The sequence below is a fragment of the Lithobates pipiens genome, unplaced genomic scaffold (genome assembly GCF_037356315.1).
Source record: "Lithobates pipiens isolate NorthernLeopardFrog02 unplaced genomic scaffold, aLitPip1_a1.2 Scaffold_41, whole genome shotgun sequence".
NCBI lineage: Eukaryota > Metazoa > Chordata > Amphibia > Anura > Ranidae > Lithobates > Lithobates pipiens.
The window spans coordinates 7,239,412-7,311,500 of NW_027507861.1; the positions used below are offsets into that span (position 1 = coordinate 7,239,412).

At 50.4% G+C, this 72,089-nt stretch overlaps 3 protein-coding genes across 3 annotated transcripts; all 3 read right to left on the minus strand.

The window, feature by feature from the left end:
* Positions 1–970: 970 nt before the first annotated feature.
* On the minus strand, positions 971–6,715 carry LOC143956727 (olfactory receptor 51G2-like). The gene is made up of 2 exons (XM_077466918.1): positions 6,619–6,715; positions 971–2,007 (listed from the first exon to the last, which is right to left on the minus strand). The coding sequence occupies exon 2, from the start codon at positions 1,996–1,998 to the stop codon at positions 1,054–1,056; it is 945 nt and encodes a 314-aa protein (XP_077323044.1). The 5' UTR covers positions 1,999–2,007; positions 6,619–6,715; the 3' UTR covers positions 971–1,053.
* A 19,043-nt stretch (positions 6,716–25,758) lies between these two features.
* On the minus strand, positions 25,759–40,702 carry LOC143956729 (olfactory receptor 52Z1P-like). Its single transcript, XM_077466919.1, has 2 exons — positions 40,580–40,702; positions 25,759–28,255 (listed from the first exon to the last, which is right to left on the minus strand). Exon 2 carries the CDS (start codon positions 28,221–28,223, stop codon positions 27,210–27,212), a length of 1,014 nt encoding a protein of 337 aa, XP_077323045.1. The 5' UTR covers positions 28,224–28,255; positions 40,580–40,702; the 3' UTR covers positions 25,759–27,209.
* Positions 40,703–48,214: 7,512 nt separating this feature from the next.
* Positions 48,215–49,165, minus strand: LOC143956771 (olfactory receptor 52N2-like). The gene has a single exon (XM_077466951.1). The coding sequence runs from the start codon at positions 49,163–49,165 to the stop codon at positions 48,215–48,217; it is 951 nt and encodes a 316-aa protein (XP_077323077.1).
* Positions 49,166–72,089: the final 22,924 nt, after the last annotated feature.

The window sequence follows — 72,089 nt, forward strand, 5'->3', positions numbered from 1 at the left end:
TTCAAAAAGGGTTTTTAAAAAAACAAAACCAGATATGCTTGAATAAAACAGTTGTTTTTAAATAAATAATAAAAAATGCTTTAATAAAACAGTTTTTTTAAATAAATAATTACAAATAAAAAAATGCTTGAATAAAACAGTTTAAAAAAATGCTTTAATAAAACTGGGTTTAAAAAAATGTTTGAATAAGGCTGGGTTTGTTTAAAGAAAAAAAATTCTTGAAAAAAAAATGTTTTTCCAAATAAAAAACAAAGAATTCTTAAATAAAACTGGGGTTAACAAAAAAATGTTTGATTCAAAAAGGGTTTAAAAAAAAAAACAAGGTGTTTTTAAATAAATAATAAAAAATGCTTGAATAAAACAGTTTTTTAAAATAAATAATTACAAATAAAAAAATGCTTGAATAAAACAGTTTAAAAAAATGCTTAAATAAAACTGGGTTAAAAAAATGTTTGAATAAGGCTGAAAAAAGGAAGGAAAAAAGGAAAAAAAAATTCTTGAAAAAAAATGTTTTTTCCAAATAAAAAACAAAAAATGCTTGAATAAAACTGGGTTAAAAAATGTTTGAATAAGGCTGAAAAAAGGAAGGAAAAAAAATTCTTGAAAAAAAATGTTTTTCCAAATAAAAAACAAAAAATGCTTGAATAAAACTGGGTTAAAAAATGTTTGAATAAGGCTGAAAAAAGGAAGGAAAAAAAGGAAAAAAAATTCTTGAAAAAAAATGTTTTTCCAAATAAAAAACAAAAAATGCTTGAATAAAACAGAGTTAAAAAATGTTTCAATAATGCTGAAAAAAGGAAGGAAAAAAGGAAAAAAAATTCTTGAAAAAAAAAATGTTTTTCCAAATAAAAAACAAAAAATGCTTAAATAAAACTGGGGTTAACAAAAAAAATGTTTGATTCAAAAAAGGTTTTAAAAAAATAAAACTGATTTAAAAAAAAAAATCAAATAAAAAATGCTTGAATAAAACTGTTATAAAAACAAAAATAAACTAAATAAAAAAAATGTTTGAATAAGAACAGATACTACACTTGATTTTAGCCAGAATTGGTTTTAACAATCCGTGGGTCCTCTGTGGAACATCTGAAGTAAGGCTTCCCGGATTTGTTTGTTCTTGGCGCTGTAGATGACGGGGTTGAGCATGGATGGGAAGAACAGGTACGCATTGGCCAAGAGGGTGAGAAATAATGGTGAGACGTCTTTTCCGAACCTATGTACCAGGGACAGCGCCACCATAGGGGCATAGAACAGAAGCACAGCACAGAGGTGGGACACGCAGGTGTTAAATAACTTATAACGGTCCACTTTGGTGAGGTGAAGGACGGCTCGGACTATCAGAATGTAGGACAAGACAATAAGCACGGCGTCCAGCGTAACCGTGCAGAGGATAACCATGAGACCATACATGATGTTGAAGGCATTGGTTCCATGACAAGCCAACTTCATGACATCCTGGTGCAGGCAGTACGGATGGGACAGGGCATTACCCTCGCAGTAGGGCAGGAATTTCAGGCTGAACACTGGTGGGATGTGGAGAAGGGTTCCCCGGAGGGCAGAGGCGAGACCAACCTTGGCCACAGCCGGGCTGGTAAGAACGGACGCGTATCTTAAAGGATGGCAAATGGCGACGTACCGATCGAAGGCCATGGCCACCAGGAGCGAAGACTCGGTGATGGAGAGCGAGTGGATGAAGAACATTTGCAGGAGGCACAGCTGAGATTTGATGACCTCGTGGTCAAAGAGGAAAACGGCCAGGACCGAGGGGCTGGTGACCAGGGTGAAGAGAAGGTCGGTGACGGCCAGCATGGAGAGAAGGAAGAACACGGGTTGGTGGAGTTTGTAATCTCTGAGGATCACAAGAAGGATCAGAGCGTTCCCGATGATGGAGGTGAAGAACATGAAGCAGAATGGAAGTGAGATCCAGCCGTAGAGTGACTCCAGCCCCGGCACGCCCGTCAGGAGGAACGTGGCCGGGATTTGGCTCTTGTTTGGCAACATGGTGAAAATCTGTCAGGGAAGGAAATGTAATAATACTAATTAAATCTTAAAAAACGGTTAATAACTGCGGAGACAAAAAAAAATCTTCAACCCAATCACCAAAATCACCAAAACCACCAAAAATCACCAAAATCACCAAAACCACCAAAATCACCAAAATCACCAAAATCACCAAAACCACCAAAATCACCAAAATCACCAAAATCACTAAAAACACCAAAATCACCAAAATCACTAAAAACACCAAAATCACCAAAATCACCAAAACCACCAAAACCACCAAAATCACCAAAATCACCAAAACCACCAAAATCACCAAAATCACCAAAATCACTAAAAACACCAAAATCACCAAAATCACTAAAAACACCAAAATCACCAAAACCACCAAAAATCACCAAAATCACCAAAACCACCAAAATCACCAAAATCACCAAAATCACCAAAATCACCAAAATCACTAAAAACACCAAAATCACCAAAATCACTAAAAACACCAAAATCACCAAAATCACCAAAACCACCAAAACCACCAAAATCACCAAAACCACCAAAATCACCAAAATCACCAAAATCACTAAAAACACCAAAATCACCAAAATCACCAAAACCACCAAAACCACCAAAACCACCAAAATCACCAAAATCACCAAAACCACCAAAATCACTAAAACCACCAAAATCACCAAAACCACCAAAACCACCAAAATCACCAAAACCACCAAAACCACCAAAATCACCAAAATCACCAAAATCACCAAAATCTCATAGCAGTCCTCTACAAAGACCTTATCACCGGCCCAAAAACACCAAACTGGATCCTTGGACCATTCTCCACCCCTACATTTACTGCGGTCAGGTGGAAGATCCAGCCTAAAGCCGGCCACACACGGGCCCCGAATGTCGGGTCACATCGGTTGGTTCAATAAACACCCGGCTGACCTTCGGCCTGTGTGTAAGGCAGCCGGTTTCCAACAGAAGGCGGCTGATTGGACGGGTGGAAAACCAGGATGAGAGCCCTGACCGGAGGGTTCCGGTGAGGGGCCTGTCCCCCCTTCCCCCCCCATCAGAACACAAAAGAACAGCGAGGGAGATCACTAGACGAACGTCGGATCGCCCCACCCCCTAGTCCTGGCCCTGCCAATCAAAGCACCCTGTACCATGTGATTAGCTGTAACCAATCACAGCATCACAATAATAAACAAGCTATCAGGAATAGAAGTGATTCATGATAGTTCAAACTATTGCTAATAACAACGATCATCACTGTTGTAACCCAATAACGGTGTTAAAAAAAAAAAAAAAAATCTCTGATCACCCCCATGATGACAGTATGTAAAAAAAATAAAAGAAAAAAAAGGTAAAAAAAAGAAAAAAGTAAAAAAAAAAAGTTTTAAAATTGAATAAAAAAATATATTTATTTATTTTGCATACAGTCATCAGAATTTTAAAAAATCTAATGAAAATCATTTTTTTTTTTTTTTTTTACATGCTGTTACAAGTCAGTATTCCTGATCACCACTATCACTATGGTGACAATGTATGTAAAATAAAAATGTAAAAAAAAGGAACAATTTTTTAAAACAATAATGAAAATCATTTATTATTATATTTTTTTTTTTTACATACCTTCACAATTCAGTTTTTCCGATCACCACCATCACTATAGTGAGGTGACACTGAACTACTCTGATGATAGCATGTGAAAAAAAAATGTAAAAAAAAAGTTTTAAAATTGTAACAAAAATGTATATTATTATTACTATGTTTTTTTAATTTTTTTTTTTTTTTTTTTACATGCTGCCACCAGTCAGTATACCTGATCACCACTACACCAGTTATATGATGGCGCTGTATTGCATTGGTGACATTATGTAAAAAACAAAACAAAAAAACTCTCATTGCCCCCCCCCCCCCCCAAGAGTAGTACAGTGTATGATACAATGTATGTATGTAAAAAAAAAAAGAAAAGAAAGGAACAATTTTTTAAAAAAATTATGAAAATCATTTTGTTTATTTTATTATTATTATTTTTTAACATACTGTCACATGTCAGTATCCCTGATCACCACCATCACTATGGTGACACTGAACTACTCTGATGATAGTATGTGAAAAAAAACGTTTTAAAATTGTAACAAAAATGTATATTATTATTATTATTACTATTTTTTTTTTTTTTTTACATGCTGCCACCAGCCAGTATCCCTGATCACCACTACACCAATTATGTGATGATGCTGTACTGCATTGGTGACATTATGTAAAAAAAAAAAAAAAAAAAAAAAAAAATCCCTGATTGGCCCCCCAGAGTAGTACAGTATCAATATGTATGTAAAATAAAAATGTAAAGAAAGGAACAATTTAAAAAAAAAATGATGAAAATCATTTTTTTTTTAAACATTGTCACATGTCAGTATCCCTGATCACCACCATCACTATGGTGACACTGAACTACTCTGATGATATTATGTGAAAAAATATTTTTAAAAAAGTTTTAAAATTGTAGCAAAATTATTATTATTATTATTATTATTTTTTTTACATACTACCACCAGTCACTATCCCTGATCACCACTACACCAGTCATATGATGATGCTGTACTGCACTGAATAGTAGGATGCTCAATGATAGTATGTAAAAAAAATAAAAAAATAAAAAAAATAAAGAAAAAAGTGAATCAAATTATTATTATTATTATTATTTATTTTTTTGTTTTTACATGCTGCCATCAGTCAGTATCCCTGATCACCACTACACCAATTATGTGATGATGCTATACTGCATTGGTGACATTATGTAAAAAAAAAAAAAAAAACAAATCCCTGATTGGCCCCCCAGAGTAGTACAGTATCAATATGTATGTAAATATAAAATGTAAAGAAAACTAACAATTTTTTTTAAAAAAAATATGAAAATCATTTAGTTTTTTTTTTTTTTTTAAACACGGTCACATGTCAGTATCCCTGATCACCACCATCACTATGGTGACACTGAACTACTCTGGTGATATTATGTGAAAAAAAAATGTAAAAATAGTTTTAAAATTGTAACAAACATTATTATTATTATAATTATTATTATTATTTTTACATACTACCACCAGTCACTATCCCTGATCACCACTACACCAGTCATATGATGCTGTACTGCAGTCAATAGTATGATGCTCAATGATAGTATGTAAAAAAAAAAATAAAAAAAAATAAAAAAACAAAGAAATAAATTAATCAAATTATTATTATTATTATTTATTTTTTTGTTTTTACATGCTGCCATCAGTCAGTATCCCTGATTACCACTGCACCAGTCATATGATGATGCTGTACTGCACTCAATAGTATGATGCTCAATGATAGTATGTAAAAAAAAATAAAAAATAAAAATAAAGAAAAAAGTGAATCAAATTATTATTATTATTATTATTATTATTATTATTATTATTATTTATTTTTTTGTTTTTACATGCTGCCATCAGTCAGTATCCCTGATCACCACTACACCTGTTATATGATGGTGCTGTACTGCACTGAATAGTATGATGCTCAATGATAGTATGTAAAAAAAAAAAAAATAATAATAAATAAAGAAAAAAAAGTGTATAAATTATTATTATTATTTTTTTGTTTTGTTTTTGTTTTTACATGCTGCCACCAGTCACTATCCCTGATCACCACTACACCAGTCATATGATTATGCTGTACTGCACTGAAAAAAAGTGTATAAATTATTATTATTATTTTATTATTTTTTTGTTTTGTTTTTTGTTGTTTTTGTTTTTACATGCTGCCACCAGTCAGTATTCCTGATCACCACTACACCAGTCATATGATGGTGCTATAATGCACTGAATAGTATGATGCTCAATGATAGTATGTAAAAAAAAATAAAAAAAATACAAAAATAAAGAAAAAAGTGAATCAAATTATTATTATTATTATTATTATTATTATTATTTTTTTTTTTTTGTTTTTACATGCTGCCACCAGTCAGTATCCCTGATCACCACTACACCTGTTATATGATGGTGCTGTACTGCACTGAATAGTATGATGCTCAATGATAGTATGTAAAAAAAAAAAAAGAAATAAAGAAAAAAAAGTGTATAAATTATTATTATTATTATTATTTATTTTTTTTGTTTTTGTTTTTACATGCTGCCACCAGTCACTACCAGAAAAAAAAGTGTATAAATTATTATTATTATTATTATCATTTTATTTTTATTTTTTTGTTTGTTTTTTGTTTTTTTTTGTTTTTGTTTTTACATGCTGCCACCAGTCAGTATCCCTGATCACCACTACACCAATCATATGATGACGCTGTACTGCACTGGTGACATTATGTAAAAAAAATAAAAAAATCTCTGCTCACCCCCCCACAGAGTAGTACAGTGTTACTGTAATGACACTGAACTACTCCGATAACAGTATTTGAAATAAATAAATAAATAAAAAATAAAAAGTTTTAAAAATGTAAAAAAAAAAGTAAAAAAAAGTAAAAAAAGTACCACGGACAGTACTCCGTACTCAGGATGTTTAGGAGGAGCTGCCATATTGATATTCTTGTTATGGACGAGGCCACCTTGATTCTTTGAAATCTTTTTCTTTTGTCCTCACCTGATGTGTACGGAGCAGGTAGGAAGGGGTCAGGATGGACAGACGGAAGGGTCCGGTGATGTGCAGGTTCTGAGGAGACTTCCATCTATGACTTCCATCCAGGATCTTCTCTTCTGATCGATGTGTCGGCTCCATTTATATATCTCCCCTCGTGGTCCTCGGGGGCGATCCATCGTCTGAGGTTTGGTCTCTGAAGATCTGAGACGGCTTCTTGTCTAATTATAAAACACGGAGAGAGAGAGAGAGAGAGAGAGAGAGCGAGAGAGGGAGCGCTATACTCCGGGGCTCAGATCTCAGGGAACTCGCTGCCAACTTCTACCGTCCCCAAAAGTACCAGCCAATCGGGAGAGAGAACTTCAATAACAACGTCTACTTGAGGACAAGACCTGCAGATTGATGGACGCCTCCCGGATCAGGTTGTTGGTAAATGAGAAGAACGGGAGGTGGACGGTCTAGAGGCCGCCATGATCATAAAGGCAATGACCGGTGTTAGCGTCGTAATGGGACAATCCGCCATTACAGGGGTCTCCAAACTTTCGAAACAAGGGGCTAATTTCAGGGGCGAGCCCGTCCGTTAAGGGTGCCCCCCCTATGAATGATGGATAGGTTGATGCACTGCATGGATCTAACTATGGCTGCCGCCGCCACCCCCTATTCAGACGTCCAGAGACTCTAATAGGCTTCCCAATAGGTGGACTCGGAGGGCGAATGAATATTTGCTTTTCTAACACTGAACCTCCTCTCCGCCAGTCGGGTAGCGCAGGTCTAATACCTGTTACCTGATTGGCTGAAGGCACAGGCGCTCTGATTGGATGCCTAGCAAAATGAAAAGACAGAGGAGGGGGAAGCATGAAGGACACAGGAGCCGTCCCACAGCTCACCACCGTCACCCGCTGCCGTACCCGCCACTAAGATGAGGTAAGGGCGGGCAGACAGCGGGCGGTCGGGGGTCACAGCGGCTGAATATGATGGGCTCAAGTGACTGCATTTGATGGGTACAAGTGGCTGCATTTGATGGGCACAATGGCTGCATTTGATGGGCACAAGTGGAAGTATTGGATGGGCACAAATGGCTGCATTTGATGGGCACAAGTGGCTGCAGTTGATGGGCACAAGTGGCTGCATTTGATGGGCACAAGTGGAAGTATTGGATGGGCACAAGTGGCTGCATTTTATGGGCACAAGTGAAAGTATTGGATGGGCACAAGTGGCTGCATTTGATGGGCACAAGTGGCTGCATTTGATGGGCACAAGTGGCTGCATTTGATGGGCACAAGTGGCTGCATTTGATGGGCACAAGTGGCTGCATTTGATGGGCACAATGGCTGCAGTTGATGGGCACAAGTTGAAAGTATTGGATGGGCACAAGTGGCTGCATTTGATGGGCACAACAGCTGCAACTGATGGGGGTCTTTTTCAGTATTTTTCAGTTTGTTTATGCCCCCCCAAAAATGTTGAGCACCAGCCGCCACTGGCTAATTTTTTGTCCTTCAGGCTTTAGAGGGGCTATACTGTGGCCAGTGGGAGTGGAAATTTCCCTGGCATCAGTGGAAGTAAACATCACCACCTTTCGTATTAGTTGGAGGAATAGTACCTTATCGTTGGCAGCATTGGGAGGAATTGAGCCCCATTGTTGGTGTCAATGGCAGAAATGGTGCCCCATTGCTATAGCTAATGGGAGAAATGGTGCCAGTTGTTGGTGTCAATGGGACAAATGGTGCCCCAGTGTTATAGTCAATGGGAGAAATGGTGCCCCCTTGTTGGTGTCAATGGGAGGAATAGCGCCCTATTGTTGCTGTCAATCAATGGGAGGAATAATGCCCCGTTGTTGGTGTCAATGGGAGGAATAGCGCCCTATTGTTGCTGTCAATTAATGGGAGGAATAATGCCCCATTGTTGGTGTCAAAGGGAGGAATAGTGCCACATTGTTGGTGTCAATGGGAGGAATAGTGCCCCATTGTTGGTGTCAATGGGAGAAATGGTGCCCCATTGTTGGTGTCAGTGGGAGGAATGGTGCCCCATTGTTGGTGTCAATGGGAGGAATGGTGCCCCATTGTTGGTGTCAATGGGAGGAATAATGCCCCGTTGTTGGTGTCAATGGGAGGAATAGCGCCCTATTGTTGCTGTCAATCAATGGGAGGAATAATGCCCCATTGTTGGTGTCAATGGGAGAAATAGTGCCCCATTGTTGGTGTCAATGGGAGGGATAGTGCCCCATTGTTGGTGTCAATGGGAGGAATAGTGCCCCATTGTTGGTGTCAATGGGAGAAATGGTGCCCCATTGTTGGTGTCAATGGGAGGAATGGTGCCCCATTGTTGGTGGCAATGGGAGGATTGGTGCCCCATTTTTGGTGTCAATGGGAGAAATGGTGCCCCATTGCTATAGCTAATGGGAGAAATGGTGCCAGTTGTTGGTGTCAATGGGACAAATGGTGCCCCAGTGTTATAGTTAATGGGAGAAATGGTGCCCCCTTGTTGGTGTCAATGGGAGGAATAGCGCCCTATTGTTGCTGTCAATCAATGGGAGGAATAATGCCCCATTGTTGGTGTCAATGGGAGGAATAGTGCCCCATTGTTGGTGTCAATGGGAGGAATAGTGCCCCATTGTTGGTGTCAATGGGAGAAATGGTGCCCCATTGTTGGTGTCAGTGGGAGGAATGGTGCCCCATTGTTGGTGTCAATGGGAGGAATGGTGCCCCATTGTTGGTGGCAATGGGAGGATTGGTGCCCCATTTTTGGTGTCAATGGGAGAAATGGTGCCCCATTGCTATAGCTAATGGGAGAAATGGTGCCAGTTGTTGGTGTCAATGGGACAAATGGTGCCCCAGTGTTATAGTTAATGGGAGAAATGGTGCCCCCTTGTTGGTGTCAATGGGAGGAATAACGCCCTATTGTTGCTGTCAATCAATGGGAGGAATAATGCCCCATTGTTGGTGTCAATGGGAGGAATAGTGCCCCATTGTTGGTGTCAATGGGAGGAATAGTGCCCCATTGTTGGTGTCAATGGGAGAAATGGTGCCCCATTGTTGGTGTCAGTGGGAGGAATGGTGCCCCATTGTTGGTGTCAATGGGAGGAATGGTGCCCCATTGTTGATGACAGTTGGCAGAATAGTTGAACAGTGGTAGAAATAGTGCCCCAAGGGCTAGATAAAGGCAGGCAAAAGGCAACATCTGGATCCCGGGCCGTACTTTGGAGACCACTGCACTATTATACATACATAAACATACACTATATTCCCAAAAGTATTGGGACACCTGCCTTTACACGCACATCCCAGTCTTAGTCTGTAGGTGTCAGGGACATGGCCATCGCAGGGCTGGCAATGTTGCCCAAATCCAACATGGGCGCCCACAGAGAGTTCAGATGCGTGCAGGAGCACGCGCCGCACATCGGTGTGCATCGATGCACATCGGCGCATGCGCAATACGACGCGTGCGTGGCGGCGCGCGAGTGGCGTGACAGACACTGGCACCAACTGCCCTATTTAAACCAGCCACTAGAGACAGAAGATTGCTGGATTATCTCAGCTTCCCTGTGGGCCTTGTGATTCCGTTTCCTGACCTGTGGACTACCCGTTATTGATCCGGCTCGCCTTGACCTCACTTCCTGATATCCCGGTTTGACCTTTTGGCTCGCATCTGGACTTTGCTCCTGTTCCTGTCTCCTGTGTATGACCTCGGCTTACCCCTGTTTATGTTCCGGAACGGATTTATCCTGTATGACCTCTGGCCTGGCTCCTGGCTTCTCCTCTTACCAAGCACCGCAAGTCCAGCTATTGCTATCTCCCTGCTACAGCCCCCCCCCCCCCCCAGTGACCAGATCATCTGACTACAAGCACATGGCAAGCCATGCTTCTTCCAGCACCGTGCTCCCCGTCTCCAACTCCAGGGGCGCGCTGCTCTTAGCCACAAGGGGAGCCCTCTTAGCATCTTGATCTCCATACCTGACAGTAGGGTCCGATATTGAGTTGGCCCACCCTTTGCAGCTTCAACTCTTCTGGGAAGGCCGTCCACAAGGTTTAGGAGGGTGTCTATGGGAATGTTTGACCATTCTTCCAGAAGCGCCTTTGTGAGGTCAGGCACTGATGTTGGAGGAGAAGGCCTGGCTCGCAGTCCCCGCTCTAATTCATCCTGAAGGTGTTCTATCGGCTTGAGGTCGGTCAAGTTCCTCCACCCCAATCTCGCTCATCCATGTCTTTATGGACCTTGCTTTGTGCACTGGTCCAAATCATTTGGTGGAGGGGGGGTTATGGTGTAGGGGGAGGGGGATTATGGTGTGGGGGGTTGTTTTTCAGAGGTTGGTCTTGTCCCCTTAGTTCAAGTGAAGGGAACTCTTAAGGCGTCAGCATACAAAGACATTTTGGACAATTTCATACTCCCAACTTTGTGGGAACAGTTTGGGGACGGCCCCTTCCTGTTCCAACACATGACTGCCCCCCAGTGCACAAAGCAGGAACTAGCTTGAGGGTTAAATCCAACCTCTGCCCTCCCCTTCAGTTTTGCACAGTCATACCCGCTCCTCTCCTGGACTAAAACGGCTTCCTCTGATTTCACCGCACACTGTGAGCTTCTCCCACTGTGCAGTATAAGCTGCTGTAAAATACAAGGAAGTTAGAAGGGTCCTGCTCATGACAGCTTGTAGGTAGGTGCAGTCTGTACTCCCCACTGTAGGTGGCGCTCGACTAAAGCAGCAATGCAGAAGGGGAAGGAAGTCATGAGGAGCTTGGTTCCTCTATGATTTCCTGCAGTCAGTATGGGGACAGTTGTCTGATTGGACGCTGGTGCCCAACGTGACCTTGGCAGCTGTCATGGGTCATTACGGTGTCAAACATCAGAGTATTTGAGACGGCAGCTCCTGGGGTTTTGTGCACTTTATGCCAGTAGCTGGTGTAGGGACAGGATCCCCGTCTGCAGGGACAGCGCATAGTTACAGGGAGGATGTGGGAAAGTGCAGGGACAGTGCTATCTCCACTTAGGAAGATTGGATTCAAGAGTTCCAGAGGATGGGAAAGGCTCTGGAGAAGTCCTGGAGGAGAGCATGGGACGGGGTGACAAGGGAGATAGAGAGAAGGAGGTTTTGGGTGTATTGGAAAGGACGGTTTTGTTATATTGTTAGAAGTTGTGGATGGTTTTGTAGCTTGTTGTTAGTATTATGATTATGAATATTCAGATTTTTATTCATTGGGCAATCAGAAGCCAGTGGAGGTACTGGCAGAGAGAAGTGGTGGGCTCTGAATGGAGGTCAGTGGAGGGATTGGCAGAGAGAAGTGGTGGGCTCTGAATGGAGGTCAGTGGAGGGATTGGCAGAGAGAAGTGGTGGGCTCTGAATGGAGACCAGTGGAGGGATTGGTAGAGAGGGGTGGAGGACACTGAATGGAGGTCAGTGGAGGGATTGGTAGAGAGGGGTGGAGGACACTGAATGGAGACCAGTGGAGGGATTGGTAGAGAGGGGTGGAGGACACTGAATGGAGACCAGTGGAGGGATTGGTAGAGAGGGGTGGAGGACACTGAATGGAGGTCAGTGGAGGGATTGGTAGAGAGTGGTGGAGGACACTGAATGGAGGTCAGTGGAGGGATTGGTAGAGAGGGGTGGAGGACACTGAATGGAGGTCAGTGGAGGGATTGGTAGAGAGGGGTGGAGGACACTGAATGGAGGTCAGTGGAGGGATTGGTAGAGAGGGGTGGAGGAAACTGAATGGAGGTCAGTGGAGGGATTGGTAGAGAGGGGTGGAGGACACTGAATGGAGACCAGTGGAGGGATTGGTAGAGAGGGGTGGAGGACACTGAATGGAGACCAGTGGAGGGATTGGCAGAGAGGAGTAGAGAACACTGAATGGAGACCAGTGAAGGGATTGGCAGAGAGGGGTGGAGGACACTGAATGGAGGTCAGTGGAGGGATTGGTAGAGAGGGGTGGAGGACACTGAATGGAGGTCAGTGGAGGGATTGGTAGAGAGGGGTGGAGGACACTGAATGGAGACCAGTGGAGGGATTGGCAGAGAGGAGTAGAGAACACTGAATGGAGACCAGTGAAGGGATTGGCAGAGAGGGGTGGTGGACACTGAATGAAGGCCAGTGGAGGTATGGTAGAGAGGGGTGGAGGACACTGAATGGAGGCCAGTGGAGGGATTGGCAGAGAGAAGTGGTGGGCTCTGAATGGAGGCCAGTGGAGGTATTGGTAGAGAGGGGTAGAGGACACTGAATGGAGACCAGTGGAGGGATTGGCAGAGAGAAGTGGTGGGCTCTGAATGGAGACCAGTGGAGGGATTGGTAGAGAGGGGTGGAGGACACTGAATGAAGGCCAGTGGAGGTATGGTAGAGAGGGGTGGAGGACACTGAATGGAGGCCAGTGGAGGGATTGACAGAGAGGGGTGGAGGACACTCAATGAAGACTGTTGGAGGGATAGTCAGAAAGAGATGGAGGACACTCAATGAAGGCCAGTGGAGGGATTGCCGGACAGGTGTGAAGGACACTGAATGGAGACCAGTGAAGGGATTGGCAGAGAGGGGTGGAGGTCAGTGGGGGGATTGGTAGAGAGGGGTGGAGGACACTGAATGGAGGTCAGTGGAGGGATTGGTAGAGAGGGGTGGAGGACACTGAATGAAGGCCAGTGGAGGGATTGGTAGAGAGGGGTGGAGGACACTGAATGGAGGTCAGTGGAGGGATTGATAGAGAGAGGTGGAGGACAATCAATGAAGGCCAGTGGAGGGATTGCCGGACAGGTGTGAAGGACACTGAATTGAGGCCAGTAGAGGGATTGCCAAACAGGTGTGGAGGACACTGAATTGAGGCCAGTGGAGGGATTGGTAGAAAGGGGAGGAGGACACTGAATTGAGGCCAGTGGAGGGATTGGTAGAGAGGGGTGGAGGACACTGAATGGAGGTCAGTGGAGGGATTGGTAGAGAGGGGTGGAGGACACTGAATGGAGGTCAGTGGAGGGATTGATAGAGAGAGGTGGAGGACAATCAATGAAGGCCAGTGGAGGGATTGCCGGACAGGTGTGAAGGACACTGAATTGAGGCCAGTAGAGGGATTGCCAAACAGGTGTGGAGGACACTGAATTGAGGCCAGTGGAGGGATTGGTAGAAAGGGGAGGAGGACACTGAATTGAGGCCAGTGGAGGGATTGGTAGAGAGGGGTGGAGGACACTGAATGGAGGTCAGTGGAGGGATTGGTAGAGAGGGGTGGAGGACACTGAATGGAGGTCAGTGGAGGAATTAGTAGAGAGGGGTGGAGGACACTGAATGGAGGTCAGTGGAGGGATTGGTAGAGAGGGGTGGAGGAAACTGCATGGAGACCAGTGGAGGGATTGGTAGAGAGGGGTGGAGGACACTGAATGGAGGCCAGTGGAGGGATTGGTAGAGAGGGGTGGAGGACACTGAATGGAGACCAGTGGAGGGATTGGTAGAGAGGGGTGGAGGACACTGAATGGAGACCAGTGGAGGGATTGGCAGAGAGGAGTAGAGAACACTGAATGGAGACCAGTGAAGGGATTGGCAGAGAGGGGTGGAGGACACTGAATGGAGGTCAGTGGAGGGATTGGTAGAGAGGGGTGGAGGACTGTGAATGGAGACCAGTGGAGGGATTGGTAGAGAGGGGTGGAGGACACTGAATGGAGACCAGTGGAGGGATTGGTAGAGAGGGGTGGAGGACACTGAATGGAGACCAGTGGAGGGATTGGCAGAGAGGAGTAGAGAACACTGAATGGAGACCAGTGAAGGGATTGGCAGAGAGGGGTGGAGGACACTGAATGGAGGTCAGTGGAGGGATTGGTAGAGAGGGGTGGAGGACACTGAATGGAGGTCAGTGGAGGGATTGGTAGAGAGGGGTGGAGGACACTGAATGGAGACCAGTGGAGGGATTGGCAGAGAGGAGTAGAGAACACTGAATGGAGACCAGTGAAGGGATTGGCAGAGAGGGGTGGTGGACACTGAATGAAGGCCAGTGGAGGTATGGTAGAGAGGGGTGGAGGACACTGAATGGAGGCCAGTGGAGGGATTGGCAGAGAGAAGTGGTGGGCTCTGAATGGAGGCCAGTGGAGGTATTGGTAGAGAGGGGTAGAGGACACTGAATGGAGACCAGTGGAGGGATTGGCAGAGAGAAGTGGTGGGCTCTGAATGGAGACCAGTGGAGGGATTGGTAGAGAGGGGTGGAGGACACTGAATGAAGGCCAGTGGAGGTATGGTAGAGAGGGGTGGAGGACACTGAATGGAGGCCAGTGGAGGGATTGACAGAGAGGGGTGGAGGACACTCAATGAAGACTGTTGGAGGGATAGTCAGAAAGAGATGGAGGACACTCAATGAAGGCCAGTGGAGGGATTGCCGGACAGGTGTGAAGGACACTGAATGGAGACCAGTGAAGGGATTGGCAGAGAGGGGTGGAGGTCAGTGGGGGGATTGGTAGAGAGGGGTGGAGGACACTGAATGGAGGTCAGTGGAGGGATTGGTAGAGAGGGGTGGAGGACACTGAATGAAGGCCAGTGGAGGGATTGGTAGAGAGGGGTGGAGGACACTGAATGGAGGTCAGTGGAGGGATTGATAGAGAGAGGTGGAGGACAATCAATGAAGGCCAGTGGAGGGATTGCCGGACAGGTGTGAAGGACACTGAATTGAGGCCAGTAGAGGGATTGCCAAACAGGTGTGGAGGACACTGAATTGAGGCCAGTGGAGGGATTGGTAGAAAGGGGAGGAGGACACTGAATTGAGGCCAGTGGAGGGATTGGTAGAGAGGGGTGGAGGACACTGAATGGAGGTCAGTGGAGGGATTGGTAGAGAGGGGTGGAGGACACTGAATGGAGGTCAGTGGAGGAATTAGTAGAGAGGGGTGGAGGACACTGAATGGAGGTCAGTGGAGGGATTGGTAGAGAGGGGTGGAGGAAACTGCATGGAGACCAGTGGAGGGATTGGTAGAGAGGGGTGGAGGACTGTGAATGGAGACCAGTGGAGGGATTGGTAGAGAGGGGTGGAGGACACTGAATGGAGACCAGTGGAGGGATTGGTAGAGAGGGGTGGAGGACACTGAATGGAGGCCAGTGGAGGGATTGGTAGAGAGGGATGGAGGACACTGAATGGAGACCAGTTGAGGGATTGGTAGAGAGGGGTGGAGGACACTGAATGGAGACCAGTTGAGGGATTGGTAGAGAGGGGTGGAGGACACTGAATGGAGGTCAGTGGAGGGATTGGTAGAGAGGGGTGGAGAACACTGAATGGAGGCCAGTGGAGGGATTGGTAGAGAGGAGTGGAGGACACTGAATGGAGACCAGTGGAGTGATTGGTAGAGGGGGGTGGAGGACACTGCATGGAGAACAGTGGAGGGATTGGTAGAGAGGGGTGGAGGACACTGAATGGAGGTCAGTGGAGGGATTGGTAGAGAGGGGTGGAGGACACTGAATGGAGGCCAGTGGAGGGATTGGTAGAGAGGGGTGGAGGAAACTGAATGGAGGTCAGTGGAGGGATTGGTAGAGAGGGGTGGAGGACACTGAATGGAGGTCAGTGGAGGGATTGGTAGAGAGGGGTGGAGGACACTGAATGGAGGTCAGTGGAGGGATTGGCAGAGAGGGGTGGAGGACACTGAATGGAGGCCAGTGGAGGGATTGGTAGAGAGGGGTGGAGGACACTGAATGGAGACCAGTGGAGGGATTGGTAGAGAGGGGTGGAGGACACTGAATGGAGACCAGTGGAGGGATTGGTAGAGAGGGGTGGAAGACACTGCATGGAGACCAGTGGAGGGATTGGTAGAGAGGGGTGGAGGACTATGAATGGAGACCAGTGGAGGGATTGGTAGAGAGGGGTGGAGGACACTGAATGGAGGTCAGTGGAGGGATTGGTAGAGAGGGGTGGAGGACACTGAATGGAGATCAGTGGAGGGATTGGTAGAGAGGGGTGGAGGACTATGAATGGAGGTCAGTGGAGGGATTGGTAGAGAGGGGTGGAGGACACTGAATGGAGATCAGTGGAGGGATTGGTAGAGAGGGGTGGAGGACACTGAATGGAGGTCAGTGAAGGGATTGGTAGAGAGGGGTGGAGGACACTGAATGGAGGTCAGTGGAGGGATTGGTAGAGAGGGGTGGAGGACACTGAATGGAGACCAGTGGAGGGATTGGCAGAGAGGGGTGGAGGACACTGAATGGAGGTCAGTGGAGGGATTGGTAGAGAGGGGTGGAGGACAATGAATGGAGGTCAGTGGAGGGATTGGTAGAGAGGGGTGGAAGACACTGAATGGAGGTCAGTGGAGGGATTGGAGGAGAGGGGTAGAGGACACTGAATGGAGGTCAGTGGAGGGATTGGTACAGAGGGGTGGAGGACACTGAATGGAGGTCAGTGGAGGGATTGGTAGAGAGGGGTGGAGGACAATGAATGGAGACCAGTGGAGGGATTGGTAGAGAGGGGTGGAGGACACTGCATGGAGACCAGTGGAGGGATTGGTAGAGAGGGGTGGAGGACACTGAATGGAGGTCAGTGGAGGGATTGGTAGAGAGGGGTGGAGGACACTGAATGGAGGCCAGTGGAGTGATTGGTAGAGGGGGGTGGAGGACACTGAATGGAGACCAGTGGAGGGATTGGTAGAGGGGGGTGGAGGACACTGAATGGAGGTCAGTGGAGGGATTGGTAGAGAGGGGTGGAGGACACTGAATGGAGGTCAGTGGAGGGATTGGTAGAGAGGGGTGGAGGACACTGAATGGAGGTCAGTGGAGGGATTGGTAGAGAGGGGTAGAGGACACTGAATGGAGGTCAGTGGAGGGATTGATAGAGAGGGGTGGAGGACACTGAATGGAGGTCAGTGGAGGGATTGGTAGAGAGGGGTGGAGGACACTGAATGGAGACCAGTGGAGGGATTGGTAGAGAGGGGTGGAGGACACTGAATGGAGGTCAGTGGAGGGATTTATAGAGAGGGGTGGAGGACACTGAATGGAGACCAGTGGAGGGATTGGTAGAGAGGGGTGGAGGACACTGAATGGAGACCAGTGGAGGGATTGGTAGAGAGGGGTGGAGGACACTGAATGGAGGTCAGTGGAGGGATTGGTAGAGGGGGGTGGAGGACACTGAATGGAGGTCAGTGGAGGGATTGGTGGAGAGGGGTGGAGGACACTGAATGGAGACCAGTGGAGGGATTGGTAGAGAGGGGTGGAGGACACTGAATGGAGACCAGTGGGTAGAGGACACTGAATGGAGGTCAGTGGAGGGATTGGTGGAGAGGGGTGGAGGACACTGAATGGAGACCAGTGGAGGGATTGATAGAGAGGGGTGGAGGACACTGAATGGAGGTCAGTGGAGGGATTGGTAGAGAGGGGTGGAGGACACTGAATGGAGGTCAGTGGAGGGATTGGTAGAGGGGGGTGGAGGACACTGAATGGAGGTCAGTGGAGGGATTGGTAGAGGGGGGTGGAGGACACTGAATGGAGGTCAGTGGAGGGATTGGTGGAGAGGGGTGGAGGACACTGAATGGAGACCAGTGGAGGGATTGGTAGAGAGGGGTGGAGGACACTGAATGGAGACCAGTGGGTAGAGGACACTGAATGGAGGTCAGTGGAGGGATTGGTGGAGAGGGGTGGAGGACACTGAATGGAGGTCAGTGGAGGGATTGGTAGAGAGGGGTGGAGGACACTGAATGGAGGTCAGTGGAGTGATTGGTAGAGGGGGGTGGAGGACACTGAATGGAGACCAGTGGAGGGATCGGTAGAGAGGGGTGGAGGACACTGAGCAGTTAGTAAGGTGGATGAATCTGGCAGCAGTATTCATGATAGACTAAAGGGGGAGGCCAAAGGAGTAGTGTCTTCTGGGAAGGAGCAGGTGGTCATGAAAGGTAGCAGAAGGGTCTAGTACTATGAATATGGAGTTAGAGCCATTTGGCAGTTATTGTAGTTCTTGTAGACAGTCCAGTGGCCAGGTCAGGACAGGACAGGACAGGTCAGGACAGGACAGGACAGGACAGGTCAGGACAGGACAGGTCAGGTCAGGACAGGACAGGTCAGGACAGGACAGGACAGGTCAGGACAGGACAGGACAGGTCAGGACAGGTCAGGACAGGACAGGTCAGGACAGGACAGGACAGGTCAGGACAGGACAGGTCAGGACAGGACAGGACAGGACAGGACAGGACAGGACAGGTCAGGACAGGACAGGTCAGGACAGGACAGGACAGGTCAGGACAGGACAGGTCAGGACAGGTCAGGGCAGGACAGGGGGGCGATTTTGTCATATAGGTGGTCAGCAGCAGAATAGAGAAATAAAGGGTGAAGGTGTCTTGTATGCTGCCTTCACATATTCAAACATTCCCATAGACACCCTCCTAAACCTTGTGGACGGCCTTCCCAGAAGAGGTGAAGCTGTTATATCTGCAAAGGGCCAACTCAATACTGAACCCTCCAGACTAAGACTGGGCTGTCATTAAAGTTCATGTGTGTGCAAAGGCAGGCGTCCCAATACTTTTGGGAATATAGTGTGTGTAAAGGCAGACGTCCCAATACTTTTGGGAATATAGTGTGTGTAAAGGCAGGCGTCCCAATACTTTTGGGAATATAGTGTGTGTAAAGGCAGGCGTCCCATTTTCTGTGTAGTAAAAGCACATCAATACATTGCAGATGTCTGGACTTTCTTGCTTTATTGAATAGGATTAGGAGAGAAATCCCCAGAGATTAGAGGAAGAAGGAGGGTGAGGGGAATAAGATGGGCGTGGGATGTATATGGGCGCACGTACCTCACCGTCCTGGTGTTTAGGTCATTTGCAGGTGGTGGTGACTGCAGTAAGGTGGGGAGGGTAGGAGTGTGGGTGATATGAATAAGCTGTGGGGTGGAGAAGAGGTCTAAACCCATGGTTCTCAACCTTGTCCTCAAGTACCCCCAACAGGCCATGTTTGCAGGTTTTCCTTTATCTTATAAATCAGAGTCAATGGCTTGTTATCTTGTACAGCTATCTAAGAGAAATTCCCAAATCATGGCCTGTTGGGGGTACCTGAGGACAGGGTTGACACCCTCTGGTCTAAAGTAATGAGAATTGAGGGATAGAGGATGCTAATATGAGAAGGGAAGGTAGAGGGATATAAACCGGTGCCAGTCGGTCGAGCTGCCTCCTGATAGGCCGTGGTGTCAATGGAACCCGGATGTGACGGCGGCCATGTGCAAGGGAGCTGACCCAACACTGGATCCCAGGTGGTGGTCGGATGTGACGGCGGCCATGTTCAAGGTAGCTGACCCAACACTGGATCCCAGGTGGTGGCCGGATGTGACGGCGGCCATGTGCAAGGGACCTGACCCAACACTGGATCCCAGGTGGTGGCCGGATGTGACGGCGGCCATGTGCAAGGGAGCTGACCCAACACTGGATCCCAGGTAATGGCCGGATGTGACGGCGGCCATGTGCAAGGGAGCTGACCCAACGCTGGATCCCAGGTGGTGGCCGGATGTGACGGCGGCCATGTGCAAGGGAGCTGACCCAACACTGGATCCCAGGTAGTGGCCGGATGTGACGGCGGCCATGTGCAAGGGAGCTGACCCAACACTGGATCCCAGGTGGTGGTCGGATGTGACGGCGGCCATGTGCAAGGGAGCTGACCCAAGACTGGATCCCAGGTGGTGGCCGGATGTGACGGCGGCCATGTGCAAGGGAGCTCACCTAACACTGGATCCCAGGTGGTGGCCGGATGTGACGGCGGCCATGTGCAAGGGAGCTGACCCAACACTGGATCCCAGGTGGTGGCCGGATGTGACGGCGGCCATGTTCAAGGGAGCTGACCCAACACTGGATCCCAGGTGGTGGCCGGATGTGACGGCGGCCATGTGCAAGGGAGCTGACCCAACACTGGATCCCAGGTGGTGGCCGGATGTGAGGGCGGCCATGTTCAAGGGAGCTGACCCAACACTGGATCCCAGGTGGTGATTGGATGTGACGGCGGCCATGTGCAAGGGAGCTGACCCAACACTGGATCCCAGGTGGTGACCGGATGTGACGGCAGCCATGTGCAAGGGAGCTGACCCAACACTGGATCCCAGGTGGTGACCGGATGTGACGGCGGCCATGTGCAAGGGAGCTGACCCAACACTGGATCCCAGGTGGTGGCCGGATGTGACGGCGGCCATGTGCAAGGGAGCTGACCCAACACTGGATCCCAGGTGGTGGCCGGATGTGAGGGCGGCCATGTTCAAGGGAGCTGACCCAACACTGGATCCCAGGTGGTGATTGGATGTGACGGCGGCCATGTGCAAGGGAGCTGACTCAACACTGGATCCCAGGTGGTGACCGGATGTGACGGCGGCCATGTGCAAGGGAGCTGACCCAACACTGGATCCCAGGTGGTGGCCGGATGTGACGGCGGCCATGTGCAAGTGAGCTGACCCAACACTGGATTCCAGGTGGCCGGATGTGACGGCGGCCATGTTCAAGGGAGCTGACCCAACACTGGATCCCAGGGGGTGGCCGGATGTGACGGCAGCCATGTGCAAGGGAGCTGACCCAACACTGGATCCCAGGTGGTGGCCGGATGTGACGGTGGCCATGTGCAAGGGAGCTGATCCAACACTGGATCCCAGGTGGTGGCCGGATGTGACGGCGGCCATGTGCAAGTGAGCTGACCCAACACTGGATTCCAGGTGGCCGGATGTGACGGCGGCCATGTTCAAGGGAGCTGACCCAACACTGGATCCCAGGGGGTGACCGGATGTGACGGCGGCCATGTGTAAGGGAGCTGACCCAAGACTGGATCCCAGGTGGTGGCCGGATGTGACGGCGGCCATGTGCAAGGGAGCTGACCCAACACTGGATCCCAGGTGGTGGCCGGATGTGACGGCGGCCATGTTCAAGGGAGCTGACCCAACACTGGATCCCAGGTGGTGGTCGGATGTGACGGCGGCCATGTTCAAGGTAGCTGACCCAACACTGGATCCCAGGTGGTGGCCGGATGTGACGGCGGCCATGTGCAAGGGACCTGACCCAACACTGGATCCCAGGTGGTGGCCGGATGTGACGGCGGCCATGTGCAAGGGAGCTGACCCAACACTGGATCCCAGGTGGTGGTCGGATGTGACGGCGGCCATGTGCAAGGGAGCTGACCCAACACTGGATCCCAGGTGGTGACCGGATGTGACGGCGGCCATGTGCAAGGGAGCTGACCCAACACTGGATCCCAGGTGGTGGCCGGATGTGACGGCGGCCATGTGCAAGTGAGCTGACCCAACACTGGATTCCAGGTGGCCGGATGTGACGGCGGCCATGTTCAAGGGAGCTGACCCAACACTGGATCCCAGGGGGTGGCCGGATGTGACGGCAGCCATGTGCAAGGGAGCTGACCCAACAATGGATCCCAGGTGGTGGCCGGATGTGACGGTGGCCATGTGCAAGTGAGCTGACCCAACACTGGATTCCAGGTGGCCGGATGTGACGGCGGCCATGTTCAAGGGAGCTGACCCAACACTGGATCCCAGGGGGTGACCGGATGTGACGGCGGCCATGTGTAAGGGAGCTGACCCAAGACTGGATCCCAGGTGGTGGCCGGATGTGACGGCGGCCATGTGCAAGGGAGCTGACCCAACACTGGATCCCAGGTGGTGGCCGGATGTGACGGCGGCCATGTTCAAGGGAGCTGACCCAACACTGGATCCCAGGTGGTGGTCGGATGTGACGGCGGCCATGTTCAAGGTAGCTGACCCAACACTGGATCCCAGGTGGTGGCCGGATGTGACGGCGGCCATGTGCAAGGGACCTGACCCAACACTGGATCCCAGGTGGTGGCCGGATGTGACGGCGGCCATGTGCAAGGGAGCTGACCCAACACTGGATCCCAGGTGGTGGCTGGATGTGACGGCGGCCATGTGCAAGGGAGCTGACCCAACACTGGATCCCAGGTGGTGGTCGGATGTGACGGCGGCCATGTGCAAGGGAGCTGACCTAACACTGGATCCCAGGTGGTGGCCGGATGTGACGGCGGCCATGTGCAAGGGAGCTGACCCAACACTGGATCCCAGGTGGTGGCCGGATGTGACGGCGGCCATGTTCAAGGGAGCTGACCCAACACTGGATCCCAGGTGGTGGCCGGATGTGACGGCGGCCATGTGCAAGGGAGCTGACCCAACACTGGATCCCAGGTGGTGGCCGGATGTGAGGGCGGCCATGTTCAAGGGAGCTGACCCAACACTGGATCCCAGGTGGTGATTGGATGTGACGGCGGCCATGTTCAAGGGAGCTGACCCAACACTGGATCCCAGGTGGTGACCGGATGTGACGGCAGCCATGTGCAAGGGAGCTGACCCAACAATGGATCCCAGGTGGTGACCGGATGTGACGGCAGCCATGTGCAAGGGAGCTGACCCAACACTGGATCCCACTTGGTGGCCGGATGTGACGGCGGCCATGTGCAAGGGAGCTGACCCAACACTGGATCCCAGGTGGTGGCCGGATGTGACGGCGGCCATGTGCAAGTGAGCTGACCCAACACTGGATTCCAGGTGGCCGGATGTGACGGCGGCCATGTTCAAGGGAGCTGACCCAACACTGGATCCCAGGGGGTGGCCGGATGTGACGGCGGCCATGTGTAAGGGAGCTGACCCAACACTGGATCCCAGGTGGTGGCCGGATGTGACGGCGGCCATGTGCAAGTGAGCTGACCCAACACTGGATTCCAGGTGGCCGGATGTGACGGCGGCCATGTTCAAGGGAGCTGACCCAACACTGGATCCCAGGGGGTGGCCGGATGTGACGGCGGCCATGTGTAAGGGAGCTGACCCAACACTGGATCCCAGGTGGTGGCCGGATGTAACGGCCGCCATGTGTAAGGGAGCTGACCCAATACTGGATCCCAGGTAGCCGGATGTGATGGCGGCCATGTGCAAGGGAGCTGACCCAACACTGTATCCCAGGTGGCCGGATGTGACGGCGGCCATGTTCAAGGGAGCTGACCCAACACTGGATCCCAGGTGGTGGCCGGATGTGACGGCGGCCATATGCAAGGGAGCTGACCCAACACTGGATCCCAGGTGGTGGCCGGATGTGACGGAGGCCATATGCAAGGGAGCTGACCCAACACTGGATCCCAGGTGGTGGCCGGATGTGACGGAGGCCATATGCAAGGGAGCTGACCCAACACTGGATCCCAGGTGGTGGTTGGATGTGACGGTGGCCATGTTCAAGGGAGCTGACCTAACACTGGATCCCAGGTGGCTAGATGTGACGGCGGCCATGTGCAAGGGAGCTGACCCAACACTGGATCCCAGGTGGCCGGATGTGACGGCGGCCATGTGCAAGGGAGCTGACCCAACACTGGATCCCAGGTGGTGGTCGGATGTGACGGTGGCCATGTTCAAGGGAGCTGACCCCACACTGGATCCCAGGTGATGGCCTGTGCAAATAAGCAGATATGAGGAACCCCAATCAGCCTCTGTTCAAAATATATCCGGTAGAAGAAGTCATGAGATTAGGCACATGGGGTGTATGCTGCAGTTCTGGCAAAATATGATATTAGTCTCTGAAGCCTGGGGACAAGTTTGATATACGCTGTGGGGCTGCTGTCCTCAGAGTTGGGCCAGCTCTGTAAACAAACACAAGAAGGAAAGTAGGGTAGGGTGACCAGACATCCCCGGTTTCCAGGGACAGTTCCCGGATTGAGGACACTGTCCCCGGGCCAAGTCTGTCCCTGGTTTTGTCCCTGGATTGGACTTGACCAGGGACTGGGGCAATTTCAAAGACAGTCAGTGCAGAATAAAAAATCAGAATTACACACCTCCGCTCCACCACTCCTACTAGCTTAGGGGGTGTATTTTTGCCTTATCTGCGCCCCTTTCTGATGATCATGTGCTGGTCAGAGCGGAGGGACTATTTCTTCAGTTTCGGGCGCATGCCCATTCAGCTCCGCTCACCTGTTCTTCTGCCTTGGCTCAAGTCCCGGCCAGCCGCCTGCCTGCTAATCTCCTTGTCTTCCCTGGCGGAGTGTCTTCCCCACCCAATAGTAGCCGGGGGCCTGAAGAGTAAGACTTGACATGCTATGAGGCCGGCGGCGGCGGTGACGTGCAGAGAGTCGATGATTGGCGACATTACCAGTAAAAAAAAAAGTCCCCGGATTTCATTTTAAATATCTGGTCACCTTAAAGTTGGGGGAAGCGCCACCTAAGTACAATATCACAGGCCTTCTAAAGGCCTTCAGAAGGAGCAGACAGCTCCGAGCCCCTAGCCTGTTTCCATCCTAGCATTCCATCAACTTGGTCCCCCTCCTGGTGACGTCACGTTTACCGGAGCCTTCCAGGTTGGTTGGGGCGTGGACTTCCTACACACCCCAGGAACTTCCTTCCACCTCCACTGCTTCCGAGGGAACCTGAACCCAGTGGACCATGCAGGAGTAAGGACCTAGGACATTCTAGCGGATGTGTCAGTTCCCAATAAGCCATCTTTTACTTTACGTGTTCTACGTTTTTTTAACCGTTGTACTAATAAACCCCCTGTGATATTGCACTTAGGTGGCGCTTCCCCCTTCTTTCCTTCAAAATGATATCTGGTACAACAAAAAAAGTTTTATTCAGATTTTATTTTTTACAAATGTTTTACGGTTTTTAATAGACAAAGTACTGAGGTACACATCTTCCCCAAGGAGAAGTGGGATCATAGGGACCGTACATTGGCGTAAACATCTATACAGTAAATGTCTTTGGCGACAATGGTACACTGACACAACGCCCGCTTCCTGCCCGCCCCCCCCCCCCCCACCCCATCTTCAGATCCAAATTCTATTGTCTTTATTAAACCGAATGGATTTATCAAGGAGTGTCACCATTCCTGTCATCTTCATTCCTAACATCCAGCCTTCTAGCCCAAAACAACGGGAAAAAAAGTACGTCTCGAATGCCTCCAAACCTGTATCAGTTGGATCAGCATGTGGGTAGACTTCAACAAAATGGCGGCCGTCTGCACACAGACACTGACTTTCTGTTGCCTAATTTTGAGTAATGAGTAAAAGATGGATTTTGCTCCCATTCTCCACCAGCAGAGAACTCCTCAGACGCGTTTCGTCCTTTTTGGGGCTTAAGCCTAGCAGCCTCTTTACGACTAAGCCCAGTGACGGGTGAAGCGTGTCTGAAGCACTCTCTACTGGTGGAGAACAGGAGCTGAAGCCATCTTTTACTCATTCTATTCACATTAATGCAACAGGGACTCAGTGTCTGTGTGCAGATGGCCGCCATTTTGTTGAAATCCAACCTTCTAGTCCGAGGGTCTCCAAACTTTCTAAACAAAGGGCCAGTTTGCTGTCCTTCAGACTTTAGCTGGGCCGGACTGTAGCCAATGGGAGTGGAAAATGCCTCAGTATCAGAGGGGGTAGACCATGTCTCAGGCTTGGTGGTCAGTGAGAGTGAACTGATATAGCACCTGGGGTCAGTAGGAGGAGGAATAGTGCCCCATTGTTGGTGTTCACAGAAGCAATAGTGCCCCAATGTTGGTGTCAGTGGGAGGAATGGTGCCTTATTGTTGGTGTTCACAGAAGCAATAGTGCCCCAATGTTGGTGTCAGTGGGAGGAATGGTGCCTCATCGTTGGTGTTCACAGAAGCAATAGTGCCCCAATGTTGGTGTCAGTGGGAGGAATGGTGCCTTATTGTTGGTGTTCACAGAAGCAATAGTGCCCCAATGTTGGTGTCAGTGGGAGGAATGGTGCCTCATTGTTGGTGTTCACAGAAGCAATAGTGCCCCAATGTTGGTGTCAGTGGGATGAATGGTGTCTCATATAATGGGTGGACAATGTCCCAAGGGCCAGATAAAGGCAAGCAAAGGGCCACATCTGGCCCTCAGGCCACAGTTTGGAGACCACTGTTCTAGTCAATATCGAAGAGTGATAACCCTCATTACCCCTCACTGCTAATATGCATTTTTCTGGCAAAAAATGTTTTTTTGCCAATCAGTGACCTTGTCACGCAACATAGAGGGAGTGCCCAATGTCCACTTCTATACAACGGTCCTCCTGGCTGCAAACAAAAGTCTCCTTATGCCTAGAGCAGTATAGGAACCCAAAACTGGAAGTTTACAAAATATTCCAAAACACGTGGAGAGTTACCTCTGAGGGTGTGAAGATACTATTCATCTCAGAGACAATCTTATTCCAGTATCTCAAACTGGTGAGTATCTCCATAATGGTTGCAGAAGATCGCCATGGACTCAACCCCATTCATTACAACAAGGTGTATCCTGAACCCGCATCGTGACAATTTGAGGCTTGTAGTCTGCCCACACAGTTAATGAAGAAAGAATGGCTTTGTTTTCTTGAAAGTTAGATAAATAAGAAGAGATTTGGATGGTTATCCTCCAGAGGGGCAGCCATCCTCCATGTCTTTGCTTCTGGGAGTGTTCGGAGGTCTGCATCCTCGGCTGTGTGCTGTGGCCTCTTTCTCCTACCTTACATCAGTACAGCACTCAGAGGTGACATAGGGGTTTCGAGGGTGGAATCCCAACCCACAGGGGTGAGAAAGGGACATCGGAAGTATTGAATGCCAAATACATTGAAGGAAAATGCAGCGCTGCAATGGAGGGGAGACGAGAGACGTGGACCTCCAAAGTGACAAGTAAAATAGCTCTTCTATTGCAGCGAACGTCTTTATAAAGATAGGAAGACGTCTCTTCCATGACATTAGTGATATTCGATGAAGTTCCCCATAAACATCTTGATGGCCTTTTGTTGAATCTCCTTTGTCCTTACTCCATAAATGATGGGGTTCAGCATTGGGGGGACAATGACATAGAGATTGGCTACCAGGATATGGACATAGGGTGGGATACTGTTGTGAGGGATCCTGTGAGCTATGAAGGAGAAGAAGGCCGGGACATAGAGTAAGGTGATGACACAGAGGTGGGACACACAAGTGCTTGAAGTCTTGCGGCGGGCCTTTGAAGTGGAAAGTCTCATGACGGCCTGAATGATGGAAACATAGGACAACCCAATGAGGAATAAATCTATCACAGAGGTCAGAATAATAATGACCATACCATAGATGACATTGATCAGTATGCTTGCGGTTGCCAGTCTAGCCATGGCCATATGTTCACAGTAGGTGTGTTCTATGATGTTACCACCCTGGTATGGTAACCTCCAGAGGAGGAGGATGACTGGGATCATTATAACCACACTTCTGGTCACTGAAACTGAAACAATAGTCCTAAGAAAGGACAGGGTGAGCTTTGTCACATAGGACAGAGGGAAACAGATGGCGATGTAGCGATCGTACGCCATGGCAAGCAAAATGGCTGACTCCGTCATGCAGATAAAGTGAATGAAGAATATTTGCACCAAGCAACTGTCGAAAGAAATTTCATGAGAACCAAACCAAAAAATACAGAGGGTCTTCGGGACCGTGGTGGAGCTCAGAACAAGGTCTCCCACCGCCAACATCACAAGGAAGAAGTACATGGGCTGGTGAAGGCTTTCGTGAACTGAGATGACCGCTATCAAGGTGGAGTTGGAGGCTACGCCTAAAATATACATGAAACTAAATACGATGGCGAGCAGATGGTGGGAATTCTCCAAACCAGGAATCCCCGTTAAGAGGAAGAAGTCAGGGTGGAAACTGGTGGAATTGGACATGTCTTGGAGAACTTCCCCTGATGAAGACAATGGATGGTCAATCCGCGGGGGCTGAGCCTTCATTACCGGCAAATGTTCAAAGTTATGGAAGCCAACTGAGAATAACAAAAGAAACAACATGATGGGAAAAGGTAAATCGCAACAAAGTTATTTATTTTTGTGGTTTTCTTTTGGCTGAAGCTCTTCTTCAATGATCCCTTAATCTCCCATTTTTTTTATTTAATCGTTGTGTTTGGTGGGTATTATTATTGAATGATATCTAAACAATATTCTATTTTCTAGGTCTACGAGTTTTCCATGAAAATAATTCTGGATTCATCGAGAACATATGATTATCAATAATTGGATAGGAAAATCATCAGACTGACTGCAGAAATAAAGGCCAAGGAGTTGTAGATCTCTCCGCCAAAGGGGCCCCCTAATTTGCCATAGCCCCCAACCATTATTGGTGTCAGTGGGAGCAATAGTGCCCCATCATTGGTGTCAGTGGGAGGAATAGTGCCCCATCATTGGTGTCAGTGGTAGGAATAGTGCCCCATCCTTGATGTCAGTGGGAGGAATAGTGCCCCATCATTGGTGTCAGTGAGAGGAATAGTGTCCCATTATTGATGTCAGTGGGAGGAATAGTGTCCCATCATTGGTGTCAGTGGGGGGAATAGTGCCCCATCATTGGTATCAGTGGGAGGAATAGTGTCCCATCATTGGTGTCAGTGGGGGGAATAGTGCCCCATCATTGGTATCAGTGGGAGGAATAGTGCCCCATCTTTGGTGTTGGTAGGAGGAATAGTGCCCCATCATTGGTGTCAGTGGGAGGAATAGTGCCCCATTATTGGTATTGGTAGGAGGAATAGTGCCCCATCTTTGGTGTTGGTAGGAGGAATAGTGCCCCATCATTGGTGTCAGTGGGAGGAATAGTGCCCCATCATTGGTATCAGTGGGAGGAATAGTGCCCCATCATTGGTGTCAGTGGGAGGAATAGTGCCCCATCATTGGTATCAGTGGGAGGAATAGTGCCCCATCATTGGTGTCAGTGGGAGGAATAGTGCCCCATTATTGGTATTGGTAGGAGGAATAGTGCCCCATCTTTGGTGTTGGTAGGAGGAATAGTGCCCCATCATTGGTGTCAGTGGGAGGAATAGTGCCCCATCATTGGTATCAGTGGGGGGAATAGTGCCCCATCATTGGTATCAGTGGGAGGAATAGTGCCCCATCATTGGTGTCAGTGGAAGGAATAGTGCCCCATCATTGGTATCAGTGGGAGGAATAGTGCCCCATCATTAGTATCAGTGGGAGGAATAGTGCCCCATCATTAGTATCAGTGGGAGGAATAGTGCCCCATCATTAGTATCAGTGGGAGGAATAGTGCCCCTAAAGGCCAGATAAAGGCAAGCAAAGAGCCACATTCCTGGGCCACAGTTTGTAGGACATTGGTCTAGGGGTTGCCTTTTTGATATTTATTGCTGAACAAACGTAGATAGGGTACACAAACAAAAAAGAACACGCTTAGTGGTAATTAGAGGGCGCTCTTCACTCCTCAGCTACTTCTTGGAACCTTCCCTTTAACAACACCCCAGGAACTGGGCAGCACTGGGACACAACATTCAATGTTCCAGGTCAAGCAAGCCTTAGTAGTATTAGTGCACAAGGGCTCTCCAGAGCAGATCCTAGGTGAAATCCCCTTGTTTATCTTCATGGATTCTTAGAAAGAAGCCCCCCCCTCCCCCTCCCAGCTTTAGCATAGTTGGTACTTCGATGAACCTAGGAGACCTTCAGCTGGACTGCCTGGAGGGGGGGGGGGGCAGTAGCCCCCCAGGCTGAGAACTTCTCCTGGACAAGAACAGACTGCACCAGACTTATTTATGTTCTCTGCAGACACTTATGGGGCACTCCTCCCCAGGGAATGGCTGAGACCCCTTTGACCTGCTCCACTCCTATGTTCTGGAGCCAGAAGGCAGGGAACGCATGCACAGTACGGGCCTGGACACTATATGATGGCCGGACACTATATGGCAGAACACCGGCAATGGGACACAGCCTGCATCTGCTGGACACCGGGATTTAGTTAGGTTCCTGGTAAAGTCTCAAGCAATCTAAGACCATTGGGAGGTGTGCAAGACCTATTTAAAGGATATCTAAACCCATGAAGAAAAATGTTATTTATTGAAGTTTTTATTTTTATTTTATTTTCATCTACTGATCCTGCTTGTAATATAGTTCCTGTCCTAGGGTGACAACACTCCCTACAATGCATCTTCCTGTCCTAGGGTGACAACACTCCCTATAATGCATCTTCCTGTCCTAGGGTGACAACACTCCCTACAATGCATCTTCCTGTCCTAGGGTGACAACACTCCCTATAATGCATCTTCCTGTCCTAGGGTGACAACACTCCCTACAATGCATCTTCCTGTCCTAGGGTGACAACACTCCCTACAATGCATCTTCCTGTCCTAGGGTGACAACACTCCCTACAATGCATCTTCCTGTCCTAGGGTGACAACACTCCCTATAATGCATCTTCCTGTCCTAGGGTGACAACACTCCCTATAATGCATCTTCCTGTCCTAGGGTGACAACACTCCCTACAATGCATCTTCCTGTCCTAGGGTGACAACACTCCCTATAATGCATCTTCCTGTCCTAGGGTGACAACACACACTATAATGCATCTTCCTGTCCTAGGGTGACAACACACACTACAATGCATCTTCCTGTCCTAGGGTGACAACACTCCCTATAATGCATCTTCCTGTCCTAGGGTGACAACACTCCCTACAATGCATCTTCCTGTCCTAGGGTGACAACACTCCCTACAATGCATCTTCCTGTCCTAGGGTGACAACACTCCCTATAATGCATCTTCCTGTCCTAGGGTGACAACACTCCCTATAATGCATCTTCCTGTCCTAGGGTGACAACACTCCCTATAATGCATCTTCCTGTCCTAGGGTGACAACACTCCCTATAATGCATCTTCCTGTCCTAGGGTGACAACACTCCCTATAATGCATCTTCCTGTCCTAGGGTGACAACACACACTATAATGCATCTTCCTGTCCTAGGGTGACAACACTCCCTATAATGCATCTTCCTGTCCTAGGGTGACAACACACACTATAATGCATCTTCCTGTCCTAGGGTGACAACACACACTATAATGCATCTTCCTGTCCTAGGGTGACAACACACACTACAATGCATCTTCCTGTCCTAGGGTGACAACACTCCCTATAATGCATCTTCCTGTCCTAGGGTGACAACACTCCCTATAATGCATCTTCCTGTCCCAGGGGGACAACTCTCACTCACTGTAGGGATCTATGAAGAACAGAACACTGCGGCTGGACTACAGAGCACCCCCCTAATCCCCATAACCTAGGTGAGATGTGCTGTGTGGTCTACAGAAGATAGATGAGAAAGTTGATGACATTGTTTGAGATTTCAGTTTAGTGCTCAGGAAGCTACAATAGCACTGGAATTGTTTTTGGATCATCAGGTATGCAGAAGCCACATGTAAGGAATAGAAAGCTGCAATACATTACATTAACGTTCTTAGGCTTGGATATACATCAAACCAAGATCAAATTAGACATGAGGATATCATGATTTACCTGAAATATATGGAGGAGATGGGAAGGGTGCAGGATGGAAAGATGGAAGGGTTCGGAACAGAGAGACAGAATGGTTCTGGAATGGAAAGAGGAAGGATTCAGGATGGACAGATGGACAAGTTCAGGTTGGACAGGTGGGCTGGAAAGGTTCCGATTGAAGAGAAGGAAGGGTCCAGGATGGAAAGATGGAAGGGTTTGGGTTGGACAGATGGAAGGGTTTGGATTGGACAGAGGGAAGGGTTCAGGATGTATAGATGGAAGGGTTCAGGATGGACAGATGGAAGGGTTTGGGTTGGACAGATGGAAGGGTTTGGATTGGACAGAGGGAAGGGTTCAGGATGGACTGATGGAAGGCTTTGGGTTGGACAGAGGGAAGGGTTCAGGATGGACAGATGGAAGGCTTTGGGTTGGACAGAGGGAAGGGTTCAGGATGTATAGATGGAAGGGTTCAGGATGGACAGATGGAAGGGTTTGGGTTGGACAGATGGAAGGGTTTGGATTGGACAGAGGGAAGGGTTCAGGATGGACAGATGGAAGGCTTTGGGTTGGACAGAGGGAAGGGTTCAGGATGGACAGATGGAAGGGTTTGGATTGGACAGAGGGAAGGGTTCAGGATGGACAGATGGAAGGGTTTGGATTGGACAGAGGGAAGGGTCCAGGATGGACAGATGGAAAGGTTTGGAATAGACAGAGGGAAGGGTCCAGGATGGACAGATGGAAGGGTTTGGGTTGGACAGAGGGAAGGGTTCAGGATGGACAGATGGAAGGGTTTGGGTTGGACAGAGGGAAGGGTTCAGGATGGACAGATGGAATTGTTTGGGTTGGACAGAGGGAAGGGTTCAGGATGGACAGATGGAAGGGTTTGGGTTGGACAGAGGGAAGGGTTCAGGATGTATAGATGGAAGGGTTCAGGATGGACAGATGGAAGGGTTTGGGTTGGACAGATGGAAGGGTTTGGATTGGACAGAGGGAAGGGTTCAGGATGGACAGATGGAAGGCTTTGGGTTGGACAGAGGGAAGGGTTCAGGATGGACAGATGGAAGGGTTTGGATTGGACAGAGGGAAGGGTTCAGGATGGACAGATGGAAGGGTTTGGATTGGACAGAGGGAAGGGTCCAGGATGGACAGATGGAAAGGTTTGGAATAGACAGAGGGAAGGGTCCAGGATGGACAGATGGAAGGGTTTGGGTTGGACAGAGGGAAGGGTTCAGGATGGACAGATGGAAGGGTTTGGGTTGGACAGAGGGAAGGGTTCAGGATGGACAGATGGAATTGTTTGGGTTGGACAGAGGGAAGGGTTCAGGATGGACAGATGGAAGGGTTTGGATTGGACAGAGGGAAGGGTTCAGGATTTATAGATGGAAGGGTTCAGGATGGACAGATGGAAGTGTTTGGGTTGGACAGAGGGAAGGGTTCAGGATGGACAGATGGAAGGGTTTGGATTGGACAGAGGGAAGGGTTCAGGATGTATAGATGGAAGGGTTCAGGATGGACAGATGGAAGTGTTTGGGTTGGACAGAGGGAAGGGTTCAGGATGGACAGATGGAAGGGTTTGGGTTGGACAGAGGAAAGGGTTCAGGATGTATAGATGGAAGGGTTCAGGATGGACAGATGGAAGTGTTTGGGTTGGACAGAGGGAAGGGTTCAGGATGGACAGATGGAAGGGTTTGGATTGGACAGAGGGAAGGGTTCAGGATGGACAGATGGAAGGGTTTGGATTGGACAGAGGGAAGGGTCCAGGATGGACAGATGGAAAGGTTTGGAATAGACAGAGGGAAGGGTCCAGGATGGGCAGATGGAAGGGTTTGGGTTGGACAGAGGGAAGGGTTCAGGATGGACAGATGGAAGGGTTTGGGTTGGACAGAGGGAAGGGTTCAGGATGGACAGATGGAAAGGTTTGGGTTGGACAGAGGGAAGGGTTCAGGATGGACAGATGGAAGGCTTTGGGTTGGACAGAGGGAAGGGTTCAGGATGTATAGATGGAAGGGTTCAGGATGGACAGGTGGAATTGTTTGGGTTGGACAGAGGGAAGGGTTCAGGATGGACAGATGGAAGGGTTTGGATTGGACAGAGGGAAGGGTCCAGGATGGACAGATGGAAAGGTTTGGAATAGACAGAGGGAAGGGTCCAGGATGGACAGATGGAAGGGTTTGGGTTGGACAGAGGGAAGGGTTCAGGATGGACAGATGGAAGGGTTTGGGTTGGACAGAGGGAAGGGTTCAGGATGGACAGATGGAATTGTTTGGGTTGGACAGAGGGAAGGGTTCAGGATGGACAGATGGAAGGGTTTGGATTGGACAGAGGGAAGGGTTCAGGATGTATAGATGGAAGGGTTCAGGATGGACAGATGGAAGTGTTTGGGTTGGACAGAGGGAAGGGTTCAGGATGGACAGATGGAAGGGTTTGGATTGGACAGAGGGAAGGGTTCAGGATGGACAGATGGAAGGGTTTGGATTGGACAGAGGGAAGGGTCCAGGATGGACAGATGGAAAGGTTTGGAATAGACAGAGGGAAGGGTCCAGGATGGACAGATGGAAGGGTTTGGGTTGGACAGAGGGAAGGGTTCAGGATGGACAGATGGAAGGGTTTGGGTTGGACAGAGGGAAGGGTTCAGGATGGACAGATGGAAGGGTTTGGGTTGGACAGAGGGAAGGGTTCAGGATGGACAGATGGAAGGCTTTGGGTTGGACAGAGGGAAGGGTTCAGGATGTATAGATGGAAGGGTTCAGGATGGACAGATGGAATTGTTTGGGTTGGACAGAGGGAAGGGTTCAGGATGGACAGATGGAAGGGTTTGGATTGGACAGAGGGAAGGGTTCAGGATGGACAGATGGAAGGGTTTGGATTGGACAGAGGGAAGGGTCCAGGATGGACAGATGGAAAGGTTTGGAATAGACAGAGGGAAGGGTCCAGGATGGACAGATGGAAGGGTTTGGGTTGGACAGAGGGAAGGGTTCAGGATGGACAGATGGAAGGGTTTGGGTTGGACAGAGGGAAGGGTTCAGGATGGACAGATGGAAGGGTTTGGGTTGGACAGAGGGAAGGGTTCAGGATGGACAGATGGAAGGCTTTGGGTTGGACAGAGGGAAGGGTTCAGGATGTATAGATGGAAGGGTTCAGGATGGACAGATGGAATTGTTTGGGTTGGACAGAGGGAAGGGTTCAGGATGGACAGATGGAAGGGTTTGGATTGGACAGAGGGAAGGGTTCAGGATGGACAGATGGAAGGGTTTGGATTGGACAGAGGGAAGGGTCCAGGATGGACAGATGGAAGGGTTTGGAATAGACAGAGGGAAGGGTCCAGGATGGACAGATGGAAGGGTTTGGAATAGACAGAGGGAAGGGTCCAGGATGGACAGATGGAAGGGTTTGGGTTGGACAGAGGGAAGGGTTCAGGATGGACAGATGGAAGGGTTTGGGTTGGACAGAGGGAAGGGTTCAGGATGGACAGATGGAAGGGTTTGGGTTGGACAGAGGGAAGGGTTCAGGATGGACAGATGGAAGGGTTTGGGTTGGACAGAGGGAAGGGTTCAGGATGGACAGATGGAATTGTTTGGATTGGACAGAGGGAAGGGTTCAGGATGGACAGATGGAAGGGTTTGGGTTGGACAGAGGGAAGGGTTCAGGATGGACAGATGGAAGGGTTTGGAATAGACAGAGGGAAGGGTCCAGGATGGACAGATGGAAGGGTTTGGAATAGACAGAGGGAAGGATCCAGGATGGACAGATGGAAGGGTTTGGGTTGGACAGAGGGAAGGGTTCAGGATGGACAGATGGAAGGGTTTGGGTTGGACAGAGGGAAGGGTTCAGGATGGACAGATGGAAGGGTTTGGGTTGGACAGAGGGAAGGGTTCAGGATGTATAGATGGAAGGGTTCAGGATTTATAGATGGAAGGGTTCAGGATGGACAGATGGAAGTGTTTGGGTTGGACAGAGGGAAGGGTTCAGGATGGACAGATGGAAGGGTTTGGATTGGACAGAGGGAAGGGTTCAGGATGTATAGATGGAAGGGTTCAGGATGGACAGATGGAAGTGTTTGGGTTGGACAGAGGGAAGGGTTCAGGATGGACAGATGGAAGGGTTTGGGTTGGACAGAGGAAAGGGTTCAGGATGTATAGATGGAAGGGTTCAGGATGGACAGATGGAAGTGTTTGGGTTGGACAGAGGGAAGGGTTCAGGATGGACAGATGGAAGGGTTTGGATTGGACAGAGGGAAGGGTTCAGGATGGACAGATGGAAGGGTTTGGATTGGACAGAGGGAAGGGTCCAGGATGGACAGATGGAAAGGTTTGGAATAGACAGAGGGAAGGGTCCAGGATGGGCAGATGGAAGGGTTTGGGTTGGACAGAGGGAAGGGTTCAGGATGGACAGATGGAAGGGTTTGGGTTGGACAGAGGGAAGGGTTCAGGATGGACAGATGGAAAGGTTTGGGTTGGACAGAGGGAAGGGTTCAGGATGGACAGATGGAAGGCTTTGGGTTGGACAGAGGGAAGGGTTCAGGATGTATAGATGGAAGGGTTCAGGATGGACAGATGGAATTGTTTGGGTTGGACAGAGGGAAGGGTTCAGGATGGACAGATGGAAGGGTTTGGATTGGACAGAGGGAAGGGTCCAGGATGGACAGATGGAAAGGTTTGGAATAGACAGAGGGAAGGGTCCAGGATGGACAGATGGAAGGGTTTGGGTTGGACAGAGGGAAGGGTTCAGGATGGACAGATGGAAGGGTTTGGGTTGGACAGAGGGAAGGGTTCAGGATGGACAGATGGAATTGTTTGGGTTGGACAGAGGGAAGGGTTCAGGATGGACAGATGGAAGGGTTTGGATTGGACAGAGGGAAGGGTTCAGGATGTATAGATGGAAGGGTTCAGGATGGACAGATGGAAGTGTTTGGGTTGGACAGAGGGAAGGGTTCAGGATGGACAGATGGAAGGGTTTGGATTGGACAGAGGGAAGGGTTCAGGATGGACAGATGGAAGGGTTTGGATTGGACAGAGGGAAGGGTCCAGGATGGACAGATGGAAAGGTTTGGAATAGACAGAGGGAAGGGTCCAGGATGGACAGATGGAAGGGTTTGGGTTGGACAGAGGGAAGGGTTCAGGATGGACAGATGGAAGGGTTTGGGTTGGACAGAGGGAAGGGTTCAGGATGGACAGATGGAAGGCTTTGGGTTGGACAGAGGGAAGGGTTCAGGATGTATAGATGGAAGGGTTCAGGATGGACAGATGGAATTGTTTGGGTTGGACAGAGGGAAGGGTTCAGGATGGACAGATGGAAGGGTTTGGATTGGACAGAGGGAAGGGTTCAGGATGGACAGATGGAAGGGTTTGGATTGGACAGAGGGAAGGGTCCAGGATGGACAGATGGAAAGGTTTGGAATAGACAGAGGGAAGGGTCCAGGATGGACAGATGGAAGGGTTTGGGTTGGACAGAGGGAAGGGTTCAGGATGGACAGATGGAAGGGTTTGGGTTGGACAGAGGGAAGGGTTCAGGATGGACAGATGGAAGGGTTTGGGTTGGACAGAGGGAAGGGTTCAGGATGGACAGATGGAAGGCTTTGGGTTGGACAGAGGGAAGGGTTCAGGATGTATAGATGGAAGGGTTCAGGATGGACAGATGGAATTGTTTGGGTTGGACAGAGGGAAGGGTTCAGGATGGACAGATGGAAGGGTTTGGATTGGACAGAGGGAAGGGTTCAGGATGGACAGATGGAAGGGTTTGGATTGGACAGAGGGAAGGGTCCAGGATGGACAGATGGAAGGGTTTGGAATAGACAGAGGGAAGGGTCCAGGATGGACAGATGGAAGGGTTTGGAATAGACAGAGGGAAGGGTCCAGGATGGACAGATGGAAGGGTTTGGGTTGGACAGAGGGAAGGGTTCAGGATGGACAGATGGAAGGGTTTGGGTTGGACAGAGGGAAGGGTTCAGGATGGACAGATGGAAGGGTTTGGGTTGGACAGAGGGAAGGGTTCAGGATGGACAGATGGAAGGGTTTGGGTTGGACAGAGGGAAGGGTTCAGGATGGACAGATGGAATTGTTTGGATTGGACAGAGGGAAGGGTTCAGGATGGACAGATGGAAGGGTTTGGGTTGGACAGAGGGAAGGGTTCAGGATGGACAGATGGAAGGGTTTGGAATAGACAGAGGGAAGGGTCCAGGATGGACAGATGGAAGGGTTTGGAATAGACAGAGGGAAGGATCCAGGATGGACAGATGGAAGGGTTTGGGTTGGACAGAGGGAAGGGTTCAGGATGGACAGATGGAAGGGTTTGGGTTGGACAGAGGGAAGGGTTCAGGATGGACAGATGGAAGGGTTTGGGTTGGACAGAGGGAAGGGTTCAGGATGGACAGATGGAATTGTTTGGGTTGGACAGAGGGAAGGTTCCAGGATGGACAGAGGGAAGGATCCAGGATGGACAGAGGGAAGGGTTTGGATTGGACAGAGGGAAGGGTTCAGGATGGACATATAGAAGTGTTTGGGTTGGACAGAGGGAAGGGTCCAGGATGGAAAGATGGAAGGGTTTGGAATATACAGATGTATGGGCTCAGGATGGACAGATAGAAGAATTTGGGATGGATGGAAGGAAAGGATTAAGATGGTGAGATGGAAGGGACTAGGATGGACAGTCAGGACAGAAGGGATCAGGATGGACAGATAGAAAGGTTTTTGGATGGATGGATGGAAGGAAGGGATCAGGATGGACAGATCGAAAGGTTTTTGGATGGATGGAAGGAAGGGATCGGGATGGACAGCTGAAAGAAGTGGAAGCAAAGACAGACCGAAAGGGTTCAGATTGGAGAGTTAGAATGATCCAGGATGGACAGACAAAGGGGTTCATTATATACAGATGGAAAGGTTCAGGATGGATGGACAGGAGGGATCAGGATGGACAGACAGGAAGGATCAGGATGGACAGACAGGAAGGATCAGGATGGACAGACAGAAATAATCAGGATGGACAGACGAAGAGGTTCAGTATGGAAAGGTTCAGGATGGACAGGGGGAAGGGATCAGGATGGACAGGGGGAAGGGATCAGGATGGACAGGGGGAAGGGATCAGGATGGACAGGGGTAAGGGTTTGGTGGTGTCCAGATTCTTCAGCATGTGCAGAGAATAGCCTGGAGCCAGAGGGGCAACATAGGCGTAAGGCCAGGCATGACAGGGTTAGCAGTATAGGATGGTGGAAAGCAGTGGCGTAACTAGAACCTTCAGGGCCCCGATGCAAGAAATCATGAAGGGCCCCCCTGAACCCCAGCCAGGGCCCTTCCCTCCGAGTCTGGCAGTGGAACTCCAGGGCGTGGTCACAGGTATGACCTTTGTGAGCCCTGTAGTTCCACCACTGGTACCAGTAGTTTTTTTTTATTACTTTTTTAAAAAAATTTTAGGTGCCCCATTGGGGGACAGTCCCTAGGCAGGATGGGGTTCCCCGTCCCCAGAAGAGATGAGGTCCTTTTCTCCAGGGCAGATGAAGTTACTGCCCCCAGGTGAGAAGGGGTCCCTGTCCCCAGGGGAGATGGGGGTCCCTGTCCCCACGTGGGAAGGGGTCCCTGTCCCCAGGGGGAGATGGAGGGGGTATGTAATGGTGTGTGGGGGATGGGGTCCTCTCACTCACCATGACCAAGCTGTAGGCCGCGCACTCATCCATGTTGGCCTGGGCTCCATCCAGTGTGCTGGACGGGCGATCAGCATATCTCCCAGAAAGACCTTTCATCATCTGTGTATGACGGGGGAGGAGGGGGGCTGGCAGACAAGCCTGCAGTGTCCTCCGGGGGGCTCTCATAGGGCTGCAGTGCATCTGTGTGCTTAAAGTTTGTTTACCTGGGAGAAGTATGCAGTGTAGTGTGGGCCGGAGTGGGGGGGGGGGGGGGACTCTGGCTGGGGAGAACAGACATCGGACTGAGCGGCAATGCATGGAGCAGGAGAGGGGTACTCTGAGGAGCCGGCTGAGGACACAGGTCATGCGGGGAATGCACAACTAAAGAGCAGCCAGTGTGATAGTCAAGCATGGAGCTCTGCTAGTCACCCTCCAGCTCCACCACCCGTGTGCATGGTGCACTGGTACCCCTAGCTGCCTATGCTGCTGCCCACCATATGTAGAGGGGGCTGCATGGGCCCCCTGCAGCACAGGGCCAAGTTGCAGTCGCGACTGCTGCACCCCCTATAGTTACGCCCCTGGTGGAAAGAATGGTTTAAGAAGGTCTGCGGTAGGTCAAAAGTTTGATAGTAGATAGTAGGGGTGGGGTAGCCTCTGGAGGAGATATGGGGGCAGTACTCCGACTGTGTGTGGTCTCCATCGGACTGTTTCCGTTGGAGTATCCAACTTGTCCGTAAAATTTTCCGACAAAATGCTCCGATCGGACATACTCCGATCATGTGTAGCCTACTCCGACGGACAAAGTGCCACGCATGCTCAGATCAAATTCCTAGAGCAAAGCTATTGGCTGCTAACCTGAATGTAGTCCCATCGTAACGAAATAACGTCATCACGTTCTGTACAATCAAATTTTCCGACAACTTTGTCCGACCGTGTGTATACAACAGTTTCGGACAAAATCCAACGGATTTGGTTGTCGGAATGTCCGACCCGCGTGTACAAGGGCTAAGAGGATTGGGGATTAATGTTCAGATATGTAAAATAAAGAATAACGTTTTATTTTGGTAATAAAGTTGTATTTTATATATAATAAAGTGGCTTCTGTGGCCTTTAAAACCCAAAAAAGAGAATTGGGGTCATCTGCTTGTTTGATTTGGGGGGGTAAAAAGGTTAAGGTTGGGGAAAGAAAAAGCAGGCGCAATATCTGCTCATACCTCAGTCATGACTTCCATCTACAACCGTCCAGTCCGGGATCTCCTCCGATTGGCGTGTGGCTCCATTCATATCTCATCTCATCATCCTCCTCAGGGAGACTCATTTGCTGAACTTTGTCTCTGAAGATCTGAGACGACTTCAGAAGTAAATTCTTGTTTAATTATAAAAACAGGCGCAGAGCGTATTACCCCGGAGCCCCGGAGCCCGCATCTCAGGGAATTCACTGCCAGCTCCAATCTTCCCAATATAGAACAATCTATAAACCACCATAATAATAATAATAATAAAGACAATGAACGGTACGGACATCACACTTTGACCTTCCACTGGTAGATAGAAATGAATAGATATAGCGAGAGACGTGGCTTTTACTAGAAGGGAACTTTCTATTTAAAAGATACGGCTCTTAGGATTTTCAATAGGTACAAAAATGGAAGTACCCAGAGTTCCCCCGATATCATTCACTCTGCAGGAACTCATCCCAAGGTTTCTTCTAAATAATGGAGGGCTTGTGGCCAGATCTCAAGGGTTTTGCACAGAGCGGCCCCCGATCGTCCTCTTCTGGGGTCCACCACCGGCGCTCCTGGCCCCTCCTCCTCATTGAGTGCCCCTGTGGAGAGCCGCTTTGTTTGGGGGCACCCATGGGGGCGCGCTCCCGATGAAAGGTGTCAATGCCTGAGCCTCCATCCTTGGATTAGCGAGCTTACCATCCAATATCTGTGTCTGAAGTCTTCCCCCTCCCTCCCTTCTCTGTCCTGCATCCAAGGGATTGAGTACACTAAGGTAGGAGGGACTCAGATGTAAGGGGTGCACTGTGGTCTCAGGTGTAAGGGGTGCCCTGTGGACTCTGATGTAAGGGGTGCACTGTGGTCTCAGGTGTAAGTACTTATTAATTAATAATATGTACTTATTAATCATACATTCTAGGAGGAGAACAGCTGGGGGAGTCTGTGGTGGAGAAGGATCTGGGTGTTCTGGTTGATAATAGACTTATTAATCATACATTCTAGGAGGAGAACAGCTGGGGGAGTCTGTGGTGGAGAAGGATCTGGGTGTTCTGGTTGATAATAGACTTATTAATCATACATTCTAGGAGGAGAACAGCTGGGGGAGTCGGTGGTGGAGAAGGATCTGGGTGATCTGGTTGATAATAGACTTATTAATCATACATTCTAGGAGGAGAACAGCTGGGGGAGTCGGTGGTGGAGAAGGATCTGGGTGATCTGGTTGATAATAGACTTATTAATTATACATTCTAGGAGGAGAACAGCTGGGGAAGTCGGTGGTGGAGAAGGATCTGGGTAATCTGGTGGGTCATAGACTTATTAATCAAACATTCTAGGAGGAGAACATATAGAGTTTCAATGGTGGAGAAGGATCTGGGTGCTCTGGTAGATCATAGACTTAATAATCATACATGCTCGGAGTAGAACAGTTGGGGAGTCAATGGTGAAGAAGGATCTGGGTGTTCTGGTAGATTATAGACTTATTAATCATTCATTCTAGGAGGATAATAGCTGGAGGAGGGGGTCAGAGGTCAAAAAGGATCTGAGTGTTCTGGTAGATCATAGACTTATTAAGAAAACATTCTAGGAGGAGAATAGCTAGGGGACGTCATATGACGTTGTCCCAGAACGAGAGCCGCACCGCCCTGCCGTCATTTGATGGTGGGCGGGCGGCAAGCAGTTAATCAACATTCTAAGAAGAGAACAGCTTGAGGAGTTAATAGTGAAGCGGGATCTGGGTGTTCCTGTAGACCATTGACTTAATACTCATACATTCTAGGAGGAGAACAGCTGGGGGAGTCAGTGATGGAGAAGGATCTGGGTGTTCTGGTTGATAATAGACTTATTAATCATACATTCTAGGAGGAGAACAGCTGGGGGAGTCGGTGGTGGAGAAGGATCTGGGTGTTCTGGTTGATAATAGACTTATTAATCATACATTCTAGGAGGAGAACAGCTGGGGGAGTCAGTGGTGGAGAAGGATCTGGGTGTTCCTGTAGACCATTGACTTAATACTCATACATTCTAGGAGGAGAACAGCTGAGCTAATCAATGGTGGAGAGGGATCTGGGTGGGATCTAGGTGGGATCTGGGTGTTTTGGTAAATCATAGACTTAAGGCCCATACACACGATCGGACTTTTTGACAACAAACATGCAAATTATCTGTTTTGGAGCAACATCTGACCATGTGTACGCTCCATCGGACAAACTTTTTCGGTTTTCATCTGACTTTTGTTGGCTGTGCGAACGGACAAACTTTCCGGCAACAAAAGTCCGATGGAGCAAAGTCCGATCGTGTGTACAGAAAACCATAGGACTTTTGTACAAAGTACAAACAGGCATGCTCAGAACCAATGCAAAAGATCAGACAACAATACAGAAGTTCACCAAAGGTTGGCGGTAAAGAGCAGAAAAACCACATGATTTGGTGAAAGTTGGCTGAAAAAGCCCTGCCGTGTGTATGCAATACAAGTTCACGGCCAACGCCCTTTGTACAAAAATCCAACAGGAAAGTTTGTACAAAGTCCGATCGTGTGTATGAGGCTTTAATAATAGCATGCAATGCCGAGCTGCAGTTTCTAAACCTAGCAAAATCCTTCCTTGTATTAAGTGAAGTATGGACTGCAGAGGGAGAGACATCATCCGTACAAATCATTAGTGAGACCTCCCCCGGAGTATGCAATGAGATCTACGAAGATGTTTGATCAGTGAAAAGATGGAGACGTTGAGCAAGTCCCCTTTTACTTATCAGCCTGAAAAACCTTCCATCCAGCACCATACGTTCCTGCGACCTTCAACATATTTCTGTTCTCCATGTAGGGATCACCGCGCTATACGAAGGACACAATGTAGGGACCACCGCGCTATACGAAGGACACAATGTAGGGACCACCGCGCTATACGAAGGACACAATATGGACTGGACTCATCGTGGTCTCTGTAGATCTGGGTTGTTATCTAAGGCAAGAGAAGAGTCATGACCAGAGAAACGGGGAATTGAGCCGTTCAACTTAGTCCTCATCTCACTCCCAGCAGGTGACAGGATGGGGGGTGGGGGCAATAACTGCGGTCTACATAACCCCGAGGAGCCCCAACCAATCTTCATCTGAAATGTGATGATGAAAATATGATACAGACATTTTTATTTTTGTATATATGTATATTCACATGGGAAAACAAAATAAAAGACTATTAAACATGATGGGTTCTCATTAGGCCTCTATTCAATATACATTGGATTTGTTCCATAGAAAAGGATGATAGACATAGACAGCCAGTGTCACATCATCAGGCTCTGCGCCCACTCATTGCTGGGAGAGAAGGACGGAGAAAAAGCAAAAGAGCACGCCCCCCCCCCCCCCCCGCCATGTATCCTGGGCTCCACTCGCCCATTTGCCGACACCGGGACCGGCATAGCGGGTGACGCCAGATAAGGGGGAAGGAGCTAAGTGGACATGTTTCCAAACTCCTCCCCTTTCCTTCTTGTTGGTGACTCGGAAGCAACATGTAAAATGTCACTTCTGGGACCCCCCCCCTCCATGACCGGGACCCGGATGTCTCATTAAAGAGAACCTGTCGCCAAAAATTCATCACCTAGGGGAAAAAAAAAAAAGTTAAGTAACATAACAAAATGTGACAATTGTAAAAAATTCAGCATTTAACCCCCCCCCCCCCCCCGAACCTCCCTGTATACACACGTGAAAACATAAATGTACATGTCGGGGGTGCTTAAACATGAAAACGTTGATTGGGATACACGTTACGTATCGCCAAACACATACCGGAGTGAGAGCAATAATTCTAGCACCAGACCACCTCCGTGACACTAAACTGATGACCTATAGGGGGGGCTTTTAAAGCATTGCCTATTGAAAATATCGGGGAGTGAAGTCTGTCACCATTTCACAGGCGTACACTAATTTAAAGTTTGCCACGTTGGGTATCTATTTACTCGACGTAACCTCGTCTTTGCAATTCTACAAAAGAATTGGGTAATTTATTGCATCTGCATGCCTTCAAAATTAACTTCAGTGCATTTTTTACCTTTACAGTAATATCCTGTGATATAAAAAATAAATATTGGAACTTTCACAATTTTGTTCCCTAGGGTGTCTGCTTTCAGGTTTGTGCAATCTCCAGGCTTAAAATGTTAGAAAAAAAAACAACGGAAAAATGTCTCTGTCAGTAAAGGGTCCACCATGCGTCCATGGGGTCTGAGATTGTGTGCAGAGAGCGCGTTCCCACCACACTCACTGAGTTATCTGCAAAAGGCCTTGGTGTTGGTCTGTGATGAAGGGCAGCAGGACGGGTTCATATAACTGCTGTGAGCAGATCACAAAGTGATCGGGAAGCTGCTCCATAGAAGCCCATTTAAAGCCTGTTAGGCACCAACAGCTGTCAGGAGGGGATTTCTGATCTGAGCCCTGGAGCCTGGAGGCTTTGTAGAGTTTTGGGTAGAAAAAAGCCTCAAACACTGGGTCCATGTTTATCCTGTTTTCCAGCCCTCTCTGATTTTGCACCTGTACACAGGGTGGGGGGGTGTTTTGGGGGCTTCGCTGAGGACACTGATGTAAGGACTAGGGGTCTGCTGGGGACACTGATGTAAGTACTAGGGGTCTGCTGGGGACACTGATGTAAGGACTAGGGGTCTGCTGGGGACACTGATGTAAGTACTAAGGTCTGCTGGGGACACTGATGTAAGGACTAGGGGTCTGCTGGGGACACCAGATATAAAAACTGAGGCTCCACTGGGGACACTGATGTAAGGACTGGGGCTCTGCTGGGGACATTGATGTAAGGAATGGGGCTCTGCTGGGGACACCAGATATAAGGACTGTGGCTCCACTGGGGACACTGATGTAAGGACCGGGACTCCGCTGGGGACACTGATGTAAGGACTGGGGCTCCGCTGGGGACACCGACGTAAGGACTGGGGCTCTGCTGGGGACACCAGATATAAGGACTGGGGTTCCACTGGCGACACAAAATATAAGGATTGGGACTCCACTGGGGTCACTGATGTAAGGACTGGGGCTCCGCTGGGGACACTGATGTAATGATTGGGGCTCTGCTGGGGTCACCAGATATAAGGACTGGGACTCCACTTGGGACACTGATATAAGGACTGGGGCTCTGCTGGGAACACCAGATATAAGGACTGGGGTTCCACTAGGGACACCAGATATAAGGATTGGGACTCCACTAGGGACACTTATGTAAGGATTGGGGATCTGATGGGGACATCAGATATAAGGTTTGGGGCTCCACTGGGGACACTGATGTAAGGACTGGGGCTCCGCTGAGGACACCAGATATAAGGACTAGGGCTCCACTGTGGACACTGATGTAAGGAATGGGGCTCCACTGGGGACACTGATGTAAGGACTGGGGCTCTGCTGGGGACACTGATGTAAGTACCTGGCTCTGCCGGGGACACTGATGTAAGGACTGGGGCTCTGCTGGGGACACTGATGTAAGGACTGGGGCTCCACTGGGGGCACGGATGTAAGGACTGGGGCTCCACTGGGGACACTGATGCAAGGACTGGGGCTCCACTGGGGACACTGATGTAAGGACTGGGGCTCTGCTGGGGACACTGTTGTAAGGACTGGGGCTCTGCTGGGGACACTGATGCAAGGACTGGGGCTCCACTGGGGACACTGATGTAAGGACTGGGGCTCTGCTGGGGACACTGTTGTAAGGACTGGGGCTCTGCTGGGGACACTGATGTAAGGACCTGGCTCTGCTGGGGACACTGATGTAAGGACCTGGTTCTGCCGGGGACACTGATGTAAGGACTGGGGCTCTGCTGGGGACACTGATGTAAGGACCTGGTTCTGCCGGGGACACTGATGTAAGGACTGGGGCTCTGCTGGGGACACTAATGTAAGGACTGGGGCTCCACTGGGGACACTGATGTAAGGACTGGGGCTCTGCTGGGGACACTGTTGTAAGGACTGGGGCTCTGCTGGGGACACTGATGTAAGGACCTGGCTCTGCTGGGGACACTGATGTAAGGACCGGAGCTCTGCTGGGGACACTGATGTAAGGACTGGGGCTCTGCTGGGGACACTGATGTAAGGACCTGGTTCTGCCGGGGACACTGATGTAAGGACTGGGGCTCTGCTGGGGACACTAATGTAAGGACTGGGGCTCTGCTGGGGACACTGATGTAAGGACCTGGCTCTGCCGGGGACACTGATGTAAGGACTGAGGCTCTGCTGGGGACACTGATGTGAGGTCTGGGGCTCTGCTGGGGACACTGATGTAAGGACTGGGGCTCTGCTGGGGACACTGATGTAAGGACTGGGGCTCCACTGAAGACACAAGATATAAGGGCTAGGGCTCCACTGTTCACACTGATGTAAGGAATGGGGTTCCACTGTGCACAATGATGTAAGGACCGGGGCTCTGCTGGGGACACTGATGTAAGGACCTGGCTCTGCCGGGGACACTGATGTAAGGACCTGGCTCTGCCGGGGACACTGATGTAAGGACCTGGCTCTGCTGGGGACACTGATGTAAGGACTGGGGCTCTGCTGGGGACACCAGATATAAGGACTGGGGTTCCACTGGGGACACCAGATATAAGGACTGGGGTTCCACTGGGGACACCAGATATAAGGATTGGGACTCCACTGGGGACACTGATATAAGGACTGGGGCTCCGCTGGGGACACCAGATAAAAGGGCTAGGGCTCCACTGTTCACACTGATGTAAGGACTGGGGCTCCACTGTGCACACTGATGTAAGGACCCGGGCTCTGCTGGGGACACTGATGTAAGGACCGGGGCTCTGCTGGGGACACTGATGTAAGTACCTGGCTCTGCCGGGGACACTGATGTAAGGACTGGGGCTCTGCTGGGGACACTGATGTAAGGACTGGGGCTCCACTGAAGACACCAGATAAAAGGGCTAGGGCTCCACTGTTCACACTGATGTAAGGACTGGGGCTCCACTGTGCACACTGATGTAAGGACCCGGGCTCTGCTGGGGACACTGATGTAAGGACCGGGGCTCTGCTGGGGACACTGATGTAAGTACCTGGCTCTGCCGGGGACACTGATGTAAGGACTGGGGCTCTGCTGGGGACACTGATGTAAGGACTGGGGCTCTGCTGGGGACACTGATGTAAGGACTGGGGCTCTGCTGGGGACACTGATGTAAGGACTGGGGCTCTGCTGGGGACAATGATGTAAGGACCGGAGCTCTGCTGGGGACACTGATGTAAGGACTGGGGCTCTGCTTGGGACACTGATGTAAGGACCGGGGCTCTGCCGGGGACAGTGATGTAAGGACTGGGGCTCTGCTGGGGAGTCGGGACACTGATGTAAGGACTGGGGCTCTGCTGGAGACACTGATGTAAGGACTTGGGCTCTGCTGGGGACACTGATGTAAGGACTGGGGCTCTGCTGGGGACACTGATGTAAGGACTGGGGCTCTGCTGGGGACACTGATGTAAGGACTGGGGCTCTGCTGGAGACAGTGTCAAAGAGCCAAAATACACTGAAGAAGCCTGCAGTGCTGCAATCGAGTGGAGACACAGGTCATAGGAAAGGCGAGTTAAATATCTCTTCTGTTGCAGAAACTTCTTCTTAGAGATAGACGGACGTCTCTTTTACGACATTACTCATAGTCAATGAATTTCCCAGTAAACATCTTGATGGCCTTTTGTTGAATCTCCTTTGTCCTAACTCCATAGATGATGGGATTCAGCATGGGAGGGACAATGACATAGATATTGGCCACCAGAATATGGATATTGGGCGGGACATGGTTGTGAGGGATCCTGTGTGCTATGAAGGAGAAGAAGGCCGGGACATAGAGTAAGGTGATGACACAGAGGTGGGACACGCAGGTGCTTGAAGTCTTGCGGCGGGCCTCTGAAGTGGAGAGTCTCATGATGGCCTGAATAATGGAAACATAGGACAACCCAATGAGGAATAAATCTATCACAGAGGTCAGAACCATTATCACCATGCCATAGATGACATTGACCAGTATGCTTGCGGTTGCCAGTCTAGCCATGGCCATATGTTCGCAGTAGGTATGTTCTATGATGTTACCACCCTGGTATGGTAACCGCCAAGCAAGAAGAACTAAGGGGGTTATTATAATAAGGCTTCTGGTCACTGAAACCAAAATGACAGTCGTAACAAAAGACGGATTGAGCTTTGTCACATAGGACAGAGGGTAAAAGATGGCGATGTAGCGATCGTACGCCATAGCAAGCAAAATGCCAGACTCCGTCATGCAGATAAAGTGAATGAAAAATATTTGGACCAAGCAGCTGTTGAAAGAAATTTCATGAGAACCAAACCAAAAAATACAGAGGGTCTTCGGGACAGTGGTGGAGCTCAGAACAAGATCTCCCACCGCCAACATCACAAGGAAGAAGTACATGGGCTGGTGAAGGCTTTCATGTACTGAGATGACCGCTATCAAGGTGGAGTTGGAGGCTACACCTAAAATATACAGGAAGCAAAACAGGATGGAGAGCAGAAGGTGGGAATTCTCCAAACCAGGAATCCCCATTAAAAGGAAGAAGTTGGGGTGGAAAGTAGTGGAATTGGACATGTTCTGGAGAACTTCCTCTGATGATGTCAAAGATTCTGGATAGTCAGTCACTGTATAACTGAGCTTTCATTAGCGACCAGTGGTCAATGTTCTGTAGGTCAACTGAAAAAGACAAAAGAAACACGAGGAGGATAGGCAACATAACAGCAGAGCTTTCCCTTCCTGGATTATCCAAGTTCCTATAACAGAGACCCATACTACAAGTTTGTGGGGAAGAGGTCTCCATCAACATGGGGACAAAGCCCTTGGCAGGGGGAGTCCCACTGTCAATATACTCTTCCCATGTTGAGGGCATGTGAGCTTTTATCGGTCACGAAGGGATGTGCATGCATGCTTAAGGGTGTCGCTTGGCCAGGACACCCTTAAGTAGTTGTAGATTCAATTGGCAGATACTGAGATTTCAGTAGGAAGACAGCCATGCAGGGAAAGGCCCCAGCAGGGTGCCACATCTGCACATGCAGGAGTGCTGCCTCCTATGGTAACAGTCTTTAACAGTTCCTAACTCAACGTAACAGTTCCTTCAGCTCCACTACAACTGATTCTTGTAGTTCTCCAACACTGAGCTCCCGATCTCTCACTAGACCCTCTGATTCACTGACTCTGACTCCCTTGAGCTCGTCCAATCTTCCTCAACGTCACCCCCGCGTCCCTGCTAGGTCCCTAGATGGCACTCCAGATACTTCTCAAGCTTCATCCCCGCTGACCGGCTCGGTCCCTGGCTTGACACACAAGGCTGCTCTGCAAGAGTCACCTCCACTGACTGGGACCTTGACTTGAGTTTCCCGAATCTCCACCGTCCCCGGTTGGTGAGAATATGGTTACGGTACTTTCTTCAGTTACTAACTGTGGTCCCCGGTAATAAGGTGGTTGGTCCCTTCTACCTCCGACCACGACAGGTTCTTCGGCCGGCAGAACCGCCACTTCTGGTGGGATTGCAAGCCGAAATCCCAACCCTGCGCTGCCCTCTTATTTTCGGATAGGCCCACAGACAGCCTGGCAGCCAGATTCCCCCGGGATAGGCCCAAACTCCGGCCTAGCAGCCCGGGGCACATGACACACGTCCTCCCAGACAGGTGGCACAGAACATAGATCACCTAACTCCACCCGAATATATATGTGCTTCCAGCAGGCCAAGGTATTCAAGAAAACCCCTGCCCATTGGCTGAGATCATCCATAACCTGACCTTGGGTTGCCCTTCTCATATCTATTACCAAGTACCCGGCCACCTGTTAGTAGAAGAGAAAAGTACAACAAAGCCAAACTTAAAGAGGAAGTAAACCCTGATGAGTGTTACTTCCTCTTTCATTCTCTGCAAAGGCAAAGCATAATGGACTACTATGCATCGCATCGCATCGCATCGCATAGTAGTCCATTATGTGTCACTTACCTGACACAGGAGCCAGCGAAGTCACCGCTGTCCCCTGTAGTCCGCCGCATCCATCTTGTTGGTGCGGTCTCGCAGCTCCGGCGCTGTCATTCGGCGAAGCCGCGATGACGTCACTCCCGTGCATGCGCACGGGAGTCGACACGCGCGGCAGCTCCATTCTTGGAAATGCCGCGCTCAGTGCGCCTGCGCGCCGCTGTCTACGGCGCATGCGCCGTAGACAGCGGTGCCCGTTTTCGGGCAAATATCTCCTAAACCATATAGGTTTAGGAGATATTGCTTGGACCTACAGGTAATCCTTAATCTAGGCTTACCTGTAGGTCAAAGTGGTTTGTAAGGGTTTACAACCACTTTAAGGAGAAATCAATAGATCTCTATCAATCAAACTACTACTCCTGGTAGGTAAATTTGTGAGGAGCTCTCTGCCTAAACTACAGGGTGCTAAATATAAGTAAATAAATTATATATATATATATATATATATATATATATATATATATATATATATATATATATATATATATATTGTTATTTTTGTGACTTTATCTCATGCAAAGTGAACTAAACAAAAGAAATATCTGAATCAAATAAATATTTGAATACCTTTTGGGTTACCTAGTAGGTGAGGTCGAAAAAAGATGCAAGTAGATCAAGTCCAACCCATGTGTGTGATTATATGTCAGTATTACATTGTATATCATGTATGTTGCGGTTTTTCAGGTGCTTATCTAATAGTTTCTTGAAAGTATCAATGCCCCCCGCTGAGACCACCGCCTGTGGAAGGGAATTCCACATCCTTGCCACTTTAAGCTTAAACCTCTTTTCTTCTCATTTTAATGAGCGGCCACGTGTCTTGTTAAACTCCCTTCCGCAAAAAAAGTTTTCTCCCTATTGTGGGGTCACCAGTCCGGTATTTATATATTGTGGGGTCACCAGTCCGCACCAGTCTGGTATTTATATATTGTGGGGTCACCAGTCCGGTATTTATATATTGTGGGGTCACCAGTACGGTATTTATATATTGTGGGGTCACCAGTCCGCACCAGTCTGGTATTTATATATTGTGGGGTCACCAGTCCGGTATTTATATATTGTGGGGTCACCAGTACGGTATTTATATATTGTGGGGTCACCAGTCCGGTATTTATATATTGTGGGGTCACCAGTCCGGTATTTATATATTGTGGGGTCACCAGTCCGGTATTTGTATATTGTGGGGTCACCAGTCCGGTATTTATATAATGAAATCATATCCCCTCTCAGGCGTCTCTTCTCCAGAGAGAATAAGTTCAGAGCTCACAACCTTTCCTCATATCTAATATCCTCCAGACCCTTTATTAGCTTTGTTGCCCTTCTTTGTAGTCGCTCCATTTCCAGTACATCCTTCCTGAGGACTGGTGCCCAGAACTGGACAGTATACTCCAGGTGCGGCCGGACCAGAGTCTTGTAGAGGGGAGAATTATCCTTTTATCTCTGGAGTTTATCCCTTTTTAATGCCAATTAGTGATGGCCGAACGGTTCGCCCGGCGGTCGTTTCGCGGCGAATTTTGGCCGTTCGCGGTCCGCTCGTTCGCTCGCCTATTGCCGTCGTTCGTCCCGGCGGACTTGCATGTTTAATGTTTAAAAGAACTTTGACCTATGATGACACAAACCATCATGGGGTACAGGACAGCCAATTGAGACATGACAGCACATGGACACTTGGACATTCCCCCTAACCTATAAATACACCCGATCCGGCGGCCATTTTACATTCTTTCTTCTGTCACTATAGGGAAAGGTTGCTGTGTGGAGTAGGGACAGATAAATCGCTAGCTATTTGGTACACAAAAGTTCTTTTCAGGACTGGTATAGGTGTTAGGTGTATATAGGTTTGCTGTGCTACTGATTGTTGCAGCAGCCTGAGTGTCTTTTGTCAGTTTAGAGAGAGGGAAAGGACGGTGTGTGCTACAGGGAGAGTCAGATTAGTCTTTCATCATCATCATCATCATCATCATCATCATCATCATCATCATCATCATCATCATCATCATCATCATCATCATCATCATTAGCTGTTACTATCAGGTCCACAAAAGAGCTGTTCCAGTAACCAGTAATCGTTCCAGTCTCCTCTTTTTTGCCACTTTGTATAGGGACAGGAAGGAAGCAGTGTTGTCAGGCAGTGAGGGTCAGTTTAAAGACTTGCTGTTACTATTAGTTCCACAAAGGTTCTTTTCAGGACTGGTATCAGTGGTATGGTAATAGACTTGTACACGTATAATATTCTTTCTTCCAAATATAGAAAGAATATTATACTTGACTGCTGCCCTTCTGCTGCAGTCTGCTAATCATTCACAACTCACTTGTTCCACAAAGCTCTTTATCAGGACTGGTAACTTGGTCTAGGGTGCTACAGTACATAGGGTTGAGTGCGGTACAGTCTGCTGTTCTGTAAGGACCGCTATCGGTCCACAATAGATAGGGTTGAGGTGCACCACTGCTGACCGCTGCCCTATACTGCAGCAGTCCTTCATTGGTATAGGGACTGACGTACAGTCTGCTAATCACTAACACACAACCTGCTTGGTCCACAAAAGTTCTTATAAGGACTGGTAACTTGGTCTAGGGTGCTACAGTACATAGGGTTGAGTGAGGTACAGTCTGCTATTCTATAAGGACTGGTATAGGTCCACAATACATAGGGTTGAGGTGCACTACCTTCTTTCTTCATTTGGCTCACTTCCTTGTCCCAAAAAAGCACACTGTACTATATGCCCCTACCCTCCTCTTTGAAGAGGTTGAGCGGTGTCATATTTCTACTGGGGCTGCTTATGATATCCCTGTGCTGTGCTGACTTCCTCTTGGGGGTTCTTATTATGAGGGGATCACACCATCCCTGTGCTGTGCTGAGTTTCTCCTGGGCCTGCTTATTATGAGGGGATCACACCATCCCTGTGCTGTGCTGACTTCCTCCTGGGGCTGCTTACGGTGCTGCTTCAGTGCTATAAAATTCGCCTCCCATTGAAGTCAATGGGGCCTGCCGCGAACGTTCGGTTTCGCGAACTATCGGCCGCGTTCGCGGTCCGCGTTCGCGAAACATCCCGTCGGGAGTTTGTCCATCACTAATGCCAATATTCTGTTTGCTTTGTTAGAAGCAGCTTGGCACTGCTGAGCCCATCATCTACTAGGACCCCCAGTTCCTTCTCCACCCTAGATCCCCCCCAGAGGTTCCCCTCCCCCCAGTCTATAGATTGCATTCAGATTTTTGCCTCCCAAATACATTATTTTACATTTTTCTACATTGAACCTCATTTGCCATATAGTTGCCCCTCCCCCCATTCATTTGTTCAGATCTTCTTGCAAGGTTTCCACATCCTGCGGAGAAGTTATTGCCCTGCTTAGCTTAGTATCCTCCGCAAATACAGAGATTGGACTGTTTCCCCCATCCCCATCCTCCAGGTCATTTATGAACAAATTAAACAGGATTGGTCCCAGCACAGAACCCTGGGGGACCCACTACCCACCCCCGACCATTCCGAGTACTCCCCATTTATCACCACCCTCTGAACTCGCCCTTGTAGCCAGTTTTCAATCCATGTCCTCACCCCTATGGTCCATGCCAACCCACCTTATTATGTACAGTAAACGTTTATGGGGATCTGTGTCAAATGCTTTTGCAAAATCCAGATACACCACGTCTACGGGCCTTCCTTTATCTAGATACACCACGTCTACGGACCTTCCTTTATCTAGATACACCACGTCTACGGGCCTTCCTTTATCTAGATACACCACGTCTACGGACCTTCCTTTATCTAGATACACCACGTCTACGGGCCTTCCTTTATCCAGATACACCACGTCTACGGACCTTCCTTTATCTAGATACACCACGTCTACGGGCCTTCCTTTATCCAGATACACCACATCTACGGGTCTTCCTTTATCTAGATACACCACGTCTACGGGACTTCCTTTATCCAGATACACCACATCTACGGGTCTTCCTTTATCTAGATACACCACGTCTACGGGACTTCCTTTATCCAGATACACCACATCTACGGGTCTTCCTTTATCTAGATACACCACGTCTACGGGCCTTCCTTTATCTAGATACACCACATCTACGGGCCTTCCTTTATCTAGATACACGACGTCTACGGGCCTTCCTTTATCTAGATACACCACGTCTACGGTCCTTCCTTTATCTAGATACACCACGTCTACAGGCCTTCCTTTATCCAGATACACCACGTCTACGGGTCTTCCTTTATCCAGATACACCACATCTACGGGTCTTCCTTTATCTAGATACACCACGTCTACGGGACTTCCTTTATCCAGATACACCACATCTACGGGTCTTCCTTTATCTAGATACACCACGTCTACGGGACTTCCTTTATCCAGATACACCACATCTACGGGTCTTCCTTTATCTAGATACACCACATCTACGGGCCTTCCTTTATCTAGATACACCACATCTACGGGCCTTCCTTTATCTAGATACACGACGTCTACGGGCCTTCCTTTATCTAGATACACCACGTCTACGGTCCTTCCTTTATCTAGATACACCACGTCTACAGGCCTTCCTTTATCCAGATACACCACATCTACGGGTCTTCCTTTATCTAGATACACCACGTCTACGGGCCTTCCTTTATCTAGATACACCACGTCTACAGGCCTTCCTTTATCTAGATACACCACGTCTACGGGCCTTCCTTTATCTAGATACACCACATCTACGGGCCTTCCTTTATCTAGATACACCACATCTACGGGTCTTCCTTTATCTAGATACACCACGTCTACGGGCCTTCCTTTATCTAGATACACCACGTCTACGGGCCTTCCTTTATCTAGATACACCACATCTACGGGTCTTCCTTTATCTAGATACACCACGTCTACGGGCCTTCCTTTATCTAGATACACCACATCTACGGGCCTTCCTTTATCTAGGTACACCACGTCTACGGGCCTTCCTTTATCTAGATACACCATGTCTACGGGCCTTCCTTTATCTAGATACACCACGTCTACGGGCCTTCCTTTATCTAGATACACCACGTCTACGGGCCTTCCTTTATCTAGATACACCACGTCTACGGGTCTTCCTTTATCTAGATGGCAACTCACCTCCTCATAGAAGGTTAGTAGATTAGTTTGGCAAGAACGATTCTTCATGAATCCATGCTGATTACTGCTAATGATACCGTTTTCATTACTAAAATCTTGTATATAATCCCTTATCATCCCCTCCAAGAGTTTACATACTATTGATGTTAGGCTGACTGCTCTGTAATTCCCAGGGATGGATTTTCAATATTTTTCATTATTTTAAAGGATTCAATTACATTTGTTAAATATTGTAATTCGGAATTTGGACACATGTAAATAATGAAAAAATGTGTCGAATTTCGATAAGAAACGAATCACACGGGTCAATTCTATACAATGGGCTTTTTATTCTTACATTACGGAGCACCTAAGGACCCTTCTACTTTTCATGCCTTTTAGCCTTCACCCCAATGTGCCCCGCTCCCTCCCAGAATTGGTGGGATTTTATTAGTAATATCAATGTTGCAAATAATAATAATAATAATAATACTTAGGAATGAAAAGTACCTTTTTTTCTGCTCTTCGGGTCGCAGGCTTGATATTGTCATCCTATAGATGCACATTACTTCTCAACATTGATTGTATGTACAGGATCCAAATCACCTTTATATACAAATATTCTCTCCCCTCCCCCTTCCCAGAAGATACAGGACCTCCCTAGACTCCCATCCCTTAGACTGGTCCCGGATGAGACAAGACGGTCACCATCTCCCAGGACTCCTATCCCTTAGACTGGTCCCGGATGAGACAAGACAGTCACCATCTCCCTGGACTCCCATCCCTTAGACTGGTCCCGGATGAGACAAGGCGGTCACCATCTCCCTGGACTCTCATCCCTTAGACTGGTCCCGGATGAGATAAGACGGTCACCATCTCCCTGGACTCCCATCCCTTAGACTGGTCCCGGATGAGACAAGGCGGTCACCATCTCCCTGGACTCCCATCCCTTAGACTGGTCCCGGATGAGACAAGACGGTCACCATCTCCCCGGACTCCCATCCCTTAGACTGGTCCCGGATGAGACAAGACGGTCACCATCTCCCCGGACTCCCATCCCTTAGACTGGTCCCGGATGAGACAAGGCGGTCACCATCTCCCCGGACTCCCATCCCTTAGACTGGTCCCGGATGAGACAAGGCGGTCACCATCTCCCTGGACTCTCATCCCTTAGACTGGTCCCGGATGAGACAAGGCGGTCACCATCTCCCTGGACTCCCATCCCTTAGACTGGTCCCGGATGAGACAAGGCGGTCACCATCTCCCTGGACTCTCATCCCTTAGACTGGTCCCGGATGAGATAAGACGGTCACCATCTCCCTGGACTCCCATCCCTTAGACTGGTCCCGGATGAGATAAGACGGTCACCATCTCCCTGGACTCCCATCCCTTAGACTGGTCCCGGATGAGACAAGGCGGTCACCATCTCCCCGGACTCCCATCCCTTAGACTGGTCCCGGATGAGACAAGACGGTCACCATCTCCCCGGACTCCCATCCCTTAGACTGGTCCCGGATGAGACAAGACGGTCACCATCTCCCCGGACTCCCATCCCTTAGACTGGTCCCGGATGAGACAAGGCGGTCACCATCTCCCTGGACTCCCATCCCTTAGACTGGTCCCGGATGAGACAAGGCGGTCACCATCTCCCTGGACTCCCATCCCTTAGACTGGTCCCGGATGAGACAAGACGGTCACCATCTCCCTGGACTCCCATCCCTTAGACTGGTCCCGGATGAGACAAGGCGGTCACCATCTCCCTGGACTCCCATCCCTTAGACTGGTCCCGGATGAGACAAGGCGGTCACCATCTCCCTGGACTCCCATCCCTTAGACTGGTCCCGGATGAGACAAGACGGTCACCATCTCCCTGGACTCCCATCCCTTAGACTGGTCCCGGATGAGACAAGGCGGTCACCATCTCCCTGGACTCCCATCCCTTAGACTGGTCCCGGATGAGACAAGACGGTCACCATCTCCCCGGACTCCCATCCCTTAGACTGGTCCCGGATGAGACAAGGCGGTCACCATCTCCCCGGACTCCCATCCCTTAGACTGGTCCCGGATGAGACAAGACGGTCACCATCTCCCCGGACTCCCATCCCTTAGACTGGTCCCGGATGAGACAAGGCGGTCACCATCTCCCTGGACTCCCATCCCTTAGACTGGTCCCGGATGAGACAAGGCGGTCACCATCTCCCTGAACTCCCATCCCTTAGACTGGTCCCGGATGAGACAAGGCGGTCACCATCTCCCTGGACTCCCATCCCTTAGACTGGTCCCGGATGAGACAAGACGGTCACCATCTCCCTGGACTCCCATCCCTTAGACTGGTCCCGGATGAGACAAGACGGTCACCATCTCCCTGGACTCCCATCCCTTAGACTGGTCCCGGATGAGACAAGACGGTCACCATCTCCCTGGACTCCCATCCCTTAGACTGGTCCCGGATGAGACAAGACGGTCACCATCTCCCTGGACTCCCATCCCTTAGACTGGTCCCGGATGAGACAAGGCGGTCACCATCTCCCTGGACTCCCATCCCTTAGACTGGTCCCGGATGAGACAAGACGGTCACCATCTCCCTGGACTCCCATCCCTTAGACTGGTCCCAGATGAGACAAGACGGTCACCATCTCCCCGGACTCCCATCCCTTAGACTGGTCCCAGATGAGACAAGACGGTCACCATCTCCCCGGACTCCCATCCCTTAGACTGGTCCCGGATGAGACAAGGCGGTCACCATCTCCCTGGACTCCCATCCCTTAGACTGGTCCCGGATGAGACAAGACGGTCACCATCTCCCCGGACTCCCATCCCTTAGACTGGTCCCGGATGAGACAAGGCGGTCACCATCTCCCCGGACTCTCATCCCTTAGACTGGTCCCGGATGAGACAAGACGGTCACCATCTCCCTGGACTCCCATCCCTTAGACTGGTCCCGGATGAGACAAGGCGGTCACCATCTCCCCGGACTCCCCCCCTGGACTCCCATCCCTTAGACTGGTCCCGGATGAGACAAGACGGTCACCATCTCCCTGGACTCCCATCCCTTAGACTGGTCCCGGATGAGACAAGGCGGTCACCATCTCCCTGGACTCCCATCCCTTAGACTGGTCCCGGATGAGACAAGGCAGTCACCATCTCCCTGGACTCCCATCCCTTAGACTGGTCCCGGATGAGACAAGGCGGTCACCATCTCCCCGGACTCCCATCCCTTAGACTGGTCCCGGATGAGATAAGACGGTCACCATCTCCCTGGACTCCCATCCCTTAGACTGGTCCCGGATGAGACAAGACGGTCACCATCTCCCTGGACTCCCATCACTCAGACTGGTCCCGGATGAGACAAGACGGTCACCATCTCCCTGGACTCCCATCACTCAGATTGGTACCAGGAGAGAGGCTGGATGAGAACAGATAAACACTTTAATGTTTAATTTTTATTTATAGGCAGGTGTGATGCTGTGGGTGAAGAACGCTTTCAGATATTGAAGTGTTAATCGTTACTTAATCATTACTTTTCATTTTGTTAAGTGATGAAAAAAAAAAAAACGAGGGGAAGAGAAATCCAAATCAAATCAATATTTGGGGTGACCCCCTCCCCCGCTTTGCCTTCTTCTAGGTAGACTTGCACACAGTTGTTGAAGGAACTCGGCAGGTAGGTTGTTCTTGGAGAACTAAGCACAGAATTTTTGATTTGTAGTTTGACATTGATGATCGCTCTATAAGTATACATGCACAAAAACAACAAGCTCCTGATGAAGCCGTAACTCCTTCCGCGAAACACGTTGAGCAAACTGTTAATAACCATTCTAGTGTCACATTAGTTGTGACCATCTAGAGCCTTTCTGCTTCGACCTCCTTCTGCTAAATTTATGTATTTTAAATTGTGATTGGTATAAAAGTTTTCACATTTTATTACAACCTTTGTTATCCCAAGCTTTTTGTATGATACCATTAAAGAGGAAGTAAACCCTGATGGGTGTTACTTCCTCTTTCATTCCCTGTAAAGGCAAAGCATAATGGACCACTATGCATCACATCGCATCGCATCGCACCGCATAGTAGTCCATTATGTGTCACTTACCTGACACAGGAGCCAGCGAAGTTACCGCTGTCCCCTGTAGTTCCGAGCGTCCATCTTCTTGGTGGGTCTCCGTGGGTCTCGCTGCTCCGGCGCTGTGATTCGCCGGAGCAGCGATGACGTCACTCCCGCGCATGCGCACGGGAGCCGAGACTCGCGGCATTGCCGTCATCGACGATGCCCCGCTCAGTGCGCCTGCGCGCCGCTGTCTACGGCGCAAGTACCGTAGACAGCAGTGTCCATCTTCGGGCAAATATCTCCTAAACTGTATAGGTTTGGGAGATATTTCTTGGACCTACAGGTAAGCCTTAATCTAGGCCTTAATCTAGGCTTACCTGTAGGTCAAAGTGGTTTGTAAGGATTTACAGCCACTTTAACAATACATTTCAGCCTTCTCAAAGAAAACTTCTTCTCTATCTTGTTGGGACAAAGGTACCCCCCTTTTTTTCATACCTCATTATAAATTTTTCCACTTTTCTTAATAATATCTGGACAGTAGATGGGTGTACCTGGACCCCACTGGTTTCCTCTAGACTTCTCCGGACAGTAGATGGGTGTACCTGGACCCCACTGGTTTCCTCTAGACTTCTCCGGACAGTAGATGGGGGTACCTGGGGCCCACTGGTTTCCTCTAGACTTCTCCGGACAGTAGATGGGTGTACCTGGGGCCCACTGGTTTCCTTCAGACATCTCCGGACAGTAGATGGGTGTACCTGGGGCCCACTGGTTTCCTTCAGACATCTCCGGACAGTAGATGGGTGTACCTGGGGCCCACTGGTTTCCTTCAGACATCTCCGGACAGTAGATGGGTGTACCTGGGGCCCACTGGTTTCCTCTAGACATCTCCGGGCAGTAGATGGGTGTACCTGGGGCCCACTGGTTTCCTCTAGACATCTCCGGGCAGTAGATGGGTGTACCTGGGGACCACTGGTTTCCTCTAGACTTCTCCTGACAGTAGATGGGTGTACCTGGGTCCCACTGGTTTCCTTCAGACATCTCCGGGCAGTAGATGGGTGTACCTGGACCCCACTGGTTTCCTCTAGACATCTCCGGACAGTAGATGGGGTACCTGGGTCCCACTGGTTTCCTCTAGACTTCTCCGGACAGTAGATGGGTGTACCTGGACCCCACTGGTTTCCTCTAGACTTCTCCAGACAGTAGATGGGTGTACCTGGACCCCACTGGTTTCCTCTAGACTTCTCCGGACAGTAGATGGGTGTACCTGGGGCCCACTGGTTTCCTTCAGACATCTCCGGACAGTAGATGGGGGTACCTGGGGCCCACTGGTTTCCTTCAGACATCTCCGGACAGTAGATGGGTGTACCTGGGGCCCACTGGTTTCCTTCAGACATCTCCGGACAGTAGATGGGTGTACCTGGGGCCCACTGGTTTCCTCTGGACTTCTCCTGACAGTAGATGGGTATACCTGGGGCCCACTGGTTTCCTCTAGACTTCTCCGGACAGTAGATGGGTGTACCTGGACCCCACTGGTTTCCTCTAGACTTCTCCGGACAGTAGATGGGTGTACCTGGGGACCACTGGTTTCCTTCAGACATCTCCGGACAGTAGATGGGGGTACCTGGGGCCCACTGGTTTCCTTCAGACATCTCCGGACAGTAGATGGGTGTACCTGGGGCCCACTGGTTTCCTTCAGACATCTCCGGACAGTAGATGGGTGTACCTGGGGCCCACTGGTTTCCTTCAGACATCTCCGGACAGTAGATGGGTGTACCTGGGGCCCACTGGTTTCCTTCAGACATCTCCGGACAGTAGATGGGGGTACCTGGGGCCCACTGGTTTCCTCTGGACTTCTCCTGACAGTAGATGGGTATACCTGGGGCCCACTGGTTTCCTTCAGACTTCTCCGGACAGTAGATGGGTGTACCTGGGGCCCACTGGTTTCCTCTAGACTTCTCCTGACAGTAGATGGGTGTACCTGGGGCCCACTGGTTTCCTCTAGACTTCTCCTGACAGTAGATGGGTGTACCTGGGGCCCACTGGTTTCCTCTAGACTTCTCCTGACAGTAGATGGGTGTACCTGGGTCCCACTGGTTTCCTTCAGACATCTCCGGGCAGTAGATGGGTGTACCTGGACCCCACTGGTTTCCTCTAGACATCTCCGGACAGTAGATGGGGTACCTGGGTCCCACTGGTTTCCTCTAGACTTCTCCGGACAGTAGATGGGTGTACCTGGACCCCACTGGTTTCCTCTAGACTTCTCCGGACAGTAGATGGGTGTACCTGGACCCCACTGGTTTCCTCTAGACTTCTCCGGACAGTAGATGGGTGTACCTGGGGCCCACTGGTTTCCTTCAGACATCTCCGGACAGTAGATGGGGGTACCTGGGGCCCACTGGTTTCCTTCAGACATCTCCGGACAGTAGATGGGTGTACCTGGGGCCCACTGGTTTCCTTCAGACATCTCCGGACAGTAGATGGGTGTACCTGGGGCCCACTGGTTTCCTCTGGACTTCTCCTGACAGTAGATGGGTATACCTGGGGCCCACTGGTTTCCTCTAGACTTCTCCGGACAGTAGATGGGTGTACCTGGGGCCCACTGGTTTCCTCTAGACTTCTCCGGACAGTAGATGGGTGTACCTGGACCCCACTGGTTTCCTCTAGACTTCTCCGGACAGTAGATGGGTGTACCTGGACCCCACTGGTTTCCTCTAGACTTCTCCGGACAGTAGATGGGTGTACCTGGGGCCCACTGATTTCCTTCAGACATCTCCGGACAGTAGATGGGTGTACCTGGGGCCCACTGGTTTCCTTCAGACATCTCCGGACAGTAGATGGGTGTACCTGGGGCCCACTGGTTTCCTCTAGACTTCTCCTGACAGTAGATGGGTGTACCTGGACCCCACTGGTTTCCTCTGGACTTCTCCTGACAGTAGATGGGTGTACCTGGGGCCCACTGGTTTCCTCTGGACTTCTCCTGACAGTAGATGGGTGTACCTGGACCCCACTGGTTTCCTCTGGACTTCTCCTGACAGTAGATGGGTGTACCTGGGGCCCACTGGTTTCCTCTGGACTTCTCCTGACAGTAGATGGGTGTACCTGGGGCCCACTGGTTTCCTCTAGACTTCTCCTGACAGTAGATGGGTGTACCTGGGTCCCACTGGTTTCCTTCAGACATCTCCGGGCAGTAGATGGGTGTACCTGGACCCCACTGGTTTCCTCTAGACATCTCCGGACAGTAGATGGGTGTACCTGGGTCCCACTGGTTTCCTCTAGACTTCTCCGGACAGTAGATGAGTGTACCTGGACCCCACTGGTTTCCTCTAGACTTCTCCGGACAGTAGATGGGTGTACCCGGACCCCACTGGTTTCCTCTAGACTTCTCCGGACAGTAGATGGGTGTACCTGGGGCCCACTGGTTTCCTTCAGACATCTCCGGACAGTAGATGGGGGTACCTGGGGCCCACTGGTTTCCTTCAGACATCTCCGGACAGTAGATGGGGGTACCTGGGGCCCACTGATCTCCTCCAGACTTCTCCGGACAGTAGATGGGTGTACCTGGGGCCCACTGGTTTCCTCGAGACTTCTCCGGACAGTAGATGGGGGTACCTGGGTCCCACTGGTTTCCTCCAGACTTCTCCGGACAGTAGATGGGTGTACCTGGGGCCCACTGGTTTCCTTCAGACATCTCCGGACAGTAGATGGGTGTACCTGGGGCCCACTGGTTTCCTTCAGACATCTCCGGACAGTAGATGGGTGTACCTGGGGCCCACTGGTTTCCTCTAGACTTCTCCTGACAGTAGATGGGTGTACCTGGACCCCACTGGTTTCCTCTGGACTTCTCCTGACAGTAGATGGGTGTACCTGGGGCCCACTGGTTTCCTCTGGACTTCTCCTGACAGTAGATGGGTGTACCTGGACCCCACTGGTTTCCTCTGGACTTCTCCTGACAGTAGATGGGTGTACCTGGGGCCCACTGGTTTCCTCTGGACTTCTCCTGACAGTAGATGGGTGTACCTGGGGCCCACTGGTTTCCTCTAGACTTCTCCTGACAGTAGATGGGTGTACCTGGGTCCCACTGGTTTCCTTCAGACATCTCCGGGCAGTAGATGGGTGTACCTGGACCCCACTGGTTTCCTCTAGACATCTCCGGACAGTAGATGGGTGTACCTGGGTCCCACTGGTTTCCTCTAGACTTCTCCGGACAGTAGATGAGTGTACCTGGACCCCACTGGTTTCCTCTAGACTTCTCCGGACAGTAGATGGGTGTACCCGGACCCCACTGGTTTCCTCTAGACTTCTCCGGACAGTAGATGGGTGTACCTGGGGCCCACTGGTTTCCTTCAGACATCTCCGGACAGTAGATGGGGGTACCTGGGGCCCACTGGTTTCCTTCAGACATCTCCGGACAGTAGATGGGGGTACCTGGGGCCCACTGATCTCCTCCAGACTTCTCCGGACAGTAGATGGGTGTACCTGGGGCCCACTGGTTTCCTCGAGACTTCTCCGGACAGTAGATGGGGGTACCTGGGTCCCACTGGTTTCCTCCAGACTTCTCCGGACAGTAGATGGGTGTACCTGGACCCCACTGGTTTCCTCTAGACTTCTCCGGACAGTAGATGGGTGTACCTGGGGCCCACTGGTTTCCTCTAGACTTCTCCGGACAGTAGATGGGTGTACCTGGACCCCACTGGTTTCCTCTAGACTTCTCCGGACAGTAGATGGGTGTACCTGGACCCCACTGGTTTCCTCTAGACTTCTCCGGACAGTAGATGGGTGTACCTGGGGCCCACTGATTTCCTTCAGACATCTCCGGACAGTAGATGGGTGTACCTGGGGCCCACTGGTTTCCTTCAGACATCTCCGGACAGTAGATGGGTGTACCTGGACCCCACTGGTTTCCTTCAGACTTCTCCGGACAGTAGATGGGTGTACCTGGGGCCCACTGGTTTCCTTCAGACATCTCCGGACAGTAGATGGGGGTACCTGGGGCCCACTGGTTTCCTCTGGACTTCTCCTGACAGTAGATGGGTGTACCTGGGGCCCACTGGTTTCCTCTAGACTTCTCCTGACAGTAGATGGGTGTACCTGGGGCCCACTGGTTTCCTCTAGACTTCTCCGGACAGTAGATGGGGTACCTGGGGCCCACTGGTTTCCTTCAGACATCTCCGGGCAGTAGATGGGTGTACCTGGACCCCACTGGTTTCCTCTAGACATCTCCGGACAGTAGATGGGTGTACCTGGACCCCACTGGTTTCCTCTAGACTTCTCCGGACAGTAGATGGGTGTACCTGGGGCCCACTGGTTTCCTTCAGACATCTCCGGGCAGTAGATGGGTGTACCTGGACCCCACTGGTTTCCTCTAGACATCTCCGGACAGTAGATGGGTGTACCTGGACCCCACTGGTTTCCTCTAGACTTCTCCGGACAGTAGATGGGTGTACCTGGACCCCACTGGTTTCCTCTAGACTTCTCCGGACAGTAGATGGGTGTACCTGGGGCCCACTGGTTTCCTTCAGACATCTCCGGACAGTAGATGGGGGTACCTGGGGCCCACTGGTTTCCTTCAGACATCTCCGGACAGTAGATGGGGGTACCTGGGGCCCACTGGTTTCCTTCAGACATCTCCGGACAGTAGATGGGGGTACCTGGGGCCCACTGATCTCCTCCAGACTTCTCCGGACAGTAGATGGGTGTACCTGGGGCCCACTGGTTTCCTCGAGACTTCTCCGGACAGTAGATGGGGGTACCTGGGTCCCACTGGTTTCCTCCAGACTTCTCCGGACAGTAGATGGGTGTACCTGGACCCCACTGGTTTCCTCTAGACTTCTCCGGACAGTAGATGGGTGTACCTGGGGCCCACTGGTTTCCTCTAGACTTCTCCGGACAGTAGATGGGTGTACCTGGACCCCACTGGTTTCCTCTAGACTTCTCCGGACAGTAGATGGGTGTACCTGGACCCCACTGGTTTCCTCTAGACTTCTCCGGACAGTAGATGGGTGTACCTGGGGCCCACTGGTTTCCTCTAGACTTCTCCGGACAGTAGATGGGTGTACCTGGGGCCCACTGATTTCCTTCAGACATCTCCGGACAGTAGATGGGTGTACCTGGGGCCCACTGGTTTCCTTCAGACATCTCCGGACAGTAGATGGGTGTACCTGGACCCCACTGGTTTCCTTCAGACTTCTCCGGACAGTAGATGGGTGTACCTGGGGCCCACTGGTTTCCTTCAGACATCTCCGGACAGTAGATGGGGGTACCTGGGGCCCACTGGTTTCCTCTGGACTTCTCCTGACAGTAGATGGGTGTACCTGGGGCCCACTGGTTTCCTCTAGACTTCTCCGGACAGTAGATGGGTGTACCTGGGGCCCACTGGTTTCCTCTAGACTTCTCCTGACAGTAGATGGGTGTACCTGGGGCCCACTGGTTTCCTCTAGACTTCTCCGGACAGTAGATGGGTGTACCTGGGGCCCACTGGTTTCCTCTAGACTTCTCCGGACAGTAGATGGGTGTACCTGGGGCCCACTGGTTTCCTCTAGACTTCTCCGGACAGTAGATGGGGGTACCTGGGGCCCACTGGTTTCCTCTAGACTTCTCCGGACAGTAGATGGGTGTACCTGGGGCCCACTGGTTTCCTCTAGACTTCTCCTGACAGTAGATGGGTGTACCTGGGGCCCACTGGTTTCCTCTAGACTTCTCCGGACAGTAGATGGGGTACCTGGACCCCACTGGTTTCCTCTAGACTTCTCCGGACAGTAGATGGGTGTACCTGGGGCCCACTGGTTTCCTTCAGACATCTCCGGACAGTAGATGGGGGTACCTGGGGCCCACTGGTTTCCTTCAGACATCTCCGGACAGTAGATGGGGGTACCTGGGGCCCACTGGTTTCCTTCAGACATCTCCGGACAGTAGATGGGGGTACCTGGGGCCCACTGGTTTCCTTCAGACATCTCCGGACAGTAGATGGGTGTACCTGGGGCCCACTGATCTCCTCCAGACTTCTCCGGACAGTAGATGGGGGTACCTGGGGCCCACTGGTTTCCTCCAGACTTCTCCGGACAGTAGATGGGGGTACCTGGGTCCCACTGGTTTCCTCTAGACTTCTCCGGACAGTAGATGGGTGTACCTGGACCCCACTGGTTTCCTCTAGACTTCTCCGGACAGAAGATGGGTGTACCTGGACCCCACTGGTTTCCTCTAGACTTCTCCGGACAGTAGATGGGTGTACCTGGACCCCACTGGTTTCCTCTAGACTTCTCCGGACAGAAGATGGGTGTACCTGGACCCCACTGGTTTCCTCTAGACTTCTCCGGACAGTAGATGGGTGTACCTGGACCCCACTGGTTTCCTCTAGACTTCTCTGGACAGTAGATGGGTGTACCTGGGGCCCACTGGTTTCCTTCAGACATCTCCGGGCAGTAGATGGGTGTACCTGGACCCCACTGGTTTCCTCTAGACTTCTCCGGACAGTAGATGGGTGTACCTGGACCCCACTGGTTTCCTCTAGACTTCTCTGGACAGTAGATGGGTGTACCTGGACCCCACTGGTTTCCTCTAGACTTCTCCGGACAGTAGATGGGTGTACCTGGACCCCACTGGTTTCCTCTAGACTTCTCTGGACAGTAGATGGGTGTACCTGGGGCCCACTGATCTCCTCCAGACTTCTCCGGACAGTAGATGGGGGTACCTGGACCCCACTGGTTTCCTCCAGACTTCTCCGGACAGTAGATGGGGGTACCTGGGGCCCACTGATCTCCTCCAGACTTCTCCGGACAGTAGATGGGGGTACCTGGGTCTAACTGGTTTCCTCCAGACATCTCCGGGCAGTAGATGGGTGTACCTGGACCCCACTGGTTTCCTCTAGACTTCTCCGGACAGTAGATGGGTGTACCTGGACCCCACTGGTTTCCTCCAGACTTCTCCGGACAGTAGATGGGGGTACATGGGGCCCACTGATCTCCTCCAGACTTCTCCGGACAGTAGATGGGTGTACCTGGACCCCACTGGTTTCCTTCAGACATCTCCGGACAGTAGATGGGGGTACCTGGGGCCCACTGGTTTCCTCTAGACTTCTCCTGACAGTAGATGGGTGTACCTGGGGCCCACTGATCTCCTCCAGACTTCTCCGGACAGTAGATGGGGGTACCTGGACCCCACTGGTTTCCTCTAGACTTCTCCTGACAGTAGATGGGTGTACCTGGGGCCCACTGATTTCCTCTAGACTTCTCCGGACAGTAGATGGGTGTACCTGGGGCCCACTGGTTTCCTCTAGACTTCTCCTGACAGTAGATGGGGGTACCTGGGGCCCACTGATCTCCTCCAGACTTCTCCGGACAGTAGATGGGGGTACCTGGGTCTAACTGGTTTCCTCCAGACATCTCCGGGCAGTAGATGGGTGTACCTGGACCCCACTGGTTTCCTTCAGACTTCTCCGGACAGTAGATGGGTGTACCTGGACCCCACTGGTTTCCTCCAGACTTCTCCTGACAGTAGATGGGTGTACCTGGACCCCACTGGTTTCCTCCAGACTTCTCCTGACAGTAGATGGGTGTACCTGGGGCCCACTGATCTCCTCCAGACTTCTCCGGACAGTAGATGGGTGTACCTGGACCCCACTGGTTTCCTCTAGACTTCTCCTGACAGTAGATGGGGGTACCTGGGGCCCACTGGTTTCCTCTAGACTTCTCCGGACAGTAGATGGGTGTACCTGGACCCCACTGGTTTCCTTCAGACATCTCCGGACAGTAGATGGGTGTACCTGGGGCCCACTGGTTTCCTCTAGACTTCTCCGGACAGTAGATGGGTGTACCTGGACCCCACTGGTTTCCTCTAGACTTCTCCGGACAGTAGATGGGTGTACCTGGACCCCACTGGTTTCCTCCAGACTTCTCCGGACAGTAGATGGGTGTACCTGGACCCCACTGGTTTCCTCTAGACTTCTCCGGACAGTAGATGGGTGTACCTGGACCCCACTGGTTTCCTCTAGACTTCTCCGGACAGTAGATGGGTGTACCTGGACCCCACTGGTTTCCTCTAGACTTCTCCGGACAGTAGATGGGTGTACCTGGACCCCACTGGTTTCCTCCAGACTTCTCCGGACAGTAGATGGGTGTACCTGGACCCCACTGGTTTCCTCTAGACTTCTCCGGACAGTAGATGGGTGTACCTGGACCCCACTGGTTTCCTCCAGACTTCTCCGGACAGTAGATGGGGTACCTGGGGCCCACTGATCTCCTCCAGACTTCTCCGGACCGTAGATGGGTGTACCTGGACCCCACTGGTTTCCTCCAGACTTCTCCGGACAGTAGATGGGTGTACCTGGACCCCACTGGTTTCCTCCAGACTTCTCCGGACAGTAGATGGGGGTACATGGGGCCCACTGATCTCCTCCAGACTTCTCCGGACAGTAGATGGGTGTACCTGGACCCCACTGGTTTCCTTCAGACATCTCCGGACAGTAGATGGGGGTACCTGGGGCCCACTGGTTTCCTCTAGACTTCTCCTGACAGTAGATGGGTGTACCTGGGGCCCACTGATCTCCTCCAGACTTCTCCGGACAGTAGATGGGGGTACCTGGACCCCACTGGTTTCCTCTAGACTTCTCCTGACAGTAGATGGGTGTACCTGGGGCCCACTGGTTTCCTCTAGACTTCTCCTGACAGTAGATGGGTGTACCTGGGGCCCACTGATCTCCTCCAGACTTCTCCGGACAGTAGATGGGGGTACCTGGGTCTAACTGGTTTCCTCCAGACATCTCCGGGCAGTAGATGGGTGTACCTGGACCCCACTGGTTTCCTTCAGACTTCTCCGGACAGTAGATGGGTGTACCTGGGGCCCACTGGTTTCCTCCAGACTTCTCCTGACAGTAGATGGGTGTACCTGGGGCCCACTGATCTCCTCCAGACTTCTCCGGACAGTAGATGGGTGTACCTGGACCCCACTGGTTTCCTCTAGACTTCTCCTGACAGTAGATGGGGGTACCTGGGGCCCACTGGTTTCCTCTAGACTTCTCCGGACAGTAGATGGGTGTACCTGGACCCCACTGGTTTCCTTCAGACATCTCCGGACAGTAGATGGGTGTACCTGGGGCCCACTGGTTTCCTCTAGACTTCTCCGGACAGTAGATGGGTGTACCTGGACCCCACTGGTTTCCTCTAGACTTCTCCGGACAGTAGATGGGTGTACCTGGACCCCACTGGTTTCCTCCAGACTTCTCCGGACAGTAGATGGGTGTACCTGGACCCCACTGGTTTCCTCTAGACTTCTCCGGACAGTAGATGGGTGTACCTGGACCCCACTGGTTTCCTCTAGACTTCTCCGGACAGTAGATGGGTGTACCTGGACCCCACTGGTTTCCTCTAGACTTCTCCGGACAGTAGATGGGTGTACCTGGACCCCACTGGTTTCCTCCAGACTTCTCCGGACAGTAGATGGGTGTACCTGGACCCCACTGGTTTCCTCTAGACTTCTCCGGACAGTAGATGGGTGTACCTGGACCCCACTGGTTTCCTCCAGACTTCTCCGGACAGTAGATGGGGTACCTGGGGCCCACTGATCTCCTCCAGACTTCTCCGGACCGTAGATGGGTGTACCTGGACCCCACTGGTTTCCTCCAGACTTCTCCGGACAGTAGATGGGGGTACCTGGGTCTAACTGGTTTCCTCCAGACTTCATCAGACATCAAGAAATTTCAAGAAACTGTCTTCCACAACCTCACCTTATAGCAGAGTTGGGCTGTTCCTCACCCATGCTTCGTATAACTGATTAATCATAAACGTGGCTCTAATCAACAAAATCCACAACTTTGTGTAAGAACTGATGCTGCCTTGCAGTCACACCAAATATTGATGCGATTTGTATTTTCCTTCTGTTTGCTCACTTTGCGTTTTGTAAATTGATAAAAATAGTGCAGAGTCTGGAGGAGGACCAGAGGAGGGCTGGAGTCAGCTGACAGAATTTTCTGAATGCTGAGACCAGGGGAGGCAGAGGCGAGGGGGTTCTGTGTCTGAGAGGTGCAGGATCTGTAGGAGGAGTTCTGTTCTCCTCTCTGCTGCCGACTGCTGAGACAGGAAGGTGGGGGTGGCAGGGACGAGTCTCTCTGTGGCTGCACGGAGAAGTGCAGGATCTGGAGGAGGAGTTCTGTTCTCCTTTCTGCTGCTGATTGCTGAGATGGGGAGGGGCAGGGACAAGATTCTCTGTGGCTGCACGGGGAAGTGCAGGATCTGTAGGAGGAGTTCTGTCCCACTCTCTGCTGCCGACTGCTGAGACATGGGGGGCAAGGATTAGAATCTCTCTGGCTGCTTGGAGAACTGCAGGATCTGTAGGAGGAGTTCTGTCCTCCCCTTTGCTGCTGACTGCTGAGACATGGGGGGGGGAGGGGCTGAGGTGAGTCTCTCTCTGGAGCTGCACAGAGAAGTGCAGGATCTGGTGGAGAATTCTGTGCCTCTCTCTGCTGCTGATTGCTGAGATGGGGCGGGGATTAGACTCTTTTGTGGCATTATGGAGAAGGGCAGGAACTGTAGGAGGAGTTCTGTTCTCTTCTTTGCTGCCGACTGCTGAGACGGGGGGAGGGGGCAGGGACGAGTCTCTGCTCTGCAGCTGCTGACTGCTGATATGGGGAGGGGCAGATATGAGACTCTCTGTGGCTGCACGGAGAAGTGCAGGGTCTGCTGGAGGAGTTTTGTTCTCCTCTCTGCTGCTGATTGCTGAGATGGGGAGGAGCAGGGATCATACTCTCTTTGGTTGCATGGAGAAGTGCAGGGTCTGTAGGAGAAATTCTGTCCTCCTCTTTACTGCTGAGACATGGGGGGGACAGGTATGAGTCTCTCTGCAGCTTCACAGAGAAGTGCAGGATCGGGCAAATGAGTTATGTCCTTCTCCCTGCTGCTGACTGCTGAGATGGGGGTTGGGCAGGGATTAGACTCTCTGTGGCTGCATGGAGAAGTGCAGGGTCTGTAGGAAAAGTTCTGCCCTCCTCTTTACTCCTGAGACAGGTATGAGCCTCTCTGCAGCTTCACAGAGAAGTGCAGGATCGGGTGAAGGAGTTCTGTCCTCCTTCCTGCTGCTGACTGCTGAGACATGGGGGGGGGGTCAGAGGTGAGTCTCTCTGCAGCTGCACAGAGAAGTGCTGCTGCTGACTGCTGATGTGGGGAGGGGCAGGGCAGGGGCGAGACTCTCTGTGGCTGCATGGAGAAGTAGAGGATCTGATGGAGGAGTTCTGTCCTCCTCTATGTGCTGACTGCAGTGACAAGGTGGGGATGGAGGGGGGGGGGGGGGTGCAACAGCTACAGGAAAGGTGTGAGGGGCACAGGAAATGAGGGGCACAGATTCGGCCTGCAAATTTTTTTTTATAAACAATGTATGTTAATGAATTTTAATGCAC

Coding starts and splice junctions, on each gene's coding strand:
- LOC143956727 (XM_077466918.1), bottom strand. CDS start 1,998: ATGTTGCCAAACAAGAGCCAAATCCCGGCCACGTTCCTCCTGACGGGC.
- LOC143956729 (XM_077466919.1), bottom strand. CDS start 28,223: ATGAAGGCTCAGCCCCCGCGGATTGACCATCCATTGTCTTCATCAGGG.
- LOC143956771 (XM_077466951.1), bottom strand. CDS start 49,165: ATGTCCAATTCCACTACTTTCCACCCCAACTTCTTCCTTTTAATGGGG.